This window comes from Hyaena hyaena, unplaced genomic scaffold (genome assembly GCF_003009895.1).
Source record: "Hyaena hyaena isolate Hyena2069 unplaced genomic scaffold, ASM300989v1 scaffold_12, whole genome shotgun sequence".
NCBI classification, from domain to species: Eukaryota; Metazoa; Chordata; class Mammalia; order Carnivora; family Hyaenidae; genus Hyaena; species Hyaena hyaena.
In genome coordinates this window covers 2,492,320-2,564,121 of record NW_024080644.1, presented here as the reverse complement: position 1 = coordinate 2,564,121, position 71,802 = coordinate 2,492,320, and the positions used below count along the sequence as shown (strand labels likewise).

General features: G+C 44.8%; 1 protein-coding gene across 1 annotated transcript; it reads left to right on the top strand.

Annotated features, from left to right (window-relative positions):
* Positions 1 to 41,693: 41,693 nt before the first annotated feature.
* On the top strand, positions 41,694 to 66,744 carry ATP6AP2 (ATPase H+ transporting accessory protein 2). Its single transcript, XM_039256365.1, has 9 exons — positions 41,694 to 41,898; positions 49,302 to 49,432; positions 51,062 to 51,193; positions 57,303 to 57,398; positions 58,032 to 58,169; positions 58,984 to 59,037; positions 60,695 to 60,844; positions 61,601 to 61,720; positions 65,708 to 66,744. Exons 1-9 carry the CDS (start codon positions 41,859 to 41,861, stop codon positions 65,900 to 65,902), a joined length of 1,056 nt encoding a protein of 351 aa, XP_039112296.1. The 5' UTR covers positions 41,694 to 41,858; the 3' UTR covers positions 65,903 to 66,744.
* The last annotated feature ends 5,058 nt before the right edge of the window (positions 66,745 to 71,802 follow it).

Sequence of the window (71,802 nt, the reverse complement as noted above, 5' to 3'; positions counted from 1 at the left end):
CTGTGAGATCATGACCTGAGTCAAGATCAAGAGTGGGACGCTCAACCGACTGAGCCACCCAGGTGCCCCAAAGATTTGTAATTTCTTCAAAGAATCATTCACCAGAAATAAAGCAGTCGCAAAAAGACAAATCCTGTAGGATTCCACTTATTTGAAGTATCTCGAATAGTCAAATTCACAGGAGCAGAAGGTGGAAGGGGGTTGCCAGGGGCTGGGAACAGGGCAAGGGCACTTGTTGAGCAGGCAGGCGTTTCAGTTTTGCAAGATGAAAAAGTTCTGGAGGTTGGTTTGCATGACAATGTGAATATACTTAACACTACTTAACTGCACACTTAAAAATAGTGAAGATAATAAACTTCAGGTTGTGTGGCTTTTTTGTTTAAAACCACCGTTAAAAATAAATTACAAGAGAAAAAAGAAAAGAATCACTCAGGAAAGCTTTTTGTGATCTGAAGTACGAAAGAGCTCTTCAGAGCAGCCTTGGGATGAGGGGGAAGCTCCCAGAATAGTGCCAGGGATGTGGAGGATTTGTCGTCTCGACATCCAACCTGCGCTCCCCTTGCGAAGCGTCTGTCCGGCAAAGCCTGGAAAATGAGGGTTCTGGATGCAGATTGCATTCCACCCATTAGAGGTTCATGTGAACGATTCAAAGGGCGAGAGTGAGACCGAGGCTGTGTTCCATTGACAAGTGTGGCTGGGGGTAGGGCCGGTGAGTTTCCAGAACGGTTTCCCAGTGCCCAGCACTGGCCCCGGGAGTGTCAATAGAGGCAACAGCAACTGGCAATAGAAGTAACAGCAGAAGAGCCTTCCTGATCCCTGGACCATAGCTAAACAGCTGATAGAGGCCAGCATCTCCAACTTTTTCCAGGGCTGGGGCGGGGGGGGGTCCTTCTTTGTAAGTGGGGCTGCTCTCAACCTTGTATCAGACCCAAAGGCTGTGTACTCAAGGCATCCCCTCACCTCTTTTCTGCTAACAGAATCCCCTTTTCTTTGGGTCTTAGGTAAACCTCTCTTCATTTTAGGTGATACGCTCTATGACAGGTTTGTGACCCAGTCCTGGCTCATAAAGGAGTCTCCTGGGAAGTTTCTGAAGAGAAACTTTTTCTTCCTGAGGAGACAGTGGGGGAGCTTTCTCATTGTCTGACTATCCAGGACTTCCTCTCCTAAAACAGGCACTTGATGCCTGGAGCCACAGCAGCCATCTTGACACCACGAGGGGACAAGAATGAGCAGAAACCGCCAAGGACGGCAGGGCAGAGTGGCTGACAGAACTGGGTTTTCCGTGCACTCAATGAACCGTGCGCAAATCCTGGGCTGCCAACATCCAGGCTTCTTAGTAGCTAAGCAGGAAAGGTCCTTACGATTTCAGCCACTATTAAAAAAAAAAAAAAAAAAAGATTTGAGTCACTATTAGTTGGGTTTGGGGGCACTCAGATCCAAAAGCCTTCCTGCCACTTCTAGCCCGTTTCTGATAAAGTGGAGTCTACTTCCTGCCCACCACCCCCCTGACATACAAGCTTTCTCTCTTCCCTCTTGTGTCCTAGCCAAGGGCCTCTGATCTGATCTGAAACGAATCTCTCCCTTGTGCACTAGACACCAGCCCCCCACCCCCCTGCAGCCATCTCTCCCCCCACCTCATTTTCTGTCTCCTCTCCAGAAGCCCTTCCCAGCTGTGATCCTGAGTAAGCACCCAAGGCTGTGTGTACTGGACTCAGAGCACGTGTCTCATCCTGATCCCCAGAACATGGCTTCTTTTTCTTTTTCTAAGTTTATTTATTTATTTTGAAAGCGAGAGAACAAGCGAGAGAGCATGAGCGGGGGAGGGGCAGAGAGAGAGGGAGAGAGAATCCCAAGCAGGCTCCGCACTACTGGTGTGGAGCCCGACTCGGGGCTCGAGCTCACTAACCGTGAGATCATGACCTGAGCGGAAATCAAGTGTCCGACGCTTAACCCACTGAGCCACCCAGGCACCCCAGGGCACAGCTTCTAAAGGGCCCCTGCCCGGTGCCGTGGCTGAGCCCCCAGAGGTGAAGGAAGCAAGAGGTTGAGGGCTTGGAACCGTTCTGACCCCAGAGGAAGCGATTGCCCAGGACTCTGTTCACAACCGTGGGCATCCATGCCAATGCGCACCATCTACCGCAAGGCTTATTTTCTCTCTGCTTTTCCCCCTTATTTTTATCGAGGGCATATTTTCCTTATCTTTAAAGCTTTTACAGCTTTGTATCTCTGCCTCGTTTTAGTATATTCTGTTGTTATGATTTATGCTGCTTTTACTGGCTCTTTACCCTGAGCACATAAACACATTTAAGTTTTCCACAGCTTAGAAAAATAAAATAAAATAAAATTAAAAACCCTGCATTGACCCTGCGTTCTCTTCGCATTCCAGGCTTTTCTCTCCCTCTCCCCCGTCTTCGCTGGGAGCTCTTCGGGAGTTGTCGGCACGCGTGGTATTTGTCCACATCCCACCCAACCCTGAACTCTCGGCTCCCAGACCGGAAGTAGCCCGGCCTCGCTCAGCACAATGGGGGTTTTATTGGCAGGATGCAGGGAATCTCACAGGGTGTGGGAACAAAAGAAGGAAAGGAATGCAGCTGGGCCACCAGAACCCCTGGGACTACTTTCTTATGGCCCCCACGCTCTTTCTTCTCCCAGCTGCTCTCTTGGGAATGACGTCATTCTCTCCTCCATGTGATTCCCACATGTTCCAGAACCTTCTACCCCATGGCTCCCCTTCACTCCAGTTTGAAAAATCCCAGGGAAGGATTCTGATTGGTCCAGTGTGGGTCAGGTATGTTCCCACGGGTCAACCGGCCACAGCCCCAGTGGGCCAAGTCACAGAGCAGAGACAAAACCTCGGAGAGGGGTATTTTGAGACAGCATCTCAAGGTCTCATTCACGGGCTCGAAATTTTTTCTCATTCAATGGTTGCTGCCTCACCCACGAGCCTTGGGTCTCACGTCCATGTGATGTGCTCTGGCTTTTCCCACCTGCTGACACGTGCCTACAACCACGGAGGTCTGCTCTGCCTGCATATACGCCTGCATATATGGCAGGTCAGCAATGCTGAGGGATGAACCGTACCTGCAGCTGACTTCAGCCATGGCCCCTGGGTGTATAAACTGCACAGCTTCCGTAGACAGCCTCCAACTGCTGAAAACCACCTGGCCCCAAGGTAGCCCACATCCAATAATTGGTCATTTCACTTACTGTGGAATGACGCTGATGGGCCATTATATGCTTCAGGGTTCCCCAGGGGGTCGGTCCAGGCTTCTGCCTTCAGAGCACCTGACCTGTGACAGATCCCCCTGAGCTGTGTGTCTCCCATCAGCTCCCAGGGGGTCCCATGGGGCTGAGCATCTGCTGCCTATACTGGGAACCGACTTGCTGACACTCCCTTCATTGGCTGCTGTCCCTCCCCTGTCCCATTAACCGCCCCCCCCCGCCATATTCTCTGAATCTCCTCAAATCTACGTGCTCTCAAGTCCTTGCCTTGGGAACAACCCAAACTCAAACACCAGGATTATTGTGACTCTTTTGTTAAAGCAGGAGTCCCAGCCTCTCTCTGTAAGAAGTCCCACTGTGCCCATGAGCTCGTCTTGAAATGCTTTCCTCCCTCCACTTGCTGGGTTTCCTGCTGCCTCACTGCTGGGCCCACCCTTCTTGCTCTGGGCACTCTCTGGGTTACAGCTTGGCTTCTGTGCATACAACACATCCCAGGGGATCTCACTTACTCCCCTGGAGCCCACCACCCCTCCTCCGGGATGACCCACCTGTGCCTGTCCCCCGCCCACATTGCTGTCTTGCACTCTGGACTCAGGTCTCCAACTGCCTCCAGGCCATCTCTACATGGATGCCCCACAGATGCTTCAAATCAATATGGCAGAACTGAGCTCACTGCCTTTCTCTCAGCCAGCTTCTTCTATATTCCCCCTCTCAGCCAATAACATCACTTTTGTTGAGTCCAAAGCCAGCTTTCTAAGAGTCACTCAAACACCTACCCATCTCCCCACTGGCCCAATAGCACTTTCCTGTCTTGGTGCAAACCCACTTCTCAACCTCGCTTCCCCCTCCCAGGCTCTGTCCTCCACTAGCCATATATCTCGAATTGTTCATTGAATTTCTTTTAGCCTCAGTTTCTGTATCTGTAAAATGGGCTGTTAATAGCAGTACCTACTCTCTTAGAGTTGCTATAAGGTTTAAAGGATACTGCCCAGGGGCGTCTGGGTGGCTCAGTTGGTTGAGCGTCCAGCTCTTGATTTCGACTCAGGTAGTGATCTTGTGGCTTGTGAGATAGAGCCCCACATTGGGCTCTGTGCTGACAGCTCAAGACCTGCTTGGGATTCTCTCTGTCCCTTTCTCTCTGCCCTCCCCAACTTGTGTACTCTCTCTCTCTCTCTTTCTCAAAATAAATAAGCATTAAAAAAAGATATTGCCCATGTAAAATGGTTAGAAAAGTATATGGCGAATAGTAAGTAGTCAATGATGGTTAGCATTTTATTATCATTGTTTGTGTTTTTTACTTTTACCCTTCCATCACTTTCCTTGTACTGTAGCCACTTACATGCCATCTTTAAGTGCCCCAGTGGTCTGTAAGATTCTTGAAGACAGGGTTATGTCTTATTCGTCTGTCTGTCTATGACCACTGTCTCCACTCTTACTTCCCATTGGCCATATTTCCCCTCAGATCTGATAGCATGGGAGTAGCTAAGGAACTTTCTGCATATCCAGCTAAGGGGAAAACTTAGTTGGGAATATATTTAACTTGGGTTTAGTGGTGTGTGTGTGTGTGTGTGTGTGTGTAGAACCAGCTTCCAGGAATAGTCTCACCAGCTATGGGGTTGACTCCCCAAGTGATCTAACATGAAGATTCAGGTCCAGCGGTTGTATCTCAATGTAAACATGTCCTATGGTACTCATAACCAGAAGCATATGAGTAGCAAAGAAGGAAAAAGGTGTGAGAAGTATGGAGTCAGAAGGTACTCCACACTATGGAGAATTCTTCTAATCATCAGATGCAAAAAATTGTAAACAGGGGATTTAGTTCTTTTTGTGTTTAAGGTATTATTTTTAAGGGGCGCCTGGGTGGCTCAGTTGGTTGAGCCTCTGACTCTTGATTTCAGCTCAGGTCATGATCTTGCAGTTCTTGAGATCAAGCGCCATGTTGGGCTCTGCACTGAACGGGGAGCCTGCTTGAGATCCTCTCTCTCCCTCTCTCTCTGCCCCTGCTCAAGTGTGCTCTCTCTCTCAAAACAAATAAATGAACTTAAAAAGAAAGATTTTATTTTTAAGTAATCTCTCCACCCAGTATAGGGCTCAAACCCACAACTCCGAGATCAAGAGTCATATGCTCTACTGACTGAGCCAGCCAGGCACCTGCTGGGTGGGGTGTGTGTGTGTGTGGGGGGGGTATTAGTTCTTACTCGTGCCTAGACAAAGGAAATTGTCTCCCATTGGGAATATATTCAGCAATGCAATGTCTGCAATTATGAATGCACCATATATTTTTTTCCTTTCCTGTAGAATGCATGTGGAATAGAATTTATCAGAATTCCTGGTTTGTGAGTTTGTAGGGCACACACATGGTGAGTAGGTCTGTATGTGAAGTTGCATGTTTTATCCGCTGCAGTGAATTAGACCATATCTTAGAGTATCTGATGCCTCTTGTTCTGATGACGTCTGGCAGGTTCCAGACGAAACGGCAGGCGAAACTGACAGACACAGCAAAATACCCTGAAGAAACATTTATCAATGAGTCCATTTTTATCCCATAAGAGTAATTCAATTACGTAATTACGTAGCCCAGTACAATGTAGTGGCAATTTAAGAAGGCATTTGAATTGCTCTTGAATGCCCTAATTTCAGATTAACTTTAGATATTTTTTCGGAACTATTGATCAACCCAAAAATCGATCAACGAATACGTAGCCAAAAATTGTAGGATTAAAAAGTACTGTAGGGGTGTGTTAGGCAGTGAATTCAACTATTGTATTCTACTGTCTGGGTTTTGTGAGGTCTCGATACTTGTCAACTCTTCCAAATTCGGAATTTCCTGTGATTTCTTCTCGTACCCCGTCCTGTACCCGTAATCTTACATTCTTTCACTTGAAGAGGGACTCCAACATCGGCTAGGTTTCAGGCCCCACAAGGCTTGGCTCCTCCTTTGTGACCCCACACGTGCGTGTGCGTTGCCCCTGTTGTGGTCCCCACAGCTGGCCTTGCTGGGAGGTATCTCTTGACAGAGGGAAGAAAGGGCCAAGTAAAACAGGCTATGGTTCTATCGTGTAATAGAGCTGGGACTTGCAAACCACAGAGGCGAAACGGTGGGGCAAATTCAATCAGCCAGCTTCCACTTCGGGGATTGAGGCACAGGAATGTTTGGCAAATAGGAGGGGGATGGAAAGACCCCGAGGAGTCCGCAGTTCTGTGTTTGGCCACAAGATGGAGGTAAAAGAGTGGTCCCGCCATTCAGTCAAAAACTCATTAAGAGCTAATCAAGGTCAAGGGGGTTTCTCATGTTTCCTGCTGGTGCCTTCTCCCCTCAGCCAAGCCTCAGTGCACTTACTATTGCTCCATTCTTTCTGGTTGAAGTCGTCACAAATCTGCGTTTTTGTTTGTTAACTCAACTGTAGCCCGCAGTTCGTCTTCTAGACAACTTTGCCTGCTCCTTATGGTTAAGGATTATGTTCTTATTAACTATTATTAGAAGAATTTTCTGACTCAGAAGTTTCAGGACTTAAAGCTATAGTCTTAGCTCAATAATTGCCTGATTATTTGCCGCTATGCTTGGAACTTTCATTACCTGGCTTCTGTTTCGCATGCATTTCTCCATACCGCCCCCCCAGTCAGGGCTCTGTTTGGAGCACTATCTGAAACACCAGCTCGCACTCCCATCTGTCTGAGAGAGATACAGTTCCATCTAGTTTGACTGGGGCCCTGTGAAGGTCGCATTATTCCTACATTAACCGTAAACAGAGCCACTTGCCTAAGGAAGACGATGATGGAAATAGAGTCAGGCTTCCTGGATCCATTCCTCCATTTTCTACCGGACACTGTCGCCCACTCCCACTCACAGAAGACTGTGACAGTCCTCTGCCAACACCCCTGGCTCAGGATGCACCGTACAGAAAGCACAGGGCAGTGACTGGAACTGACCGCCTTCTAAGCCGCTTTTGAGAACTTTGCTGTCACTGAGGGTCCTTGAACTAGACATGTACTTGGCTTACTGGTGGGGGCTTTGGCTTCAAAACCATGCTAACGAGAGGGCAAAGGCGCTAACCCAAGAGCAACCATGCTGCTATCCTGAGTGTACAGATTCGTGAGCTGCCTCTCCGGTAGTGGAGACTACAATGTTTGCCTTTGATAAGCCATAAACTTGCCTTATGACTGAAGTCGGAGATTACATCTGTGAAGAGGACATACCAAAGCTCACTGGCCCACATTCACAGCCGCTCTTGGCTGAACCTTCAGTGAATCTCCCACGCTCCTTGACTACTCCAGCATTGACATATCCCCCATGGGACCGTGGGTGCTTTTTTCCAAAGCAAGCAGAGGAATCAGAAACATCATGGCCTATTTCCCCAGCCAAGTACCTCTCTGGCTCCACATCCTACTTATTTATTTTGTTTTGCCTTGTACAAGTGTCCTGCTCTGCACAGCATCTTGGGCTCTCTGGTCGGGCAGAATGGAAGCAGCAGCAGTGGACGAGGAATTAGGGGGCCTCGCTTCAGATGACAGCTGTGTGACTGGAGTATCCCCCTTCAGGAATGAAGGACTCCCCCCAGCTGCCATCGGTCAACCCCAGCCATCAGGTCCTTAGGGAATTGCCTTGGGAGAGACTCTCGGGCCAAGGTCACACCTTTTCCCAGGGTAGCCCACCTCTGATGCCTGATTGACAAGGCGGTATTAAGTTTCAGCCCTCTGGTCCCAACTTGAAGTGGCTCCAAGGGTCATTCTGTCTTTCAAATTCCCCTATCGAGTCACAAAGGCTTCCCTGAAGACTGTATGTCAGATCAACTTGTACCTCCATCCACTCGTGCTTTCTCCCCTCCTTCCCTGGGGGGTGGATCCCAGAGGCTCTCCCTAATAAACCTTCTGCATGCAAAGCTTCATCTCAGAGTCTGCTTTCTGGGGAAACCAGCCCAAGACAGGGACCTCGGGAAAGGTAAATACCCTTTCCAAACCATATCAGGAGGCTGGGCAAAGCCATGGAGGTATGTTTAATGTCAGCGCGGGGCTCATTTTCTTACAGCTGCCCACTACAAATCCCACGAGCCCTCAGCAACCAGACTTGGCGAAGGATCCAAAGTTTCCGAGGCTTGAGAACCCCAGTCACAAAGATGTGCTCACACAGAGGGGTGGCTGAGAAGCGTACTGACAGTCTGCTGGTCTCAACCCCAATTCTAAGAGTGCTGCTGTATTTGGTCTTCAAGCCCACCTGCCGCTTAATCCTAAGGAATAATTTACCCCACTCTGTCGCTGCAACCCAGAGACAGGCCCGGGAGGTCGCCCACTCCCATTGAAGGTTGTCCAATGTTGACCTTTGCTATCTCTCTTCCTATAAGGCAGCCATGTCCAAGGGAAATAAATTCAAGCCACATATGTAATCTTAAACTTTCTAGTAGGGGCGCCTGGGTGGCTCAGTCAGTTAAGCATCTGACTCTTGCTTTTGGCTCAGGTCATGATCTCATGGGTTAGAGGAAATCAAGCCCCACATCAGGCTCTGTGCTGACAGCTAAGGGCCTGCTTGGGATTCATTCTCTCTCTCTCTCTCTCTCTCTCTCTCTCTCTCTCTCTCTGCCCCCCACTTGCCTGTGTGCATTTTCTCTCTCTCAAAAAATAAATAAATACATGTTAGAAATTGTTTTCTAGTAGCCACACACAAAGGTAGAAAGAAACAGGTGAAATTGATTGCAATAATAACCCTAACCCAGTATAGCCAAAAAAAACTATCAGCTCAATATGTAATCAATAGGAAAATCATTCCTGCAGTATTTTCAATTTTTTCTGTTCATACTAAGTCTGAACTCTGGTGCATGTTGGGCATAGCACCTCTCAATGTGGACCAGCCACATCGCGAGCATCCAGTATTCATGGTGGTGACAATATTGGACAGCGCATGCAAGGCTTATAAGTGAAGACAGTTGCGGAAGGAGGCACATGAGAACCACGTTTGTTTCGTGGGCTGGTGAAGTTTGTTTTTCTTTTTAAGCTTTTAAAAGTGTATTTATTTATTTATTTATTTAGAGAGGGAGAGGAGGGACAGAGAGAGGGAGGGAGAGACTCCCAAGCAGGCTCTGTGCTGTCAGTGTGGAGTCGATGTGGGGAGCGAATTCATGAACCCGTGAGATCATGGCCTGAGCCGAAGTCAAGAGTTGAACGCGTAACCAACTGAGCCACCCAGGGGACCCTAGGGCTGATGAGTTTTGAGCCTGAACTCAGAGGTTCTTACTGGCCCCCCGCTGTCATTTCTGCATAGATTAGAGATGATGCTATACCTGTTTCATAATGCAGGCACGAGACTTTTAACAAGGTAACATCCCTAAAGCACCTGGCACGCCCATAGGTTATCTGAAAGCAGTGGCTTTCTTACTACCCGCCCCCAAAATTCCACCAGCAGTTAACTGCATCTGCCTGGACTGAGGCTCAGAAGCGTTGAAAGCAATAGCAAAGACATCTTTATTTCGAGTCACATTTGTGCATCTTGCACAAAGTCTTGACCAATTTTCTAATCCCAATCAGGAAAGGAAGCGTTTGGAGAGAGGTATAATGCTACGTGTTCCCTTAGAATGTAAAACGTTTAATTAGATGCCAAGGATTGGAAATCTTGATTCAGAGCCCGAAATGGCTAATAAGGTTTTATTGTTGCTATTACTTAGAGTTTTTATAGAACTTTAGGCTTGCAGAGTGCTTTTCAATCACTTGAGAGAATCTTAGTTTGTTAACAGCAAGATGAAAAAATGTTCTATTCATCAGGAAAGACAACATACATAATATTTTAAGTATTTAAGAATTACGACCCTGCTGTGAGAACTTCTGAAATTACTTCTACGTGGATGCGAGAGATTCTTGTTATAGGCACAGGACATTAATGCAGATACCAATGTTATTACCCTGCTGAGTCTGCAAGGGAGAACTTTTGCAAGTGAGGAAATACGGAAGTTTCTAAAACAAACATTAGCTGGCTCTAGTTACACATATAGAGCTTTTTGCCCACATGTAATTTTTGAACCTTTTTCTAAAGGAGCTCTTAAGGTGTTATGGGTGATCATATTATAAAATCATACATAGTTCTAATACGGCATAATTTATGACTGCTCTGGGTCACTGAAGTCTCCCAGGATCCTGCTGTTGGGGCCGCTGCAATTAGAGACAAATTTGCACCAATTCCTCTATAAATATTATTGGTGGGGCAGCCTTTTGGGTGTATCAGTTAACTTCTGCTACAACAGTGCTGCCCAACAACCAACTTGAAGGTCGGTGGCATCCGACCGTAAGTACGTGTGCATCCAGATGGTGGGCTCGGTGGCTCTGCTAAGCTCAGCAGGACTCACTGACTGCTGGTTGGCGGCTGGTCGAGGCTGGCCTCAGCTCTCCTGCACTCTGCATGTCCGTCATGGTCCAGCAGGTTAGCCTGGATGTTCCGTCATGAAGCGGCCTATGTCCAAGAGGAAGCAAGCTCCAATGCGTGAGCCATTTTGAGCCTGTGTCATGCTTGCTTCCACTCCATTGGCCAAGGGGAGTCATGTGGCTGAGCCGAGAGTCCCGGGCTGTGGTCAGTCAACCACCCACCATGGAAAGGCAGTGCAAAGTCACATAGCCAAGGGCACCGATGAGAGGTGGGATGGGACTCGTGGCCATCTGTGTGAGCTACTGCAGCTGAGAATGGATCAGCAAGCACCGTGTAGAATCCCCCCTCAGAAAGTAGTACTGGTTAGAGGCCCTGGTGGCCCTGCCTTGACCAGGTTTGGGTGGTCACCACACACGCCCCTCTGCCAGGGTGGCACCTGGCCCTCTTCTAGAAGCAGGTGGTTTCAATTGATCTTTCCTTGCCTGTCTTTCTTGCCTACCCCCGGTAGCCAAATTGTTGGGGTGGGGGTTTTTTTCTTTTCCTTTTTTTAAGTTTTTACTTTTTGAAATAGTAGGATTATAAATGGATTTGTATATACAGAGGGAGAAATCAATAGCCTGTATTTTCTAGGACAAAATGTAACCTCGAAGCAAAGCATCAACAATTATTAAAAAAATCATTTGTTTTTCCATTTCACTGATCTTGACATGCGATTCACCTCATAGTCCTAGACCAAACCGACTTTGGCCTCCCTGGATGTAGGAGAGGGCCTAGCAGTATGAGACAGCAAATACAAAGGCCCATTCTTGCCACATCTTGAGCCGAGGCTGACAATTTAGTGGCCCAAAGGACAATAGAGATTTATAATTTTTTAAATGTTTGTTTATTTTTGAGAGAGAGAGAGAGAGAGATAGACAGAGTGTGAGGGGGGAAGGGGCAGAGAGAGAGGGAGACACAGAATCTGAAACAGGCTCCAGGCTCTGAGCTGTCAGCACAGAGCCCGACATGGGCTTTGACCCACAAACCGTGACATCATGACCTGAGCCCAAACCAAGAGTTGGTCACTTAATCAACTGAGCCACCCAGGCGCCCCCTAATAACCACGTTTTTAAAAAGTGAAAAGGAAACAGGTGAAACTAATTTTAGTAAGAGCTTTTCTTTCTTTTACCCAGTATATCAAAATATTATCACTTCAACATATAATCCATATGAACAATGACTTCTGAGACATTTTACATTATTTTGTGCATTTGAGTCTTCAAAATTCAGTGTGTGTTACACTTACAGTACGTTGCGATTCAGAAGAGCCACATTTCACGTGCTACATAGGCACACGTGGAGAGTGGCCGCCATGTTGGGCAGCACAAACCTACGGTATTTTCAGAAGGGGACTCAAGGAACAGTTAACAGGGGTTGCGTCTCAAGAAGAGAACTAAGGTACTGGGGCATAGGGATGGCAAACCGACTTTTAACCATAAACCCTTCTGGATTTGAGCACCTGGCTGGCTCAGTCCGGTAGAGCATGCAGTGCTTGATCTTGGGGTCATGAGTTCAAGCTCCACGTTGGGCATGGAGCCTACTTAAAAATAAGTAAGTAAACTAATTAATTAAAAAATTAAAAATCATAAACCCTTTTGTATTGCTTTTATGTACCGAGTGTATGGATTGACACTATTGTATCAGTCAGGGCTTGCCAGAGAAACAATGAATCGAAAATATATATATATATTCATGAAATACATTTATGTATATGCATATAATATATATTCATTTAAATGTTCATCTAAATTACATTTAAATGTGTTTTTACTATGTCAGTACTAGGCTGATTGCTTTTACTTTTTATTTTTTTCTTTATTTTGAGAGAGAGAGGGAGAAAGTGAGAGAAGGGGAGGGGCAAAGAGAGAGGGAGACAGAATCCCAGGCATGCTCAACGCAGAGCCGGATGTGGGGCTCAATCCCACGATCCTGGGATCATGACCTGAGCCAAAATCAAGAGTCGGATGCTTAACCGACTGAGCCACCCAGGCAGGCGCCCTAGACTAATTGCTTTTAACCTTCACCAAAACTTCAAAGTGGAATGTCCCGTGGACCCTGTTTTACGACACAGAAACTAAGGTTCTGAATGGTTAAGAGGCCGGCCAGCTAGTAAGAGGTAGGGCTTGAGTTTGAACTGTTTCTGTCTGCCTTCAAAGCTAGCAGATAAAGATAGGGGGGATGAACACAGACAGTCCAATAAAGGGGATTTATTAGAAGAAATCAGCTCGCGTGATTCTGGAGGCTGAGAAGTCCCATGATCTGCTGTCTACAAGCTGGGGACCCTGGAGAGCCAGTGGTGTAAGTTCTGATCCAAAGGCAGAAAACTGCTGCTTCAGCTCAGCAGTCAAGCAGAGAGCAAATCCTCCCTTCCTCTGTTTTGGTTGTTCTCTTCAGGCCCTCAACGGATTGGATGAGGCCCACCCACGAGGAGGTGGGGGGGCAATCTGCTCCCCTCAGTCTTCTGATTCAAATGCTAATCTCATTCAGAACTGCCCTCCCTGATATACCCAGAAATACCATTGAACCAAATATCTGGGCACCCCAGGCCCCAGTCAAGCTGATGCATAAAATCAACCATCACATCTAGTTCTGGAAATGTATCATAAAGGCACAACGAGACCAGAGGGTTATGGACGAGGATGTTTATCTCAGCATCTTAGCTCTTACTGGGAAATTGAAAAGATCCTAAATGTTGTCAACAGATGTGCAGTGAAATTGCACCCTCTGGAGGGGGTGGCTTCTAAAGACAGGCAATAAGAGGAAATCACCAAGAGTCAAAATTGCCCTTGAAAATAATTCGGACAGCAACCTAACCTACAGGAGGCTCGGCACTAAATCCTCCGCAGCAAGGTCACTGCTTCTTGGGGGCAGCTCTGGATGCAGCAGTTTCCTTGCATGCGGGGGCCATACTGTGTGAAAAATATGTGCCCTCGACACTAGTATAACTTGGCAAGGTTGGAGAGATGCATTTGAATGGAAAGCAACTAAGAAAATAGATTTGTGGCTTCCATGTCACGCTCGGAGTTTGAGTAAACTGGTGGACAGAATTGCCCCTATTATTTAAATCGTTCTCCCTTGCTCTGTGAAGTGTATACTTGGCACTAAACACAACTGACATTCTCGAAAGGGGGAGAGGTGACTGTGGCATCCTGACATGTGCATATAAAGAATATAAGGGTAGAAACTCCTATCACAGCTATAGCGGGTCAACTATACTTCAACTGAAAAAAAAAAACAGAACAAAAGGGTAGGCCCCAGTGATGTTGTTTTTACCCTGGGGTGTCAGGCTAACAAATTCCTATTTTAATTTGTCTTTCTTTTTTCGTGTGTGTGTGTGTGTGTGTGTGTGTTTGTGCAAGAGTGCACACTCATCTGTATTTTACATTTTTCTTCAGTGGACAGCCTGGAGGTAAATTTGGTATCACGTCTATAATATAAAAATAGTTTTTTAAAAGTCTATTTATTTATTTTGAGAGAGACAGCGTGAGTGGGGGAGGGGCATAGAGAGAGGGAGACAGACTCCTAAGCAGGCTCTGCACTGACTCGGGGCTTGAACCCATGAACCACGAGATCGTGACCTGAGCTGAAATCAAGGATCAGATGCTTAACCGACTCAACCACCCGGGCACCCCCAAAATAATGTTTTACGCCAGTGCCAGCCCACGGTGAGGTGACTCACCCAGGCCAGGAGAGTTGTAGAGTCCCCCACCCCGGGGCTCCTCAAAAGGGGAAATGGTGTGCTCTGCTCCAAGCACGGGGTACATTCCTTTTACCGCCACATTCAAAGGGATTGGGGGAACATTAGAGATGGCACTGGCATTTATGGAAGACCAAGGTCCTACTGGGGGTCCCCTGAGGACAGCAGATCCCCTAGATAGCTCTCCTGCCTCAACTCCAAGCCACTACCCCCTGGGGCTCAAACAAAATTAGAAATGTCTTCTGCAATGATGCCTTGGCACACCGGGCACCCAGCTTGCCAGCCCCTTCCCTTCAGAACTGCAGTGGGGGGGTCTGTGGCCACCCAGTCGGCTGTTATACCACACACTGAGCTGGTGCCGCCGAGCCACCAGCCTTGCCACAGCAGGAGGGACCCTGGAAAACATAGGACACATTTGAGAAGAACAAGCATTAGCCTGGCAGCACTCAGTTAGGTGCAGGTTTGAAGCATGAAACAATCCCTTACAGCAACGTGCTGTCATTTCCAGTCAGCGGGCTCTGGCCTCTAAACATACTAATGAGACTCACTCCCATGTCCTGGTGGCTCAGCCTGTAACAGGACTGTATGGACAGGCTCTCATTTAATCCACATAACAAGCCTCCGGGAAGGCGTTGCCACAACTATTCCACAGATGAAGGAAGCCAGGCTCAGGGAGGCAAATTAACTTGCCTAAGTGTCACGAGTTGGGTTCCCAGGGAAGGAGACTCTGAGGCAGAGGTGAGCACACAGGATGTTTATTAAGTACCTTGGAAAGGAGCAAGAAATAGGGGAGGGTGGGCAGAGGGCGAAGTCAGCTGCGATGTAGGCTCAGGGGCAGCCTTGGCCACTCCCACCCCACCCCAGCAGGAAGCTCTTGGAGCAAGAAAGGCCCTTCAGGGTTATCCTGAGTTGCACCAAGATGGCCGGATTTGATACGCTGCTAGCCATCCGTCAATGGATGGGGACCACCCCAGAAGACCATGACCTTGGCAAGGTGCTCTCTAGAGCCAAGACAGACCCCAAAGGGGCCGAGAGCGGAGGACTGTCCACCAAGAGCACTGCTGATAGCAGTCAGAGCAATGCATCTTTTCTTGAAGGAGGACCTTGGCCTCTTCACATCACCGTGCCCACCACACCAAGGTCTTCCAGCTAACGGGTGACAGAGCCACCACTGAAAGCAAGCAATCCAGTGTCTACAATTTCTGCTCTGCTACTGAGCTAACCTGCCTCCCATGGGGGGAAGAAGCCCCGATCTTCCACCTAGACTGGGTCTTCTCTTACACCATGTAGAAGAACGGGAGCCCCTATCCGAATCTAGGTGACCAGGCTGTCGCAGGTGCTCCCAGAGCCCTGCTATGGGGGCTCCCTGACCAGCCATTCCCATTACAAAGGCTGTGGGATCTTTCACTCTTGCCTCAACTAAGCCAGACACTGCAACTTCCTCTTGTAGCCCACACGGAGGTCACTCTGCCCCCCACTCTCCCCATCGCCACCACTGTTAGCCCCACCACATCCTTTAGCATCTTTAAGATGGATTGTAATGACCCAAAGGAATTTTACCCAAACCTAAGGAGATTTACAAGGGGAACAAAGAACATTTGAGCACATTAGTGACACTTAGAAACTACGGTTTTCTCATCCTACGATAGATTTCTGGGCATCAGCAAGCTGAATCGAAATCCTGACTCAGAGATTCCCTTTTTCTCTTCTCAGGTTCGTACTCATCCCCTTGCCCCCAGGCCCCACGGCCACACCAGGCAGGGGGTAGTGAGCCACCCAGTCCTGCAGCGCATCTGGAAGGTGAATAACACAAAGGACGACCCACACAGGTAAGGCCCAGGTGTAACCACACTCCCTCCTGCCCCTCCTTAGGGGAGGGCGGCTCTTTCATTTGGAGGGAGCAGGATTCTGGGATCCAGCACACACACAGCAGTGGCTTGGGAACAGTGACCTTACTGGCTGGAGATTGGACGGAATTGGATGGGTTGGGGGAAGAACATTGACGTAGGCACAGAGGGGCAAGGACACAGGAGAAGAGACAGAAATGGGTCAGAGATAGAGAAGGGACAATAACAGCCTTGTCAGAATCCCACTCTGTCCAGCCTGGGGTGTGAGTGTCCTCGGGCTCCTGTGACAAAGTACCCCATGCTGCGAAGCTCAAACAACAGAAGTGTGCTGTCTCATGGTTCTGGAGGCCAGAAGTCCAAGATCAAGGTGCCAGCAGAATTAGTTCCTTCTGAGGTGGGGGAAGGGGATCTGTTCCAGGTGTCTTCTCTGGCTTTTGGTGGTTTGATGGCAGTCTTTGGTATCCCTTGGCTTATAAAAGCATCACCCAGGAGCGCCTGGGTGGCTCAGTCAGTTAAGCGTCTGACTCTTGGTTTCGGCTCAGGTCCGTGGGTTCCAGCTTTGCATCGGGCTCTACACGGACAGTGCAGAGCCTGTTTGGAATTCTCTCTCTCTCCCTCTCTCTCTGGCCCTCCCCCGTTTGCATCCTCTCTCACGTGCAAAATAAATAAGTATACTTTAAAAAAAAATGGAAGCATCACCCAGATCTCTGCCTTTATTTAATTTAAAATTTTTATTTTAAATTTTAAGATGTTTTTAATTTAAAATTTTTTAATTTTTAAAGTTTATTTATTTTTAGAGAGGAAAAGAGGGAGAGCACAGGTGGGGGAGGGGCAGGGAGGAGACACAGAATCCCAAACAGGCTCTGCACCATCAGCACAGAGCCCAGTGCAGGGCTCGAACTCATGAACCATGAGATCATGACCTGAGCCAACGATCAAGAGTCAAACGCTCTTGTGTGTGTGCCTCTGGATCCAAATGTACTTTCGTAAGGACACTAGTCATATTGGATTAAGGCCCACCCTAGTGACCTCATTTTAACTTGATGACCTCTGTAAAGACCCTACCTCCAAATAAGGTCACATTTGGAAGTACTGAGGATGAGGATGCCAACATATCTTTTGGGGAGGGGGACACAATTCAATCCATAACACTGATTCCAGTCTCAGAGCAGACATCTCCAAGTTTTGCTGGCACACCATGCCTGCCTGTCTTCTGGTAATAGCACCCCTCTTCCTTTAAGAATGAATCCTTCCTTTCCATGTGGCTGCCAATAACTTGACCCCATTTTCCCATTACAGGGATGGACACATGACCTGAGCTGGCCAATCAGATTCTCTCCATCCACCTCTCTTTCTGCATTTTGTAATTATTTAAGTGAATCTGTTGAGAAAGAGAGAGACAGAAAAATTGGAGCTGTTCCTGAAAACTGGCCCAAGCCAATCTAGTCCCAGTATTTGCTCTTTCAGGAAAGTCTTCATGATGACATGCCTGGACTGTGACAAGCCCAAGGCTGCCGTGGCTGAGGAAAGACCTTGGCTTTGATGCTTGAACCCCAACCTTCTCATTAACTAGCTGAGAGATTGAGAAGTGTTCTGCGTATCAGTTTTCCCCTCTATAAAATACAGTGATTACAATGCTATCTACCTCCGTGCACTCTGACAAGGATCATATATATGAGAAGATTCCAAATGGAGCAATGGTCTATAAAACTATTTGTCATTGGGGCACCTGGGTGGCTCAGTTGGTTAAGCATCCAACTTCAGCTCAGGTCATGATGTCTCAGTTTATGGGTTGGAGCCCTGCGTCAGGTTCTGTGCCGACAGTACAGAGCCTGCTTGGGATTCTCTCTCTCTCCCTCTCTGTCTGCCTCTCTCCCACTTGCATATTCTCTCTCTTTCAAAATAAATAAACTGGGTGGCTCAGTCAGTTAAGCGTCCCACTTCGGCTCAGGTCATGATCTCACGGTTCGTGGGTTAGAGCCCCGCGTTGGGCTCTGTGCTGACAGCTCAGAGCCTGGAGCCTGCTTCGGATTCTGTGTCTCCCTCTCTCTCTGACCCTCCCTGCTCATGCTGTCTCTCTCAGAAATAAATAAAACATTAAAAAAATTTTAAATAAATAAACTTAAAAATATATATTTGTCATTATTAGAAAGGTCAGAAATCTAGGAATAGGAGGGCCAAAGAGTAAGAATTTGTGTTTACGACATCCTGATTTAGAGCACTGACATCACCCTTTCCTGACACCCTTTTCTCTGCATCTCCCAGTTGGCAAGGCCGTGTGGTTGGTTCTGCCCACTGAGTGGTGAGCTGAAATGACAGGTATCACTTCCTGTCCCAGACTCAATGTGGGAGGGAGAACAAGGGCATGAAGACAGAGGGGCAAGGTTCATTAGGCATCACCAAATGGTAGTCTACCACCATGGTCAAATAATCATTCATTTGTTCATGCTTTCATCCATTCATCAAATCCCTCTTGAGTACCCTTCATGATTCCAGTGCTGTGTTCGACTCTGGGGATCAAAAGATGAATAATCAGGGTCACTGCTGTCAAAGTATTCCACATGTCACAGAGGAAACAGGTGTAAGCAAATAATTGCAATATAATGTGTCCATCCCTATCAGGGAGGGGAACACTGTGTGGAGTCCAGAGAGGCTTCCTGGAGGAGGTGACACAGCAGCTAGATCTTAAAAGGCAAGTCAGTGATTACCAAGCAGATAGGGGGCAGAAGAGCTTTTCAGGCAGAGGAAGCCACACCTCTGAAGATACCAAATGTCGCAGGTGTTGTGCAGGGGTTCCGGGTGGCTGGATCACAGGGTGTGTGGAGCGTAAATGCCAGGCTAAGGCATTTTGATTAGATACCGAACCCTGGGAAAGCAAAGGAGGTTTTCCAGCAGAGAAGTAATGGAAAGTGAAGTCTTTCCAGGAGAATAACTCCAGTGGGAGGGGAGAAGCAGAAGTGGCAGGAGACAGATTGGAGGCAGGTCGGGTAGGAGGCCACTGCACGAGTGCTGGAAAGGGATAATGAGGGACAAACCGAGGCAGGGGGTGAGGACTGAGGGGCGAGAGGCCAGGCTTAAGCAGAATTTCTGGGGTATAAGGGAGAGATGTTGGAATAGGAGCCCAATGCTGACTAATTCTGGATGACTGGTCCAAGTACTTGAGACAGAGGCCTGGAGTGAAGGCCACGGGTCCATTGGGCCTCCATAGCTTGATAGGAATTTGGTTGTTCTAATTCTCTGCTTCCTAATCAATTTTCTGGTGTCTAGTTTGGCCTACTGAGGAGATCAACCCTCCTGGAAGAATGTTCTGTGTAGATTAAACACTTGTGTTAACAACCCAGAGAGGACTACCTAGTCAAAAATACACATTCCTCTTTAAGAAACAAAATAGATGAGCATATGGGAAGGGGAGGGGAGAGATGAGAGGGAAACGAATCACAAGAGACTCTTAATGATAGAGAACAAACTACGGGCTGACGGAGGGGGTAGGTGGGAGATGGGCTAGATGGGTGATGGGTACTAAGGAGGACACTTGGGTTTTTCTTGGTATTATTAGAATTTTAATGGAGAGTATAAGCACAAATTTTAAACTATTATTTTTTTAAATATTTTTAATAGTTTGTTGTCAAGTTGGTTTCCATAAGGTTTTTACATTTTTTTTAAATGTTTATTTATTTTTGAGAGAGAGAGGCAGAGGGAAAGTGTGCACAGGCATAAGCAGGACAGGGGCGGGGCAGGGGGGAGGGAACAGAGGATCCAAAGTGGGCTCTGCACTGACAGCAGCGAGCCCGACTTGAGGCTCAAACCCACAAACCATGAGATCATGACCTGAGCCGAAGTCAGACGCCCAACCAACTGAGCCCCCCAGGCGCCCCAGGACAACACTGGTTGTGATGAGCCCCGGGTCACTGAATTCTACTCCTGAGACCAATATTGTACTGTATGTTACCTAACTAAAATTTAAATTAAAAAAAAAAGGAAAAAAAAACCCAGATATGTTCCTCTTACCTCCTGCTCTGCTGCTAAGGAAATAGGTCCCATTTTCACGTTGTGGCTGACGTTCTTCCTTCTGGAACAGATGGGTACATTTTCTCCTCTACGTGTAAGATCTGTAGAGGTGACAGAATTTGCTATAGACTGAATGTCGGGTGTGAGAGGAATAGGAAAGGTGAAGGTAACGCCAGGCTTTGGGCTTGAGCAATGAGAGGAGCAGAGTTACCTCTGATTGAGAGGAGAATGAGGCACAGGATGGAGGAGGCAGGAGTTTAGTTTTCAATGTGCTGTAGGTGAGATGCTACTGGGCGTGCAGGTGGAAAGATGGAGAAAGTGGCTGAACATATTAATAGGATGTTCCAAGATATTACCCAAAATGTGGCAAAGAAAGAGATGAAAAATAGAAAAGAAGGATTACTTGGATATGGAGGAGAGAATGAGACAGCCTAATAAATGTTTAATTGAAGTCACAGAAGGGAAAAAATGAAAGAGAGGCAATATTTGAGGGGATAATGGTTGACAATTTTCCAAAACTAATGAAAGGCATGAATCTTCAGGTCCGGAGAGCCCAACAAATTCAAATAGGGTAAAAGAAATCCACGGCGAAACACATCACAATGACACTGTAGAACCAAAAAAACCCAAAAAACCAAAAAACAAAAAAACCCCTGAAGTCAAAAAACCAAGATTCTAAAAGCAGCTGAGAGAGTGGGGGATGGGATGGGACACAATTACCTATAAAAGAAGGACAATTAGAATGTCATCATAGTTGCCAACAGCAACAGTGGAACCCTGAAGAGAGCCAAATGCTTTTTTTGAAAAAATATAATTCACATACCATGCAATTCATTCTTTTAAAATGTGCAATTAAGTGGGGTTTTTTTTATATTTACAAAGTTGTGCAATCATCACTACTATATAATTCCAAAATGGTTTCATCACCCCATCTCAAAAAACCCGCTATACATTGGCAGTCACTCCTGGTTCCCTTCTCCCCTCAGCCCCCTGGCAAGCACTAACCTACTTTCTGTCTCTATAGACTTGCCTACTCTGAATATTTCATACCAACATAGAAATTTTCCCTGGCTGTACGCTATAGTCATGCTTGTACTCTAACCCTCCTACTTACCCCCTTTTGCTGAGCCCTGTGAACCCCCAGAACCATGAGAAATAATAAAACAATTGTTGTTATTTTATTTTTTTTAACGTTTACTTATTTATTTTGAGAGGGGGAGATGGATGCATGTGACAGTTGGGGGGAGGGGCAGAGAGAGAGAATCCCAAGCCGACTCCACACTGTCAGCTCAGATGTCGACACAGGGCTCGATCTCACAAACTGTGAGATCATGACCTGAGCCAAAGTCAAGAGTCAGATGCTTACCCGACTGAGCCATCCAGACGCCAGATAGTTGTTACTTTGAATCACTAAGATGATTTGTTAGGCAGCCAGAGGTCACTGAAAACCACTGCCTTATTTCGAAGGCCAATTCCCTAGCACAAAAGGCAGAGTAGGAATGCTATCCGGGTCATTCAGAAAGGATAAGGTCCCAAGCTTGTGTGTGTGTGTGTGTGTGTGTGTGTATGGTTAGGAGATGGTCCTAGGAAATGTAATATAGGTTTCTGAAACCAGTCTAGTGGGTACCAAGCAGCAGTGTATCCTCCATACTGAGAGCCATATTGGGGTTGTTATACCCAGTATGATTCAGTCCACAAGAACCACATCCTCCGTGGGTAAACTGCTGACATCACGTTTGTGGGCTCCAAAGCTGAGGCCCCACCCACTCCAGTGACTCCACCAGAGGGGTGGCCCCTGCGAGGTTGTACACTTCCTTAGCTGCAACATTTTGGCCAAGACTAAGAAAGCTTATGTTGGTGAAAATATTTTCATTAGCTCGACACTTCTTGGTGCTTACTGCTTCCTGAAAAGCTTAAGAATAGACAGACTTCAGGATGTCTGGCTGGCTCAGTTGGTGGAGCCCACAACTCTTGATCTCGGGGTTGTGAGTTCGAGACCCATGTTGGGCATAGAACCTACTTAGGAAAAAAAAAAAAAAAAGAACAGACAGACTTCTACCTGGAAGCATTGAAGTTGACTCTTTATTATTCTTATTCTTATTACTATTACTATTATTATTATTATTATTATGTTAAGAACCCTTAACATGAGATCCACTCTTTAAAACAATTTTTAAGTGCACAATGCCGTGTGTTAGCTCTAGGCACACTATTGTACAACAGATCTCTAGAACTTCTTCATCTTGCATAACTGAAACTTTATACCCACTGATAAGTAACTCCCTGTTTTACCCTCCCTCCAAGTCTGCCTCTTACTTGAATTAATTTTTTAAAATTAACAAAGCATAGGACAAAATTATATCCCCATTTTATGTTTAACAAGTATCTAATCTTCTCAGAAATAAATTAGCTGAAAGTATAAGCTGTACATTTCTCTAAGAAGTCCTTGAAGAGGGCACCTGGGTGGCTCAGTCAGTTAAGCATCCGACTTCAGCTTAGGTTGTGATCTCACCATTCATGAGTTCTAGCCCTATGTCAGGCTCTGTGCTGACAGCTCAGAGCCTGGAGCCTGCTTCATATTCTGTATCTCCCTCTCTCTCTGCCCCTCCTCCATTCACAGTCTCTCTCTCTCTCTCTCAAAAAGAAATAAACATTAAAATTTTTTTTCTAAAAAAAGAAAGAAATCCTTGAAGTTTGGGGCACCTGGGTGGCTCAGTCAGTTAAGTGTTCCGACTCTTGCTTTCCGCTCAGGTCATGATCTCACAGTTTCGTGAGTTCAAGCCCTGCATCGGGCTCTGCGCTGGCAGCACAGAGCCTGCTTGGGATTCTCTCTCTCCCTCTCCCTTTCTCTGCCCCTCCCCCACTCACACGGTCTCTGTCTCTCTCAAAATAAATAAACTTAATTAGAAAATCCTTGAAGTTTGAGACCCTAGAATACAAAATATATATGCTAAATAATAAGTTTTCAGAATGAATTCTTCTGGACACCCACTATTATTATAAATGAGAACCCAAATTAAATATCGTTTATATCATTAAAAAAAGATGGCACATTTTAACTCATTTCACAATTTTCTTTAAAACTAAGGGCATTAGGGGCACCTGGGTGGCTCAGGCGGTTGAGCATGACACTCTTGATTTTGGCTCAGGTCATGATTCCAGGGTGGTGGGATCAGGCTCTGTGTCAGGCTCTGTGCTGAAGGTAGAGCTTGCTTGAGATGTTCTCTTTCTCTCTCTCTCTCCCCCCGCTTCTGTCCTTCCCCTGCTTGTGTATGTGTGCATGCTCTCTCCCTCAAAAAAAAAAAAAAAATTAAAATAAAATAAAGCTAAGGGCATTAGGAGATACTGAATGCATTTTTAAAAGAAGGCAAATTACAAAATTATAGACCCTGTAGTAATACTGGCTCTCACCCGCCTTTATTCATCCAGGCATTCATATTCAGTAAATACTCCTTGAGTGCCTAATGTAAATAATAATAAACAGCGAGTCTTTTTATGTGTGAGGGACTATGCTAAAACTATAGACACCATCTTGTCTAACCCTTTTAATAGCCTTTCAAGTATATGTCTTTTTTTCTTCCTGTTGCCCAGATGAGGACACTACCTTGCCGGTTACTACGTGGCCGCACCCAGATGTGAGCTGCTGGCGTGTCCGGTACTCTTTCTTTCAACCACTGTCCTCTGCTGCCTCCATGTGCCCAGCAAGAAACTTGGGTGCTGAGATGGAGCGATGTTTCAGACCAGTTCTTCACGTCAGGGAGGTGATGCTAGAGGTGAAAAAATCAAACAGCTCAACCCAGCCCAGGATCAGACAGTATACACCATACTTGATAAGACAGGCTTTCACCAGTTTGGGGTTAAATAAATTCACGTGGCCTTTGTCTTTACAAAATGTTTTGTTTAACACTGAACACCTTCAAACTTACCCAAAAGAAAAGAGAATAACATACTGAACCCCCACGTACCCAATCACTCAACCACCCAGTGTAACTAGTTACTGTTAATTTATGGCTAATCTATACCCCAGTTCCTCTATACCCTATCCACTTTTTCCTTCCCCTACCTCCTCCCTACTGGATTTTTTTAAAAAAATTTTTTACATATTTTACTTTTAAGTAATCTCTACACCCAACATTTGGCTCGAACTTACAGCCCTGAGATCAAGAGTCATGTGCTCTATGGACTAAGCCAGCCAGGTTCCTCCTTACTGGATTTTTTGAAGCAAATCTTAGTCGCCCTATCCTTTAACCACAAATATGTCAGTGTGTATCTTTTAAAGATAAGCTGCGGTGCCTGGGTGGCTCAGTTGGTTGAGCGTCGACTTCAGCTCAGGTCATGATCTCCCAACTCATGGGTTTGAGCCCCGCATCGGGCTCTGTGCTGACAGCTAGCTCAGAGCCTGGAGCCTGCTTCAGATTCTGTGTCTCCCCCTCTTTCTGACCCTCCCCTGCTCATGCTGCCTCTATCTCTCTCTCTCAAAAATAAATAAAACATTAAAAAAAATTTTAAAGATAAGTAATCCTTGTAAGCATAACAGCAATACTAATATCTCCCATCAAATAATTAACAATGATACCTTACCAATCATTCAGTCTGTAGGGGAGGAAAATTCATTTTCCCTCTACCCTTCCAGGTTCTTGGCTGATCATAAATAATAGTAAAAGACAGAGTAACAAGAGAAAACCAAACATGTCTAGTAATGTGTATACATCCTATTATGCATGGGAGAGATCCAGGAAAACTAGGTAACTCCCCAAAATGGTCCAAGTCACTGCTTTAAATACCGTCTCCAGCTAGAGACAAAAGAAGATGTTGGGGAAGAGGAAGGTCAGTCATGGGAAGTTATCAGGCAAAGGATATTAATCAAGAGTATGGTTGTTAGGCAGATTTAGGTCACTGCCTTCCCCACTGATCAATTTCTAGAGCTTGAGTCATCCTAGTACAGAGAGGGAGAAGCCCTTACACATGGAGATTTCCCATGTACACATGATTTTCTCTTACAAAACAGTAACTTTCACTGGCTTTTCAGAGCTTTTCTTCTGTCTGCTGTTTCTACCAAAAGATAATCAGCCTAATATAATCCTTTTGCCAAAGAGACCTTCTGTGCTGGCAAATCCTGCCCCCTTACAAGTCACGTACATAGTCAAATTGACTGCTTGGGGGTCCACATCCCCAGATCAATAAAAGCCGTTTCTCTCTTGGGGCTCCTCTTTTGGTGAATTACCCAAGACACCAGTTCAATTCCATTGCGGTCCTGCTTCCAAACGTGTGGAGGAGAAAAAACTAGAGAATCTGAGCGGTCCCCCAAAAGCCACCCTCTGTATTGACTGCTATGGCTGCCCTTGAGTTTTGCCGCTGGAAATCAGTGATCTTGGTCAATCCAACCAGCCTGACTCACTGCTAGTCAAGCTCCTATCCGGGCCCCAGTGGTTCTTCCACAACAGGCCCAGCCCCACCCCTGGCCAGAATCTACCTTCCCCACCAACAGCTAACACCAAAGGTATTGATTGTAGTCAAGCTTCTTCCTTCTTGGTGCCTTTCCCCACGTGTTCCCATGTCCCCTCTCTGGCCAACAGACGCCCAGCAGGACCCGTTCAACCCATCAGAGAAGGGAGATGTCTCAGAAGTGAAGGACTGAGACCCAGTTCCCTGTAATGTCAGGAACCTCTCGAGCCCCACACAAATCTGCCCCGGGGGGTGTCTCTGCAACCCAAGGCCTAGTTAGTGGAAGAGGCAGGCCACATCCAGCTGCAAAGAAAGGTCCTGTTGGGGCGCGTGGGTGGATCAGTTGGTTAAGTGTCCAACTTTGGCTCAGGTCACGACCTCACAGTTCACGAGTTCTGGCCCCACGTCGGGCTCTGTGCTGACAGCTGGGAGCCTGGAACCTGCTTCGAATTCTGTGTCTCCCTCTGTCTGCCCCTCTCCTGCTCGTGCTCTGTCTCTCTCTGTCTCAAAAACAAATAAACATTTTAGAAAATTAAAAAAAAAGAAAGATCATGTTATACCCCTCCCCCGGGCTCCCCATCACTGTGAATTTACATAAGCAAGGTGGTTTAAGGCTCTCTTAGACACCAGTCAACTCCAAGGTGACCTGTTCCCTCCTCCTAGACAGGTTGTGTGGTTGTTTTGCTTTCCTTTTTTTTTTTTTTTAATTTCCATTTTGTTCATTTATTTTTTGAACAGGTCAGAAATTTGCATGGTTCAAACTTCAAAAGATATCAACGGAAATGTAGAGAAAGCCCCCCATCCTGCTCTCGACCCCCAAGTCTTCCCCCAAAACAACCAATTTTATCAGTTTCTTATGTTTTCTTCAGAAATATTTTATTTGGGGGTGCCTGGGTGCCTCAGTTGGTTAAGCATCCGACTTTGGCTCAGGTCATGATCTCACAGTTCGTGGGTTCGAGCCCCACGTCGGGCTCTGTGCTGACAGCTCAGAGCCTGGAGCCTGCTTCAAATTCTGTCTCCCTCTCTCTCTGCCCCTCCCCCACTCATGCTCTGTCCCTCTCCATCTCTCAAAAATGAATAAATATTTTTAAAAAAGAAATATTTTATGTCTGTAGAAGCCAATATACCTATATCTCCATATTTCCCCTTCCTCTTTACGTAAATGGTACCATACAGTACACAATGTTCTGCGCCTTGATTTTTTTTTCTTCACTTTACAGTATAATCTTTACAATCAATCCAGGGGGCTTTCTGCTCCTATCATAGCTGCAGAGTATTCCATCGTGTGAGTGCACTGCGAGTTATTTAACCTAAACTCTCTCATTGGTAGGCTCTCTGGCCGTTCGCAATCTTTTCCAATTACGAATAACACCATACGGAATAAACTTATAAACAGGACCCAGCCAGCTTTTAACAAGCAACTTCTCTTGCCTGGAAACAAATTAAAATTCTAACTAAGTAGGCACCCTGCTGTATAAGATAAAGAATGATAAAATACTCTGGAGGATCGGAAAAGATAGAACTTACTTTTTAGCTGTCTGGGGGCCGTGGAGAAGAGATGTGTGGGGTGGGAGAGACTGACTCTGCAGAAGGGGGAACCACAGAGGAATACATCTGGAAAAAAATTAAGTTACATTGAACTATGTATAGAACGTACAATAAGGAGGGGACAAGTTGTCATTTCAATGAAAAGAACAAACCTCTTCGAACTTAAAAACTCTAGTGTTAACGTGGCATTATATATACTGCTAGCCCAAGAATGTAAATATCAGGCACTCCAAAATAAATTACAGACATAATGCAAAATCTGACCCAGTTCTTAGGAACACAGACCATAAAACACTATAATGAAGGCAAAAATCCACATCAAAATCTCCGTTGTCTCAGAAAATGGAATTTAAAGAAGTCCCTTCCCTATTCAGCAGCGTTATCACAGGCAAATTAGAATAATGTTCTTCCTGCCCTTTGTCATTAATATATGCTTGCCACTTCTTGGCAAATGTCTCTGGTTTGCCTTTTGGTTGGTGGGTGAAAGGTGATTGTAATGCAGTTAAGGTAGCAAATTTTCCCACAAACAGGCAGTGCAGACATAATATCTTTCCACACTGCACTTGATGCTCTGAATTATTAATTAGGACGTTAAATATATTGCTCAGTGCATGAGGTTATATTTAACTCCATATACTGACAATCTGAGCTTTGCACCTTCCTGGGCTTGAAAATCGGATTCGTAACAACAGGATTTCTTGTTGTTTGTTCAGAAAAATCGCATGTGTAACAAGGGTGGAGCATCATTCCAAGCTGCCCCCAGGAGGTGAGGAGTCAATTGAGGTCTGAGATTAAATGTCCACATAGGAACTGGGGAAAGAACAACATCCACAATTAGTTCCTGGCTCTTGCACTCCCGGGTTCAGTCTTCTCGAAAATTCTGTCGAGAAGTATTGGGAAAGACCTGGGCTTCCATCAGCCGGACCTGACTTCAGATCTAGGTTCTGCCAAAATCTAAGATACAAAACTAGGGGAGTAGATTGATAAATTAGGGTACATCCACACAATGAAACATACAATTATTAAAAAGATGTGTGCAGATATTCTGTTAAGTGGACGGTACTGCAGCTTTCCACGTAAAGGCAAAACACTGGAAGCATTTGAAATGTCTGTTGAAACGGGTTTGGAAAATTATGATACAACCATAATGTTGTGAACTCACCAAGGCCAACTTGGTCAAGGCACTCCATATTTTCAAATTTTCAAGTGTTTATTTATTTTTGAGAGAGCGCGAGAGAAAGCACAAGTGGAGAGGAGCATAGAGAGGGAGAGACAAGTAGGCTCTGTGTCATCAGCGCAGAGCCCGACTCGGGGCTCGAACTCACGAACCATGAGATGGTGACCTGAGCTGAAATCAGGAGTTGGAGGTTTAACTGACTGGGCCACGCAGGCGCCCCGGTCAAGATCCTCTTATGGGGCTCTCTTGTGGCAGCCATTAGTCCAGGGCAGGTGGGGGCTATTATGCCTGACCTTGCCCACCGGCTTTGGAGGAGAGTGGGTCTCAGGCCCACGTCAGGCAGGTATATACTAACAAGCAGGCCTAGCAACACCGGCACAACCTCTTCTGTGTATGCCAAGGAGTCCCACCCAGCTCTGTCCTGACGTGCAAGATTCATTGCAGGCAAAGGCTGTAGTATTCTAGAAGCAGGATTCCATCAGCCTTATAGGCTGCATCAAATAACCAGAAGGTCCAAATTCACGGCTAGGTAAGGCCCCTTTAGAGATCAAGCCTTAGGGGCCGCTGAACACAGCTATACACCTGCCTAGATTCAACTACCCTGTGTATACAAGTGTTAGAAGCATCTCCGGAATAGTTCAGCCCATCCGTATACCTTGAATATTTCTCAATTCAACGATAAGAGCCCCTTTTGAAAAGCAGAGCTTAAACTAAATAACACACACATTCAGAACACGATGCCTATATTTAAAGTATAATACAGGGGCGCCTGACCACCTCAGTCGGTAGAGCACGCGACTCATGATCTTGGGGCTGTGAGTTCAAGCCCCACGTTGTGCATAGTGCTTACTTAAAGGAATATTTAAAATAAAGTATAATACTGACATTATAACACAGACAGCAGAATATTATGCACCTATTTAAAAAAATATATGACATCTCTACATCCTGCATGCAAAGATAGCTGAAACATTTTAAAGTAAGCAAGAATATATAACATGACTTATTTTTATTAAAAAAAAAAAAGAGAGAGAGATATTGGGGCACCTGGCTGGCTCAGTTGGTGGGGTGTGTGACTCTTGATCTCGGGGTTGTAAGTTCAAGCCCCATGTTGGGGGTAGAGATTCCTAAAAAAATAAAATAAAAGCTTTAAAAAAAGATATACAGAGGGAAGTCTAGAAAGATATAGAACCTATTGTTATCCCTAGAGAGTATGGTTAGAGGGAAGAGAAGAGGGAACTATCTAATTTTTTTCTTTATGCATTTATGTGTTGTGAATATTTTTACAATGAGTATGTATCTGATTACATGAATTTTTAAAATGCACACTTTTAAAAACAGGTTTATTTTTTTAAAATTTATTTTGAGAGAGAGAGTGTGAGCGGGGGAGTAATAGAGAGAGGGAGAGGAAGAGAGAGAGAATCCCAAGCAGGCTCTGTATTGTCAGCACAGAGCCCAACGCAAGGCTTGAACTCATGAACCATGAGATCATTACCTGAGCCAAAATCAAGAGTCAGAAAAATTCACACTCTTTGTAAAAGGATGTTGAGGAAGAATAATTATGTGGGGAAATGATTATAATATATTCTTAGGTAAAATGTTTATGATATGTTCTCGGGTAGAAGACATTAGATGGTATTCTATTAGATGTGATGGCCATTGTCTCCTCATCCGTACAGAAACCCACATTTCAGGCTGTGTTTTCCAATGATGGCCTGGCCAACAAATGTCCCAACCCATGGGCTCTTCTTTCAATGTGACTTTGACAGGCCTCCTTTGACAGGTGGCTGGGGGGAGCCTATGTTCCCTCCCCTTAAACCTGGGCAGATCTTTCTACCTGTCTTGCCCAAGCCAGTGAGCACAGAGGCGACATTCAGTGACCTTCTGAAGCCAGACCATAAAAGGTGATAAGGCTTCCATCTGGCTTTTCTCTCATTGTTGGGAGACACACTCAGGCCATTGGAGTCCTGAGTCACCATATAGGACATCTGGTTACCCTGAAGCTGCCATGCTAGAACGTCCATGTGGGGAGACCTGTATATGCCAGCTGTTCCAGCCCCCACCTGTTTGAGTCTTCCCAGCCCAGGCGCTATACGTGCAAGTGTAGAAGCCTTTGAGATGAGGCCACCTCCAGCCACCATCTGACTGCAACAGCGTGGGACACCCCAAGCCAGTGCCACCCAGCTGAGCTGCCCTCAAGTTCCTGACCCACAGAAACCCTGGCAGATAATGAATGAGTACTGTTGTTCGAAACCACTAAGTTTCGAGGGTATGTGTGGGGTGTGATACGTAGCTACTACACACCCTTTTGAGAGCACTTGCTGCTTCCTCAGCCTGGGAGAGGAAGCCTTAGGATCCGTCCACTGTACACAAGCATCACACATACCATCTGTGGCGGGACCCCTGAAGGTTGCCTGACCCTCATGGGGATTCTCTGTTTCTCTCTTCCAGAAATTTGGAATGTGAACACCGACACCGAGTCTCCAAGCTTGGGGGCACTAGACACTTCAGCTTTCTTTTTTACCTCATGTCCCAGCTCGCAGAGGATGGCAGAAGGAATCAGACACTCAGAGAGGAGCAGGAACGAGAGAGAGCCTGTAGCCCTAAAAGAAAATGAGAGGAACCTCCTTTCCGATTTTTCTGTCCTGTTCCTGATAGTCTTCCTACCCCTCAGTTCTTCCTTCAGATACTCTTATAATCATCATCATCACCAGCACCACCACCATCATCATCACCATCACCAGCACCATCATCATCACCATCATCATCATCATCAAAGTTAATGGTGACTGAGTGCTCACTGTCCCCAACACTGTTCTAAGTGCTCTGCGTGTGTCAACTTTAATCCTTACAAGATGTATGGGGTTGACACCGCTATTGTCCTCATTTTACAGATGAGGAAACTGAGGCCTGAAAGGTAAAGTAACGGGTCCAACAGGCAGTTGAATGATGCCTTTTTAAAAGTTTATTTGCCTGGCTGGCTCTGTCAGTAGAGCATGCGACTCTTGATCTCAGGGTTGTATGTTTGAGCCACATGCTGAGTATAAAGATTACTTAAAAATAATATCTTTAAAAAATCTAGAGATTAGAGGGGCACCTAGGTGGCTCAGGCAGTTCAAAGTTCTAACTTTGGCTCAGGTTATGATCTCGCAGTTCGTGGGTTTGAGTCCTGTGTCAGGCTCTGTGCTGACAGCTCGGAGCCTGGAGCCTGGCTTCAGATTCTGTGTCTCCCTCTCTCTCTGCCCCTCCTCCACTCAGCCCTCTGTCTCTCTCCCTGTAAAAAATAAGTAAATATTAAAAAAAATTTTTTTTAAATCTTAGAGATTAGAAATATAGAGGTCACTAAAACAAATACTCTCTACACCCAATGTGGGGCTTGAACACACAACCACGAAATCAAGAGTCTCACACTCTTCCAGCTAAGCCAGCCAGGTGTCCCCCAACAGGCAGTTGAATAACTGAGTCTGTGCTGTTATGAGTTCTTTACCCAACACTGTTGCTATATGCCCTTAGATTCTGCCAATAAAGGACCCCTGTTTTTGTTCAGATCTTAAGGTGAGTAAACGAGTCACTTGAAACCAAATTATTATTAGTTTTTTAAATAATTATTTTTTTTCAAGTATATAGTAGAAAGTTTATTTGCATTTAACCAAAACATACGGTATTATTATAATAAGTTATCAACTATGTATTATAATAAACTATCAACAGAAAAATGTCATAATTATGATTTGTTTGCCATTCACTTACAGCACAGAAATTTCAAAAGCCCAGGAACTTCTATATAATATTTACCATGTCTTCTCAGATTATGAAAATCATACTGCTTTTTTAAAAGTTTTTTTTAAATTATTATTTTTGAGAGAGAGAGAGAGAGAGAGAGAGTGAGACACAGAAGCTGAAACGGGCTTCAGGCTCTGAGCTGTCAGCAGAGAGCCTGACGCAGGGCTCGAGCTCACAAACTGTGAGATCATGACCTGAGGTGGAGCCGGAAGCTTAGCCACCTTAGCCACCCAGGCGCCCCAAATCATAGTGCTTTTAACACAGGTTGCAGAAAGAAAAGTTAACCACGGATGATGTGGTTTCTGTCATTTCCTCCTTTTTTCCTTCTCTTTACCCGCATTCTGGAGCCAGTGATAGTTCTCTGCCTTGCTTAGAGACTTTTCGTTTTAGAGGAAATTCCAGTGTCTTGCACATTGTTTCTCCCTTACTGTTTATGAGCACCTGCCTGATTGCTGGTCTTCACAGAACTCCTAGAAGCTGGATCCCCATGTAGTTGGTTGGTACCTAGTGACCTTTTAGTCCGGTCCTCTCCAACTTTCCGTCCTCAGACCCTGTCTGGCTACTCAGTCCCTTACCTATTTGTGAATTGATTAATCAAGGAAATTCCTTAACAGGATTATAATGTTTGATTGCAGTTATAATACTTAATTGGTAAATACTTTTTTTTTTAAGTTTATTTATTTATTTTGAGAGAGAGAGTGAGAGAGTGGGAGCCGGGGAGAGAGGCAGAAAGAGAGTGAGACACAGAATCCGAAGCAGGCTCCAGGCTCTGAGCTGTCAGCACAGAGCCCGAGGCAGGGCTTGAACTCACGAACCCAACCCTAAGATCATGACCTGAGCCGAAGTTGGACGCTTAGCCCACTAAGCCACCCGGGTGTCCCGAGTTTATTTATTATTTATTTTGAGAGAGACAGAGACAGCACGACTCGGTGAGGGACAGAGAGAAAGAGAGACAGAGAGACAGAGAATCCCAAGCAAGCTCCCCACTGCCAGCATGGAGCCCGACGCAGGGCCCTACCTCATGAACTCCCAGACCATGACCTGAGCCAAAACCAAGACTAGGATGCTTAACCAACTGAGCCCCCCAGGTGTCCGCAAAACAAATTATTTTCTTTTTTTTTTTTTAAGGTTTTTTTTTTTTTGTTTTGTTTTTTTTTTTATTTCTAGAGAGAGAGAGTGAGCAGGGGAGGGTCAGAGAGAGAGGGAGTCACAGACTGAAACAGGCTCCAGGCTCTGAGCTGGCAGTCAGCACAGAGCCCGACGCGGGGCTCGAACCCACGAACCGCGAGATCATGACCTAAGCGAAAGTCGGACGCTTAACCGACTAAGCCACCCAGGCGCCCCAAAACAAATTATTTTCGAATGAGCCAAGCGTGTGCAGGTCCATTCCAGTCTGGTAGATTTGGGTACAGATAGACTTGACATGAATTGGAGGGGTAGAACACAGCGGTTGCAGGAAACCCCGTGACAGCTCCAGGGACAAGTGCAGGTCGAAACTGCAGGTCACTGGGACTTGCAGGGGTGAGGCTCGCCTGTTGGTGCCATCATTGCTGGGTTTAGGGCCGAGGGGGAGAGAACTGTGGATGCGCAGGAGTGTGGGAGGGGAGGGGCCTCGTGTGCACAGCACCATGCCTCGGCCAAGGCAAATTCAGGAGAATAGGATGGAAGAAAAGAAATCAAAATTCCAGCTGGATTAGGTAAAAAACGGAGGGAGTCTGGAGTATGGGGTTTAGTTAATAATAATGTATTAATATTGGTTCATCAGTTTTGACAGGTATACCATACGCACATAAGATGTCAACAATACGGGAAACTAGATGTGGGACATAGAGGGAACTCTGGGGGCGCCTGGGTGGCTCAGTTGGTTAAGCGAGCGACTTCGGCTCAGGTCAAGATCTCACAGTTTGTGGGTTCGAGCCCTGCATCGGGCTCTGTGCTGACAGCTCGGAGCCTGGAGCCTGCTTCGGATTCTGTCTCCCTTTCTCTGCCCTTCCTCGGCTCGCGTTCTGTCTCTCTCTCTCTGTGTCTCTCAAAAATAAAAAGAAACTTTAAAAAAAAAAAGAAATTAGAGGGAACTCTGTACTATCTTTGCAGTGTGTCTATAAGCCCAAAACTATTTTTTTTTATTTTAAATGTAATTAATTTTTTAACTTTAGAGAGGGAGAGACTGAGTGAGAGAGTGTGAGTGGGGGAGAGGGACAGAGGAAGAGAGAGCAAAGCCTTAACTAGGCTCCATGCTCAGGGCAGATGGGATCATGACCTGAGCCGAAATCAAGAGTCTAACGCCTAACTGACTGAGTCACCTAGGTGCTCCTAAGCCTAAAACTATTCTAAACTAGAAAATGTACTGGGGCACCTGGCTGCCTCAGTCAGTAGAGGGTGTGACCCTTGATCTGGGGGTTGTGAGTTCAAACCCCATGTTGGGTGTAGAGATTACTTAACAATTAAAAAAAAATTTTTTTAAATGTGTTTAAAGAAGTAAACACATTGCAAGTGGACAGGTCTGACTGCAGAGGAAAAGAGAGAGTCAACCCAGAAGTCCGAAGGCAGGGTGAGTTAGGAACGGAAAGCTGGGTCTGATCCACCCTTCTCTCCCCAACCCCAGCTCCACACCTAGCTCAGGACACTTAAGACCCAGACAGGGCCACACGTGAGCGCACGGACAGTGGGAAGCCAGGTTCAGATGCTCCCCTCTTGACTCTCACTAATCTCACTAATGAGCGGGGTGGATCAGTGCAAGTCACCCCACACGCTGCCGTGTGCAGGGTTCTTGGTGTGGTCCTCCCAAGGGTGAGGGAGGGTATCTGGAGCCTGGCAATTTTTCATTCATAAGTCATCGCGTTCATAAAGCAGGGGAAGTAGCTGCCAGAAGTGATGAGAGAAGACAGAGCGTAGTCGGTTTCCTGATGCTGGTAATGGATCGGTAATGACCAATTCACGTTTCTCAGTCTAGACCCTTTCCTTTATGGTCAGGACGATGGACGCCCAACAGCTGGCTGGAGCTGGGAGTGTGGTCACCCAAGGGATTGGGGGCGGATAGGGGCTTGAAGACATTGCTGGAGGCTTTAAATAGCTGTAGAGGTGTGGGAGGAGGGAGGCGGCGGCGAGTAGGTCAGGGGAGAGGATGGTCAGGGAGGTTTGAGGGCCCAGCTGAGAGCCAGTCCTAGGGGTAGGGGCATTTCCACAGCAGCAGTCAGCAGCCCGTTATAGGAAGAGAAGGTAGGCAGCTACACGGTTCCAGGATCAGGGTTTTGTGTAATAGGTCCAGGAGAAGACAGAGAGGAAAGGGAATCAGGGTGTGTTTAAGAGAAACAGTGAGGAGAGGTAGTCCCTGGGTCCAAAGCGGGGTGGGGAAGGCAGAAAAGACAGAGGGGACTCGATAGGGGAAATAGAGGACCTAGGGTCTGTTCAGGTGATCAGGTGTCCCAAACCACTTTTGTCAGCTCCAGGGACTTTCTTGAAAACACTTGTGGCCGAGGCATGGCCTTACCCTGTTTTTTGTTTTTTTAATCTTTTTCTTTCAATGTTTATTTATTTATTCTTCAGAGAGAGAGAGAGAGAGAGAGGATCCCAAGCAGGCCTCCCACTGTTAGCACAGAGCCAGACGTGGAGCTCGATCTCACAAACCGTGAGATCATGACCTGAGCCGAGATCAAGAGTCAGCTGCTTAACTGATTGAGCCACCCAGGTGCCCCTGGTTTGCCTTGTCTTGTGTTTTGTTTTTTTTTTTAAAGTAATTTCTACCCCCAATGTGGGGTTTGGACATGTGACCCCGAGATCAAGCGTTGCATGTTCTTGAGCCAGCCAGGCATCCCAGTCTTGCCGTATTTTTGCCTTTGTAAATATGTGGAAATTGAATTGACTGTGATCACTTCACTAGCAGAAGATTCCTTCCATTTCATTCTTCGTAGTGAAGTAGAAGCCATCATTTGTTAATTTGTTCACTCACTCATTCATTCATATATCCAATGTTGTATTTATAATGTGCTCTGTGAGCATGGGTCCCTGCTAACATAGAGGCGAACCATATGGAAGAAAGCTTTTTCCCCTTTCTCCCCTCAAATAGGACATACATTCTCAGCTTATTCCCCCACGTTTCCGCTCTAAGTTAGCAGAGCCCAGAGCTGACAGAGCACATTGTAAGTGCACAATGTTGGATACATGAATGAATGAGTGAGCGAATGAAACAAACTAAAGGAACAATGGCCTCTATTCATGTTAGTTTCAATATGATCATCAACAAGGTGTATTTTAGGTGTAATTTGCATGTAAAATGCATGAATCTTAAGTGAACAGCTTATTGTATTTTTCATCTATGTATATCCTCCACATAACCACCATCTGGATCAAGATATAGAATATTTCCATCACCCTCAAAAGTTTCCATAGGCCCTTTCTCCGTCTATCACCCTCACCACCCTCACCCTCAGAGATAATGAATATTCTAACTTCTGTCATCATAGATTCAGAGGACACAGTGTTTTTTATTAGATTTTCAGGGGAGTTGAAGAGAACTATCCCAAAGTCACTGTAGTCAGTATCCAGTGGCTCAATGAGATGAAGTGCCCACTAAAGCTTGGAAATAAGATTGCCATGTCTTGGGGCACCTGGGGAACTCAGTCTGTTAAGCATCAGACTCTTGATTTTGGGTCAGGTCATGATCTCATGGCTTGTGAGTTCAAGTCCTACATTGGGGTGTCTGCTCTCAGCACAGAGCCCACTTTGGATCCACTGTCACCCCCTCTCTCTGCCTCTCCCATGCTCCTGTTCTCTCTCTCTCAAAAATAAATAAAACATTAAAAAAAGAGAAAATCACATACAAATAATTCCTCCCAAGTCAAAGGAAGATATGCCTTCTGAAGATTCAAAAAAGCAACTAGGTTTTTAAAACCTTTTTATTGTAAAATATAACACACAAACATATAATATCAATGTCCAGAATATGGATAATTATGAAATGAACACTAGTAAAATAACCACTACCTAGGTCATTGAGGAATGGCCAGCACCCCCACATCCTTGTGCCCTTTGGACACATCCCCATCTCTACTACCCCATACGTAGGTAACCGCTATTGGATTTTTATGATAATCACTTCCTTGCTTCTCAATATACTTTGAACGCCTATGCTACATCCCTAAACAATATACTTTCTTTTTGCCTGTTTTGAAAGTTTACATAAATGGAATCACACTGTTCATTTATTTATATTTATGTATAATATAAATATATATGATATATAATATATATTATTTGCATTTCTTAATTTTCATTGTGGTATAGTATCCCATTGTATGGAATATACCACAATTTGTTATCCATTCTATTCTTAAGGAACATTTAAATTGCTTCTAGTTTTTGGCTATTATGAATAGGGAGCAAATGAGTGTTATGAACATTTTCTACATGTATTCCGGCACATGTAAGTGCATATTCCTACAATATTTAATCCAAGGAATAGAACTCCTGGGTCACAGGGCGTGTATATCTTCAGCTTTATTTTTTTATTTTTTATTTTTTTTAATTTTTTAAATTTTTTTTTTTTTTGAGAGCGCGAGAGAGACAGTGTGAGCAGGGGAGGGTCACAGAGAGAGGGAGATACATACAGAATCTGAAGACAGGCTTCAGGCTCTGAGCTAGCCGCCAGCACAGAGCCTGATGTGTGGCTCGAACCCACGAACTGTGAGATCATGACCAGAGCCGAAGTTGGACGCTTAACTGACTGAGGCACCCAGGCACCCCAATGTTTATTTATTTTTAAAAGAGAGAGAGAGACAGAGAGACAGAGAGAGGGAGAGAGACAGAGGGACAGAGAGAGACAGAGAGAGACAGAGTGAGACTGGGAGAGGGGCAGAAAGAGGAGACACAGAATCCGAAGCAGGCTCCAGGCTCTGAGATGTCAGCACAGAGCCCGATGCGGGGCTCAAACTCACCAACTGTGAGATCATGACCTGAGCCGAAATCAGATGCTTAACCAACTGAGCCACTCAGGAGGCCCTGAAAAGAAATTCTTAATTTTAATTGAGTGGGGGCTGCATGGTCTGGGGGCATGGCATGATCTTGGGCCCCACAGGGCGCCCGGATGGCTGATTTGCAGGGACCAAGCCATCTCAAAATGCTGCCTCTGGGATCACTCAGAACTTACTGCTGAAATTAATAGGTCAGGGGGACAGAATTAGGGAAACAGTCTGAACTGTGTATTCTTTCAAATCTTATTCCTGGACCTCTCCTTTAAAAATTCAATAGCCAAGCACCAGCCATCTTTGTTTACTGGTTCCTCTCTAAGAATCCTCCCCTCAGGGTGATGAATGACAGGAGCCTTGGCTATCCGGCCTGGGAGGAGAGGTGTGATGAAGGTAGGGGAGGGGGTTTCTTTTTGGCTAAACACAGGTCATTACTTCCTGTATTATCCTGCCACACATATATCCACCTCTAAATGCTTCAATGAGAAAGTTAACCGCACATCCCTGATTGTTTACCCAGCGCAAAAGATTGAATCGGAAGGGCTACACTGAGGGAGCAGACTGCTGACGATTCACAATGTGACCTTGAGTACAAACGCCCTTCCCCAGGTTTCAATCTCTCAATCTGTGAAACAAAGAGAAAGCGCCTACAGTGTTTATCTTGCTGAATTCCAAGGCCGTAAGGAGCAGTGATGCCCTTTGGAGACTTCAGAGAAAAGGGGGCTTTAAAGGATAAGCTGTTCACCCCTCCTTCAAAGGAGGATGCTGTTTCTCAAGACACAGAGCATGGAAAGATGGTAGGACTTTGAGGTTTTCTTGCGGGGAGGGCAAAGAAGAGGGATTTATTTTATGCTCCTGTCTATTTCAAACACTTTTGGTTTCCTTCAAATTAAAAGAAATAAGAATGTCCTAGAGCTCTTTCAAGAAACTCCTTTTCCTGTTTCTTTAGGCTGGATGAAATAGCAGAAGTTCTCCGCTTTGAGCTGATGATGCCCCTAAATAAGGTTTATTTTTTTCTGTCAGGGCCTTTGGTTAAGAATCTGTTCTAGGACATGCAGCAAGATGGACAAAGAATACAATTTTAGTTGATGTAAAGAGGAATGACTCCATCACGCTTAAAAATGAATTTTTAGGGGTGCCAGGGTGGCTCAGTTGGTTAAGCATCTGACCCTTGGTTTCGGCTCAGGTCATGATCTCACAGTTTTGTGAGTTTGAGCCCTGCATCGGGCTGTGTGTGGAGCCTACTTGGGATTCTCTCTCTCTCTCTCTCTCTCTTCCTCTCTCTCTTTCTTTCTCTCCCTCTCTGTCTCTCTCTGCCCCTCCCTCTCTCTCAAAATAAACAATTTTTTAAATGAATTTTTAAAAAATGATTAAATTTTTATAGATCTTTTTTTTTTCTTCAAGCCAGTCATTTCAGAGTTGATGCTTTGGAAATGAGCTGCTTTAGACATTTTGGAGTAATCTAATGATTTCACATTTCTAATGGAAAAATATCCCTTCCCCCTACAGATTTCTTTAAAGTCACTTTTGTGCAAATTCTCCTCTGAAATAATGCAAATTTGAGAGTCAAGAGTTTCCTGACGTTGAGGGGGGGGGGGATCCAGATTCCATTCTATAATTTATTTATTTATTTATTTATAATGTTTTATTTATTTCTAGGAGAGAGAGAGAGAGAGACAGCATGAGCAGGGGAGGGTCAGAGAGAGAGGGAGTCACAGACTGAAACAGGCTCCAGGCTCTGAGCTGGCAGTCAGCACAGAGCCCGACGCGGGGCTCGAACCCACGAACCGCGAGATCATGACCTAAGCGAAAGTCGGACGCTTAACCGACTAAGCCACCCAGGCGCCCCTCCATTCTATAATTTAGAGTGGATTTGGTGAGTATAGTGGGTTTCATAAAGTTCAAAACTGGGGAGGGTTCTGATTCCAGTTTTGAGTGGTGCAAGTTTTTCCTGGTGTAAATCTGCTACCTGAACAACTTCTGGGAAAACTGCTTCCAACCCATCTCCTTTTTTTCCCCTTCAATTAACCCCAAGAAGAAAATGGAGATGCGAAACTGTAAACAGTAGGGCATTTCCCCCCCAACAAGTCTGCTTTGCTTTTGTGCACTTTACAAAGCTCAAGCACCTTCAATGGCTCCCCATTTCCTGCCAGTTGATGCGTAGTTCTTTTATTTAGCATTTAATATTCTCAATAAATATGTGTGTAATTGAACACTTTAGCTCCATGTGCCACCCTCTCCCCCATATAATCTCTTCTTTCCTTAAATCAAACAGTTAATACTCAACCTGACAGGCTCTCTCCATGTTGCATCTATCGTATGGTTTTTGCTACCTGCCAGAACCGCCTCTTCTCCTGTTCTTGATATTGAAACCACAAACGTCTTTCAAGGCCATGGGCGGGGGCATCCTTTTCTGATCTTAGTTGTTAAACTGTATCACTTCTTGCAAACAAAGTAGGCAGAAAAAAAAGCCCCTGAAAAAGTGGGAAGAATGGATCCAGGTGTGATTAGTAGCTCTAGCCCTCAGCTAACACTGAGCAAATGGACGAAGGAAGTAATATTCTTGTCCCATCGCTCCTGGTGATAGGAAAGTCTTTGGAGAAAGGGTTGCCAGATTTAGAGGATCAAGATACAGGATGCCCAGTCATATGTGAATTTCAGACAAGCAACAAATAATTCTTTTCTTTTCTTTTCTTTAAGTAGGCTTCCTATCTTGTTGCGGAACCCTAAGTGGAACTTAAACTCACCCTCTGAGGTCAAGACATGAGCTGATATCAAGGGTCAGAGGCTTAACCACTGAGCCACCCAGGGGTCCCTATGAATACTTAAACACATTTTTTAAGTTTATTTTTTTATTTTGAGAGAGAGAGAGCGCGTGCGCGAGGGCCGGAGAACAAGTGGGGAGAGGCAGAGAGAGAATTCCAAGCAGGAGCCTCAGTGTCAGCGCGGAGCCCACTGCGGAGCTCCAACGCACAAAACCGTGAGATCAGGACCTGAGCGGAAACCAAGAGTTGGCACTTAACTGACTGGGCCACCCAAGCGTCCCCGAATCCTTTTTTTTTTTTTTTTAACGTATAAGCATGTCCTATGAAATATTTATGACATATTTGTACTAAAAACGATTCGTTGTTCATCCGAAATTCAAATTTAACTAGGCGTCTCGTATTGTATCTGGCACGCCTGCTTGGAGGGCCGGTTCCGAGGCGCCTGGCTTCCTCCTAGCAGGTGCTCAGCATCTGTGCAATTGTTAGAAGAGAATCCAAATCAGCCCGGTAGCTTCCACAGCTGCACTCGTAGCGGGGCGGAGCCACGCGACCAGGAAAGACAGACACCCCGGTTGGAGACCGTCACGGGAGATCGGCCAAGGGGTCCGCACCTGGGAGCCAGTCCCACCCCGTGGGCACTCAGGAACCCTCGACTGGCTCTGTCATCCCCTACATCCCCGACCCCCTGCCCTACCCTCAATCTCGTGACTGGTGGTCACGGGCCCGGGGGCGGAGCTGCCCGACCCCTCAATCGCTGCCTGCCATTGGTAGGGTCTTCCATCCATCACTTTGGGCCCCGCCCAAGAGGCTGACGTTCCCCAGCCTGCGTCGCTTCGGCAGGCCGCGACGTAGCTGGCGATTGGCGGAGAAGGCGACAGTCGTCCCAGCGAAGGCGACGACAGGGCGGCCTCAGGAGTCGGGACCAGCCGGAGCGCGTCACCCCTTACCGCTGCGGTGGTCGCTCGCGTTCAGCCGGCCCGGTCCGTGCCGCCCCGGACTGCTGCGGCCGCCGCGGAACCATGGCTGTGCTTGCGGTGCTCCTGCCCCTCTTGGCTGCGGGTGAGGACCGGGGCGGCCGGGGCGCGCTCACGGTGGCCGTGAGCCTCGGGAGTCGGGGGCGGCCTCAGGTGGGCGGCAGCGGGGCGGGTGCCGCAGTGCGGGCATCCGGCGGCGGCCTCGCCCCGGCCGCCTCCCTCTCGGTCTTCTCTTTGGCCCGACCTGTGGCGACGCAGCCTGGAGGGCCGCCGGGGCGGAGCCGGGCTGGGCTGTGGGGGCACCTGGTTTAACCCGCCGCCTCTTCCAAGAAGGCGCGTCCGCCGGGGCTGCCGCGGGAGTCTTCCGGCACCGGAGGCACGGGGCGTATTTCCCAATTAACTGTGGAACCGCAGCCCTCTGCGAGGAAGGGAAGGCAGCCTTCGTAGCTGTCATCAGATGCCTCGTTTCATGGCATTTTTCTGCCGTCTTCTTTTGTAGCGTTTGTCATCAGTAATTGGTGAAATCTCTCCTCCCTGAACGTGTTTCAGGATACAAAAGTTGGAGACGGCGTAATTGCTTCTGTAGGGTTCTTTCTAAGGGCAAATTCGAGTACCTCTCAGTAGTTTGTCAGGGTTCTCCATTTTAAGGGTTTGGAAACCAAGATGTGAGTCACGTTCTTAAGGTCACATGCCAAGTAAATGGTAGCTTTCAGGGTAGAACCTAGGTTCTCTTGTATCCAGCAAGCCAGCTAGCTAATGCTTGGCCTCTCACTGTGTACCATGGGATTTATTTCCTTTCACTGCAGTTCTTAGAGGAAGGCATCATCCTCGCTTTACAGGGTGATCGAGCCGAAATAAATTACCCATACACGGCGCAGGTAGTAGGCAGCAAAGCTGGAGCTGAACCCAGAACAGCTGGCTCGAAAGTGTGGGTCTTTTCCATTATGTGTGTTGTGGCACAGGTAATGGAAAGGCGACGACTGCGTCGGGGTGGTGGGGACCGGGGCTGAGTGGCGAACGGGAGGCCAAGTTGAGAACTTTGAAAAATCGGGCTCTGTTTCCTAGTGTGTCTGTTTAAAGCCTGTGGGTTAAAAATCGTTGTGAGGTGCTGGGATGACCCGACCACCCCACGTTTGGAATGGTGGCTTAATTCTGCCCGAGGGTATAGACCACTGATATTCTTGAAATCTGCAGGTCTTGGCCATCCCTGGAGGTGTGCTCAGGGTGGTGTGTTGATGATAGTTATACTTATTTTCATACCCCCAAAGTTTTAGGATTGTCTTGTTCGTTTCGTTTCTGCTTCTGGCTCTGGAAAATTCATCCTGATCTAAGTATGTTACTTTTTTTTTTTTTTTTTTTTAAGTGTTGCTTATTTCTTTTGAGAGAGAAAGAATGCATATGTGCATTATCAGGAGAGGGGCGGAGAGAGAGAACCCCAAACAGCCTCTGTGCTGAGCCTGACGTGGGGCTCAATCTCACCAACCACGAGATCATGACCTGAGCTGAAATCAAGTCAGACACTTAACTCAACTGAGCCACCCAGGTGCCCCTAGTAAGTTACTTTGAGGGATGTTTTTAATTCAGTTTTCGAAATTTCAGAATCTTCCCTTTGTTACTGTGACTTAACTGAGTATCTGTTGAAATTTTTTTTTTAACGTTTGTTTTAGTGATTTGAAAGAGAGCATGAGTGGGAGAGGGGCAGCGAGAGAGGGAGATGTAGAATCTGAAGCAGGCTCCAGGCTCTGAGCCGGCCGCACAGAGCCCAATGCGAGGCTTAAACTCTCCAGTGGGTGGGATCATAACCTGAGGCAAAGTCGGATGCTTAACCGACTGAGCCACCCAGGTGCCCCGAAATTCCATCTTTCAATGTTGTGAGTGATACTATTTTGATTCAGTGAAGTTTAGGGGCTTTTTGTTTGTTTTGGGTCTGAGGCAAAGTAATTGCTTCTGTACATGGTTTGAACATGCTTTCCTAACTAGAATGGTCTAGTTCATACAGACTTGAGAATCACATCTTGTCAGCTTATGCATTACTTGGTCTTGTCATGTGAGGTTAAATTACTGTTTTCCACAATGACTAAATGTGATTTAGTGGAAAACATCTTTAAGAGATTGGACTTCTCTATTTGAGAAAAAAATAGAAGTCCTTTAAAATGGTGTTATCTACACCAGAGAGAGACACCGGAAGGGAGCTGGGGTTATCAATACCATGTCATGAGGAGTGTTTGAAAAAACTCAGGTGTTTAGCCTGGAGAGGAAAGGCCAAGGGCAAACACATGGAATTTGAAGAAGTGTCCTGTAGAAGAGGGATGTGATGTGGTCAGTGATACCCCAGAGGTCAAGTAGGACATCTTTTTTTTTTTAAACGTTTTATTTATTTCTGACACAGAGAGGCAGCATGAGCAGGGGAGAGTCAGAGAGAGAGGGAGACACAGAATCGGAAGCAGGCTCCAGGCTCTGAGCTAGCTGTAGGACATTTTTTTTAAGTTTATTTACTTATTTTGAGGAAGGGAGAGAGCTCCAGTGGGAAAGGGGCAGAGAGAGAGGGAGAGCGAGAATCCCAAGTGCATGAGAGTGGAGCCCGACGCAGGGCTCGAACTCACTAGCTGTGAGATCACTGCCTGAGCCAAAACCAAGAGTTGGACGCTTAACTGACTGAGCCACCCAGGCGCCCCTATTTATCTTTTCTCTCATTGATTCCATCCACCATTCATTGATTACAGCATAGTATGGTGGGAGTTCCGAAAGGGAAGGATACTTCCCCTCTCTCCCAGAATGGAGCAGCTGAGGGAAATTTTCCTGGGAAAGGAGGTGCAAATATGTGAAAGGTTGGGGTGGGAGCAAAAGGCAGTTTAGACAGAATGGCAGGGGTAAGCACAGAGATGTGAGAGCCAAAGAGCCAGTAGTTTGGTGGGGCCGGAATGTATGAGTTAAGTTGGGGACATCCCAGAAGAAGTAAAGTTGGTGAAGTTCCTTGGGTGTTAATGTTTTGGGTTCTGTCACCAGAGCTCTGGGCAGTGAGTGAAGATGGTTAAACTGATGGGTGAATGAGCACACCTGTATTTTGAAAAGGTTCTAGAAAGGCTGGCTCAGAGACCGGTGTGACATGTCCTAAGGCGGCCAGTTCTAGCAAACCCGGTAAGGACCTGGAGGGGAAGAGATTTGTGAGATAAGGAGAAAAAAATCCACAGAATTTGGTAGTTGATTGGCTGCGGTGCTGAGGAAGGATTTAAGGACGACCAGTTTGAGCGACCAGTTTGAGCGGCTGCGTGGAAGGTGGTGTCCTCATTTGAGAGAGAGAATACTGAAGGAGCCTGTGGAAACATGCTCAGTTCAGTTTGGAACCTGTTGAGTTTGAAGGGCCCGTGGGACTTAGAAGGAAACGCTCAGCTGACTGTTGGGCTCAAGGGAAGAATCTGGGAGCCATCTGTGTTTTTGTGTTTGCAGCCTGAGGAATAGATGGGCTCAGCCAGGGACGGGAATATAGAATAGGGAAGCGGTGAGGGTCAGGAAGGGAGTCCTCGGATCTCAAAACTGGGGGATGCAAGATGATCAATTGGGATGCCAAAAGAGGGTACTAGAACTTCCCTTTACGTCTTCTTTTTTTTTTTAATCTCCTGGATTTTTTTTTTAAAGTATATTTATTCTGAGAGAGACAGAGACCGTGTGAGCCTGGGAGGGGCAGAGAGAGAGAGAGAGAGAGAGAGAGAGAGAGAGAGAGAATCCCAAGCAGGCTCTGCACTGTCCACACAGAGTCCAATGCGGGGCTCTAACTCCTGAAACCCTGAGATCATGACCTGAGCTGAAACAGAGTCAGACACTTAGCTGACTAAGCCACCCGTTTTTGTTTTTTTTTTAATAGGAATGGTCAGATACTTCGTATAATGTCCTTCAATTTGAGTTTGATGTTTTCTCATGATTGAATAGGAAACAATACTACACAGTTACCTCATCCTCTTAAAAAAATTTCTGTCTTGGGGGCGCCTAGGTGGCCCAGTCGATGAAGTGTCCCGACTCTTGATTTTGGCTCAGGTCATAATCCCAGTTTCTGAGATCAAGCTTTGTGTTGGGCTCCGTGCTGACAGTGTGGAGCCTGCTTGGGATTCATATTCTTTCTTTCTCTCTCTCTCTCTCTCTCTCTCTCTCTCTCTCTCTCTCTCTCTCTCTCTCCCCCCCCCTCTCTCAAATAAACATTTTAAAACATTTCTATTTTTGTGTACTTTGTAATATATTATGAACGTATAGTCTATCCTACACGTGTGTATTTTATGTGTATATTGGGGCTACTTTCAGATTTTGTACTCAAAGGGTTGAAATCTAAAAAATTTGGACATCACTGTTTTAAAGGATGGATGAGAAAGAAACTGAGTCCCAGAAGGTGGACAGGAGCCCAGGCTTCATGAGGGTCAAGGCAGGAAGGAGGGAGTTGCCCAGTATCAGGTGCTTTGAGAAGTTAAATGAATTCAGGGCCGAGAATTGTCTTTTGGGTTTGGTGAGGGGTTTGAGCGGCCTGGGGGAGCCAGAAGCTGTGAGTTCGGTAGCAGTGTGAGATGAGGACGTAGAGACACAAACGGTGGCTGATTACTCCTCTGAGCATTCTTCCTCTGAAGGGAAGCAGAGGCTGGTAGGCCCAAAGGAGGGACTTTTGTGGTTGTAATTTACAACGGGAGCACTCTATTTTAAGGCTGAAGTGAAAGAGCCAGTTGAAAGGGGGAAGTTGCTAGTGGAAGGTGTGGCTTCATTCATTAACTCCGCAATTCTTTCTTTTTTTTTTTTTTTTTTAATTTTTTTAAGGTTTTTATTTATTTCTAGGAGAGAGAGAGAGAGAGACAGCGTGAGCAGGGGAGGGTCAGAGAGAGAGGGAGTCACAGACTGAAACAGGCTCCAGGCTCTGAGCTGGCAGTCAGCACAGAGCCCGACGCGGGGCCCGAACCCACGAACCGCGAGATCATGACCTGAGCGAAAGTCGGACGCTTAACCGACTAAGCCACCCAGGCGCCCCTCCGCAATTATTTCTTGAGCACCGGTGTGTGTGTCAGGCACCCTTGTTCTCAGCTCTTGGGGATATCGAGTGGAGCTTATATTCTACAGGGCCAGCCTTTTATGCCTACAGCCACGTAGCCGCCTGACTCCTGATTGGTGTCTTCCCAGAATAGTGGTGTAATAAACACTAAATGACTAATAGGTGAGCAGATGAAGGTCCCTCAGAAGGCTGAATGCCAGGATAATGTCAGACTCTTGGAGGGACGTTCCTGCCAACATCTGGAGGCAGAGGAGATAAGGCGGGGAGCTGGTGCAGATAAATTTCTGGTAGGGAGAGGAAGCGAGCAGTGGGAGGGAGTCCTGGGCTTTCTCTTGAAGCTGGAGATGAGGTTATTTGCTAAGACTGAGTCAGGGGGGATTAAGTTGCAAGAAGCTGGGAAGCTCATTTCAGTTCAGTACAAGGAAGGACTTTGCAGGGGACTGGAATGTTGGCACAGTGGAGATGATGGCCGGCAAAGGTAGAGTTTGTGAGCTGAGGTGGTGTCCTCCCTCCCTGGTTATATTCTGGTAGAAAAATGGATGACTTCTGTCAGATGTCCAGGACATACCTGTATTAAGCAGCAGTTTTTCTGTCCAGGAGGCCCCAGCTGTAAGGTCTTCTAAAGCTCGAGGTTGCTGAAAGACTGTTGTGCAGGCACAGAAGTGGGGGATCTACCTACAGTGTTGGGGGCAGGGGCGGCTGAGTGGCTCACTCGGTTAAGAATCTCATGGTTCGTGAGTTCGAGCTCTGCATCGGGCTCTGTGCTGTGCGGATCCTCTGTCTTCCTCTCTCTGCCCTCCCCTCCCCCCCGGCCCGGTTCTTGCTCTCTCTGAAAAATAAGTAAACATTAAAACAAAAAAACAATGTTGGGGGGCACAGTCATTCAGTATAGCTTTCTTGGCTGGGGTTGAGTGATTAGGGCCATAGTGCAGAACAGTACTATCTCCAGACCCAAATATGTGTATGGTACTTGGAAAGTATAGGTCTCTTGCTGCCCCATTTTCCTTAGCCTTTACAATAACCACTACTTGAGTGAACCAAGATGTCCATCAGTTACAGACAGCCATCCCATTCTGGCAATTTTTTTTTTTTTTTTTTTTTTTTTTTGCCTGCTTTCGGCTAGAACATTTTGGAAATTCCTGCTCTGGCGGCTGCGCTGAATTGAAACTCATAACTCTTCATGTTGTATCAGCACCATCCTGAGGCCTTTTATTTACTGTCAATACTGCAACACCAAAACATTTACTGTTGCTTCCAACTTTATTCCCATACCCCTTAAGCGGTACTTTCCTGAGGTCAAGAGAATAACAGCGATGCTTTATTAAAGTCTGATTTTCTCATACCAGGTAAGCATGGCCAAGATTTGTTTTGGACTTGGAGCTAATCTTTTCATAGGAATCTGAAAGTTTCCATTAGTTACTTGTTCTCGTGTTAAGCTAGACATCATTGGGTTAACACAAAATAGCTGGAAATCCGGACACCTCACCCTTAGTCCCCCCAGGGCTTATCAAATAGTCCCTTTATTCTCCTCCTTTGCCTGTTAATTCCAGGCTCCATACTCCCAGCTAGACTAGTGGCCTTTATTATTACAGAATATCTTTTGTCGGCCTCTTGATACATCCACCGGAAGTACCATTTCTTACGCTACTTTGTTTCTAAAGTCTGACGTGTTTATGTTCTGACTGGTAACATGCCTCTGCCGTTTGTCGGACAGTCCTCATTTGCCTGCGGGATGTAAAGAAAGATCTGGGATGTAAAGAAAGATCTCCGTCCTAAGATATGCGAACTTGCTAAGGTTTCAGAGTGAAATACTAGGAATTTTATGAGTTTGCATTTGAAGACCGGGTCGAGGGCAGACACAATTTAGAGATTTCAAGTTTCTTCCTTTTTAGTCTGTGCCAGGGTTTTGTTGCATTTTTAAATTCTGGAGAAATGCCATTGATTTTTTTTTTTAATGTTTTATTTATTTCTAGGAGAGAGAAACAGCGTGAGCAGGGGAGGGTCAGAGAGAGGGAGTCACAGACTGAAACAGGCTCCAGGCTCTGAGCTGGCAGTCAGCACAGAGCCCGACGCGGGGCTCGAACCCATGAACCGCGAGATCATGACCTAAGCGAAAGTCGGAAAGTCGGACGCTTAACCGACTAAGCCACCCAGGTGCCCCAAAATGCCATTGATTTCTAAGTCTTGAAGTGCCACATGCCCCCTGTTTAAGGGCCACGTGTAGGAAGGCATCTAGGAGAATCCTGTTTCATAACTGTGCCTCTCAGCAGAATGTATGCACTTAGGTTCTTAGAGCACTATGCTGAAAAATAACTTGTTTATGTTTTTGATTCAGCGTTTTGTGCAACAATATGTAGTATGCTAAGTTGAGAACGGGGAAACATATTTTATATTTAATAATTTTCAACGTGGGTGCAAAAGATTTACGTTGTTGATCACTCATTTATTAATCTGTTTTCTTCCAGGTGTTTTGGGGAACGAGTTTAGTATATTAAGATCACCAGGGTCTGTTGTTTTCCGAGATGGAAATTGGCCTCTACCAGGAGAGCGAATCCCAGACGTGGCTGCATTGTCCATGGGCTTCTCTGTTAAAGAAGTATGTGTATTTATTAAAAAAAAAAAAAAAAAAAAAGTATCGGAACTCCTTCTGAAAGTGTCTTTGCTGATTTCTTTTCATAGCCCAAGAAAGCAGCAAGCAAACCTAGGTATACTTGGTACAGATTACAAAAGTAAAAAAGCTCATTTGTAGTCAGGGAGGTTTGGAGATGTGCTACAGCTTGCTTATGAAACCAAGTCATCATAAATCATTAACCGTGTAATTCTTCAGAGCAGTGAGGTTCTTTGTACCTGAGAGTGCATCTGTCCTATTCTTGAGATGTATAGTTTTACCTTTTTTCCCCAGTACTCTATAGCTTTTTGTCTTTGTTCGGGCTATTACAAAATGCAACAGACTGGGTGGCTTCTATAAACAACAGACATTTATTTCTCACAGTTTTGAGGGCTAGAAGTCCAAGATCAGGGTGCCAGTCCGGTCAGATTCTTAATGAGGGCCCCCTTCCAGTTTGCAGACTGCTGGCTTCTTTTCATGTCCTCAGATGGTGGGGAGAGGGCTGTAAGGCACTATCCCCGCCGTGAGAGCTCCATCCTCGTGACCTCATCACCTCCCTAAGGCCTGCCCCTAATACTATCACATTGGGGAATAGTTTCCAACCTGAATTTGGGGGGTGAGGGGAGGGAGGTACACAGACGTTCAGCCTATTGCAGTTTATCATGAGTGATAAAACACATGTGCATCTTGCCTGAGTTTAGGAAGATAATGTGGTCAGTAGCTGTGGGATTGCCTAGGACCTTGGTTTCCCACAATGAAGCTGTAACCTGTGTAGTAACTGGCTGCTGACATGCAGTGGAGGGGGCCTAGATCCTGTCGGTGTGAGAGAGCTGCAGTTAAGGGCGAGAAGATAGGAGATGCAATTTGCTCTGTCTTGCTGTCGTTTTCTCTTCCCACTTCATAAATTTGGTGCTTTTGATATGGTCTCTAGATATCATCAGTCACTCAAAGGAACTCTCCCCCTTGGTGCTGAGTGTCCTTGAACCCAGAAGCCATGCTTGGGAGCTACTCTCTACTGGGCCTGTGGGTGGGGGCCCCAAACTCCTTGAGTGACTGGGACCGGTTGTTTACGTTTAAGGATGAAATTTGTACCTGATTCTTTACGAGCATAAATTTGACCAAAGTGGCTGTCAAAATAACCCTTAGAAATAATTATTATAAATTAATAGGAGTTACTTCCACCAGGAATTTTTTTTTTTTTTTATGAAGAGCTTAGTCTGTAGAGAAGACTTTTGACGTTTTGCTGTGTCCGTGTGAAAGAGAGAAACGACGCTGTAGATAAGGGCAAAGGATGATGTGGGGGAAGAAAGCATCTGTGTTTACATGAAGAAGGCAATAGTTTGTAATCTGGAATTTGAAAAGTACCAGCATTTCATTCTGCTTTCTTCCACAAAGGCTGTGAGATGACTGACTTTGTCACCTCAGATCTGTAGAAGGAAGCGTAAGAACACGAAGGAGGCTGAAATCCGTATCAATTGGACAGAACCTTTGCTCTCCCTGTGAACTGTCGTTGCCAGTGTCATCCCAGAACCCCTTGGCTCTGCTCCGTAGATGTTACTGGGGAAATAGTTTCCGGGCTTAATAATTAAGCACCATTTCATGCTTCCCAATGTTTAGGACCTTTCTTGGCCGGGACTCGCGGTGGGTAACCTGTTCCATCGTCCTCGGGCTACCGTTATGGTGTTGGTGAAGGGAGTAGACAAACTCGCTCTACCCCCAGGCAGTGTCATTTCATACCCTCTGGAGAATGTGAGTATTTATGATAAAAAAGGCATGCATTTTTAATCTTATCAGCTGTGTTATGAATTGTGTTCTAAGCACACTTGTCTACATTTTCTCGGGCATTATCTTGTCACTCTCCCTTCCGAATTTTACCTGATTTTTGTGTACGAAGGAGACCGGAGGCTATTTTGCTGGTTCATTCTTTCCTTCCCCGGCTCTTCAGGTGGTACGGCTGGCTGAGCGGTCGTGAGACACCCTCCTTCCACTGCCCGCACGTAGAAGTCACCAAAACACTTTTATGTGCGTGCCTCAACTTTCAGACATGGAGGGAATACACCTAGCTGCCAGATAGGAATGGGAAACTCAAAAGCCACAGCAGGGGAGCAAGAGCTGAAGCTGGAGTTCTGTCCCCTGCAGAAGGCCAGGGGCTGTAGCGTGCCATCTTGTCCTCAGAAGGGGGACTGGCAAAGCCCTGGCTGCTCCAGGGCTGCCCCAGAGGAGTTGGCCTGCCGCTCTCGGCGCTGGGACCCAGACAGCCTCCCAAGGGAAATCGGAACCACAGGCTTGTGCTGTGCAGAGCCCTGTGCTCCAAATTCCCATGACCCACCGCGTATGGACCTTCCACAGCCTGGGGCTGCTTTGGTTAAAAAAAAAAAAAAAAAAAAAAAGATGAGTTTCATTTACAAAGCACTTGCAAGGAAAATAAATGCCATGAGAGCGTCAGCAGGTGCAACAAACCACATTCATCCTCTTAGAACTACAGATAATAGACCAATCTCAAAGAGATTTGAAAATACATATGTTAAACTTGTGAAGGAGTTAAAGGAAGGGATAGAAACTATGAGGCAGTTAGATGATGCTTCTAATAGGTGGTTCGTTCATTGCTATTCACTTCTAAATATTTCATAATTTATACTGTGACTTCTTTAACCCATGAGTTATTTAGAAATGTTTAACATGTGGGTCCTTTTCAAATAATTTTTGATTTTTCAGTTTCTAATTTCATGGCATAGTCAGACTGGTCTGTATGATGATTTGGGAGAAATTTTTCACACTTTCTGTAGGCTAGTATTATTTCCAGGCACACGTGACATGATTACAAAAGGCCATGTACTAGACCACAAGGCAAATCTCAACAAATAATAATTAGTATCAAACCACTCTCTCTGACCACAGTGCACTGAAATCTGAAAACCACAAAAGGATACTTTAAAAATGTATCTGTATCTGCGGGGCGTCTGGGGGACTCAATCAGTTAAGTGTCCGACTCTTGGTTTCAGCTCAGGCCATGATCTCACGGTCTGTGAGTTCAGGCCCGGCATCAGGCTCTGCGCTGGCAAGGCACAGCCTGCTTGCAATTCTCTCCCCCCCTCTCTGCCCCTCCCCCACTCATGCGCATGCGCTCTCTCTCTCTCTCTAATAAATAAACTTTAAAAAATGTATTTGGAAGGGTGGGGAGAATGAAGGAAATAGGAAAGGGGATGAAGAGGTACAAACTTCCAGTCATGAAATAAAAAAGTCACAAGGATATAAAGTAAAGCAGAGGGAATACAGTCAGTAATATTGTAATAACTTTGGTGACAGATGGTAACTAGACTTACCGTGATGATAATTTCCTAATGTGTATAAATGTCAAATCACTGTACACCTGCAAACGAATATGGCGTGTCGACTACACTTCAGTAAGAAATAAATAAATGGGGGCGCCTGGGTGGCTTAGTCGGTTAAGCGTCCGACTTTCGCTTAGGTCATGATCTCGCGGTTTGTGGGTTCGAGCCCCGCGTCGGGCTCTGTGCTGACTGCCAGCTCAGAGACTGGAGCCAATTTCAGAGTCTGTGTCTCCCTCTCTCTCTGACCCTCCCCTGCTCACGCTGTCTCTCTCTCTCTCCTAGAAGTAAATTTAAAAAAATATTAAAAAAAAAAAAAGAAATAATAAATAAATGAAAATGTATTTGGAAATGGGAAAAACAAAATAGATGACTCCTTAGCTTTAAAGCACACTGAAATCTTATAAGCTGTCAGAGGAGAAACACTGTCATTACAAAGGAATGAAAGTAGAAAGATAGCAGATTTCCTATTGCCATTAGGGACTAGAAGAGCAAACTGAAAAGCAGTAATTGTCTAGTATAAGGCTAGGCTGAGAATATTGTGTACATCGTCATAATAATGAAATGATATGGATCCAGTGAGCGTTAGGACTATTGGGAGGGTGAAGATACAGAAATGGAGTGTATGGATGGGATGGGGGATGGGGCTGTGTGGTTGGTGACGTGGGAGAGATAAATCCTCATTTTCTTTTCTTTTTTTTTTTTTTAATGTTTGTTTTTGAGAGAGACAGAGACAGAGGAGAGGCTGAGAGAGGGAGACACAGAATCTGAGGCAGGCTCCAGGCTCTGAGCTGTCAGCACAGAGCCCAGCACGGGGCTCGAACTCACGAACCGTGAGATCATGACCCGAGGCAAAGTCAGATGCTTAACTGACTGAGCCACCCAGGCGCCCCAAATCCTCAGTTTCTATAATGAGTGATAAAGAGATGATGCCTAAAATTGAAAAATCAAGATGTAGTGATATAAACATTACTTACTTACAGACGGCAAAAGGAAGCAAAGGATTTGAAAGTGGGGATCTTCGAAATGGGAAGTGGGGCAAACTTATTTTTCATAGGAAATCTAACAACTATTTGTATCTTTAAACCATATATATGGATATATATGGTCTTATTATTTTTAATGTTTATTTTTGAGAGAGACAGAGACAGATCATGAGCAGAGGAGGGGCAGAGAGAGAGGGAGAGACAGAATCTGAAGCAGGTTTCAGGCTCTGAGCTGTCAGCACAGAGCCCGATGTAGGGCTCAAACTCATGAGAACGTGAGATCATGACCTGAGCCGAAGTCAGATGCTTAACCAACTGAGCCACCCAGGTGTCCCACTTTTTTTTTTTTATATTTATTTTTGAGAGACAGAGCTTGAGCAGGGGAGGGGCAGAGAGGGAGCGAGACACAGAATCCGTAGCAGGTTCCAGGCTCCGAGCTGTCAGCACAGAGCCTGATGTGGGGCTTGGACCCACAGACTGAGATCATGACCTGAGCCGAAGTTGGATGCGTAACTGACTGAGCCACCCTGGTGCCCCTAAACCACGTATGTGGTTTTCTGTACAACTTTTGAAAAATAATTTTTTTAATCAATAGGAAAAGTTGGAATAAATGTACTCCCAAATAATTCATGAGTTGAAGAGAATATCACAGTGGAAGTTTTGAAATTATTTGGAACTGAGTATCAATGTACCACATATTTTAAAAATGGTGGGGTGCGGCTAAAGTGATAAGGAAAATTTATAGCCTTAAGTGCACATGTTAGACAGTTTAAAAGATCGGAAATGAGCTAAAGAAGCCAACAGAATCTCAGAATAAATGGAAGGAAGAGAACAATAAAACTCAAAAGGCAGATTTAGGGGCACCTGGGTGGCTCAGTTAGTTAAGCATCCAACTCTCTTGATCTTTGCTCAAGTCTCGATCTCAGGGCTGTGAGTTTGAGCCCTGCATTGGGCTCCACACTAGGCATGGAGCCTATTTAAAAAAAAAAAAAAAGCAAAAAAAGGCAGGGGGCGCCTGGGTGGCTCAGTCAGTTAAGCCTCGGACTTCAGCTTAGGTCATTATCTCGTGGTTCGTGAGTTTGAGTCCTGATTCCGGCTCTGTGCCGAGAGCTCAGAGGTTAGAGCCTGTTTCAGATTCTGTGTCTCCTCCTCTCTTTGGCCCCTGCCCGCTCGTGCTCTGTCTCTGTCTCTCTCAAAAATATTTTTGAAAGCAGACTTAAAAATTTTAATCTTAGTAAGATTATTAAGTATGCAATTTCTGTGAAAACCATTGTGGAAGATCCCTTTAAAATAAATATATAGGGGCACCTGGGTGGCTCCGTTGGTTGAGCATCTGAGTCCTGATTTCGCTTCAGGTCATGATCTTGTGATTGTGGGAATTGAGGCCCACATCGGGCTCTGTGCTGACAGTACGGAGCCTGCTTGGGATTCTTTCTTGCCCTCTCCCTCTACCCCTCCCTCCGTGTGTGTGTCTCTCTCTCCCCCTGTCAAAATAAATAAATAAACGTTAAAACAATTAACATTTATTTTTAAGAGAAAGCGTGAGCAGGAGAGGGGCAGAGAGGGAGGGAGACACAGAATCAGAGTCAGGCTTGGAGCTGGAGGCTTGACAGCTTGGAGCTGTCATCACAGATCCCGACACCGGGCTCCACTCACGAGCGGTGAGATCATGACCTGAGCTGAAGACGGACGTTTAACTGACTGGGCGCCCCTAAATAAACAAACTTAAAAAAAATTAAAATAAATACATAAATATCCAAAATGCTATTAAGAATTTAAATCATACAATCCAAAGCTAAACATTTTCAACAGACTGGCCTCATTTTACATGAGTAGAAGCTGTGAAAAGAACTCATGGTATTACTTGACCCTGACTGACTACTCCTAATACTTTTCCTGGCAGTAGGTGGTGAGTGAAATCCAAGGCTCACAGGACAGAACCTACAAGAGCAGCAGGTGTTGGAATTCCCCTTAATGAAGCTGCTACTTGATTAGCCAGCTGTTTTCATTAGAATGTCAAGTCCTAAAGATACAGAAATGTCATTTTCTCAAGGACACACACACACACACACACACACACACACAGCCTTCTGATAGGGTGGAAGAAAACAAGTCAGATTTTAAGCAGCTGAGCCTTTTCCTTTTAGAGCTTAGCAGTCTGTGTGATTTTTGTCTTCACAGTTTGGCCCTTACCTGACTCTAGCTTCTCCCATTTGGTTGCTAAGGATAGGTTACCTTTCATCTTCAACTTTCTGACACGAGTGCCATTTCACGAGGTGGAATGAGGCCGGAGAGCATGTCACAGCTCTCGCGTTCCCTCCAAAGCCCGAGGTGAACTGTGTGACTGCGCGAGGAAGGCACCTGGGGCTGCCTCGGGCACTGTGACAGTGTACAAGTGTGACCCCTCCCCCTTGTTCAGTTTCCCCACAGCTTCTTTTAAGAGAATTTTGTGAAGAATACGCAGCTTGAGTAAGAAAAGATTGGTTTTATTTCACAGTATCATGAAGTTGATCAGTTTACTTTTGATGCTGGGATTTCATCTAAGATTTACTAATCATATTTCTTTCTGCCTATACCATGTTAGCCAAGGGAACTACCAAAAAAAAAAAAAATCACTGTAAGAAATCTCCATTACAACAAAAACACTATTATAGCGCTTCTTCTACTACAGTAATGTTGAGACTAGCATAGTTTTTTGAGAGGAAATGTTAGCATAACTTATTTTTAAAAGTAACTTGGGGTTAAAAACAAATGCGGATGGAAGTCAGAATTTTGGTTACCCTTGGGGGTGGAGAGAGTGGATGGGGAGCCTTCTAGGACGCTGATAATGTTGTCTCTTGACCTGCTTGGGCTTTATGTGCATATCCATTTGTAAATATTCCTTGAGCGGTTACCCCAAGATCTCTGCACTGTTATATGTAATACCTCAAAGAAAAAATATTCAAGAATAAAGGAGATTTTACTACAATTGGTTATTTCAATTTGATGTGGTCCCGCGATAGAGGCTTCAAAATTCTTATGACACACTTTATGCCTTGTCTGAGTCTACATTCTATCTGGAGATAAACCCTAAATCCAGCATTTAAAATTTTTTGAAATGGGAAATGAGGTCTAGTTCTCTTTCAGTTAAATTCCTCTGACCTCCTCTTACATACAAGTTAATACCTTTTTGTAGACTATACATTCTTTGTGACACACTTAATCCATATTAAAGCCAAATTACTTCCTGCTTAAAATACATGACCTACGACCAGAAAATGATGGTTTGTGCAAGAGTGTTGTGTCCTTCATGTTGGCAAGCTATTTCCCATTTAGGCTTATTGGGAGATACACACTCCTGGCCCACTAGGGGGCTGTTTTATGTGTGCCCTGAAAAGGCTGTTTATATTTCAAAATGATGTGAGTCTTTTGAATTTACATAGGAAATGTAAATGCTGGGTTTTTTGTTTTGTTTTGTTTTCTTTTAAGGCTCTTTTGTTGCTGGATAATTTTTCTTACTCCTTGGGTTCTGATGATAATTCAGGTCTTACTCTTAAATTTCAGGCAGTTCCTTTTAGTCTTGACAGCGTTGCAAATTCCATTCACTCCTTATTTTCTGAAGAAACTCCTGTAGTTTTGCAGTTGGCTCCCAGTGAGGAGGTAAGTGATACAGTTTTTACTGAGGATGCTTTAAAAACTAAGCTTCCTTGGGGCACCTGGGTGGCTTAATCGGTTAAGCATCTGACTTCGGCTCATGATCTCAGTTTGTGAGTCTGGGCCCTGTGTCAGGCTCTGAGCCGACAGCTTAGAACCTGGAGCCTGCTTCAGATTCTGTGTCTCCGTCTCTCTCTGTGCTTCCCCTTCTCGTGTTCTGTCTGTTTCTGTCTGTCTCTCAAAAATAAACAAACAAATTATTTTTTAAAAAAGCTTCCTTATTTAATGAAAACTTAAAACTTACGGGGGTGCCTGGGTGGCTCAGTCAGTTTAGTGTCCAACTTTTGATTTCGGCTCGTCGTGATCTCATGGTTCATGGAATCGAGCCCCACGTTGGGTTCCAGGCTGACAGTATAGAGTCTGCTTGAGATTCTCTCCCTCTCCTCTGCCCCTCCCATGCACATGCTCTCTAAATAAATAAATTTTAAAAACCCTACTTTTATGAAAAATTGCATATGCTCTGTATGTGTGTGTATATACGTATATATATACACACACGCTCTATATTGTATTTTAAATATACTCTGTATATTGGAATTAATCTGCAGACTGTAACAACATTTTGGATTTTTCTTGCAGAGAGTGTATATGGTGGGGAAGGCGAACTCAGTTTTTGAAGATCTCTCGGTGACATTACGACAGCTCCGCAATCGCCTGTTTCAAGAAAACTCTGTTCTCAATTCACTTCCCCTCAATTCTCTGAGTAGGAACAATGAAGTAAGTAGTGCTGTCATTGAATGAATAAATATCATTACTAATTTCCCATTTCTTATGCTCCCTGACTTGAGAGCAAACTTGCAATTTTAGGAAATGACAAGTTTTACAAATTGACTGCTGGAGTAGATTCTTCTTTTTTTTCCTTTAGTGTAATTTTTAAATGAATCTCCTGACGTGTAGTCTAGCCTAAGACTTTTTAGTGAATTGAGTAAATTAACATTACATTCTCATGCTGCCACCAGTTAAGGCAGACGGGCCAGCCGTCCCATAAACCACCTGATGGCTGGAGCTGTGTTGATCTGGGTACCTAGAGGCCGTCACTCACTGCCATTTCTGATGCATTGCCTCCTCTTCCTGATTCGTACAGTAGAGGGAGGCACTCTTACCTTCCTCCCAACTTTACCTCCTGTGGCTGAGCAGGGCCACTGTGTTTTCTGCTCTGCTGCGGAACATGTTCAAGGAATGTGAGTAGCAGACGGGGCCACTGGCGGGGCCTCACTGCAGTGTTAGAGAATTGTGTTGCCCTGTGGGAAAACCACTTGAGAGTGTGGATGCGTTATTATACCTTTATCAAAAATACAGCTATTGAGTCGTAGTCCCTGCCTGGGAATGACCATCACCTTTTTTGTTAGGAAGTAATGTTTTTATGTGCATTTTCAATTGAAATGAACCTACCAAATGGAGGACATTTGTTGCATAAAGTCACCTACTGTGCTTAATGCATGTAGTATCTTGTTCCTTACTTGATAAATGGCAAAGCACGGCTCTCTGGTGCATATTTAAAATAATGTTTATTTCCTTTTGTTCTCTGCAGGTTGATCTGCTCTTTCTCTCTGAATTACAAGTGCTACATGATATTTCAAGTTTGGTAAGTAGGCTGCTCTAGTATTTGTTTCATTTATTTTGGTTCCAAAAAACATTTCCCGAGAATCCTTGAATGATAGTGAACCCAATTAAAGTTTAAGTATGCCCTTATTTTATGATATGAAAATTGAGAAATCAGTGGTGGTGGGAATTTTGAACTCTCTTGTTACAGTGAAATTATTTTGCTTTTCTGCTTTTAGGACAGATAGGAAGTATATCTTCTAAGAACACAGGCCTGGGAGTAAGGCTACCCTCACTGTAGTCCTGACTTGGCTGTTGATTTCTTGAGTCATTAAAACCTAATTCTTCTATCTTTATCTGTGGGTCTAAAATAGAAATAAACAGGGGTGCGTTTGTCAGTTGAGCATCTGACTGTTGATTTAGGCTCAGGTCATGATCTCATGATCATGGGATTGGGCTCTGTGCTGAGCATGGAGCCTGCTTAGAAATCTCTCACCCCTCTCTTGCTCACACACACACACACACACACACGATCTAAAATAAAATTTAAAAAGTAACAGAAATGTTTGGACTAATAATGCTGTTGTCAGGAAGGAAATGAATATGCCTGCAGTATATTCTGTGTGTGTGATTTTTTAAAAAATACTTCTGAAATTTATTTTGAGAGTGAGTGAGCAGGGGAGGGGCAGAGAGAGAATCCCTATCAGGCTCTGCCCTGCTAGCGTAGAGCCTGATGTAGGACTCAAACTCAATGGACTGCAAAATCACGACCTGAGCCGAAATCAAGAGTTGGATGCTTAACGGACTGAGCCACCCAGGCGCTCCTGTGTGAATAATTTTTTTCTTAATTTTTTTTTTTTAATGTTTTATTTCTAAGAGAGAGAGAGCGTGAGCAGGGGAGGGTCAGAGAGAGAGGGAGTCACAGATTGAAACAGGCTCCAGGCTCTGAGCCGGCAGTCAGCACAGAGCCCGACGCGGGGCTCGAACCCACGAACCGCGAGATCATGACCTAAGTGAAAGTCGGACGCTTAACCGACTAAGCCACCCAGGCGCCCCAAGAGTGAATAATTTCTTAAAAATCCTCCTGTGACTGAAATAAGAAAACTTACCTGTATACTGTCTTCTGAATTTGTTGCCCAAAGTTTTCAGCAGGTTAGTTTGGGGGAGTCTAGAGGTGTACTGCTGGGGCCAGCCAGTTGGTCTAGGAGGGCATTTGGGAGGGATCTGCTCTCTGAGCACTGATCCCTCATGTTCTCTTGTGATCAAACTAGTCCAACTATCTGTTCTTTCATATACCAGCTCACAGCTAAGGTTTTTTTGTTTAAAGTGAGCTCTATGTAGGCCCAACGTGGGGCTCAAACTCCCGGTCCTGAGATCAAGCACCCCATGCTTTACTGGCTGAGCTAGCCAAGACATCCCTCCTATCTGAGGCTTTTTTTTTTTTTTTTTTTTAACTAAGGAGTTGTTAGAGCTTTTATTAAATATTCAAAGAGTCTTAAAATTGCTCTTAAAAATCAGATTTGTGTTGGGTTTATTAGAAACTCTCATTTCGACTAATTCTGTCTGCCACCATTTTAGACCATTTGTATGTTGTGGCGCACTGGTATGGTTCCCGTTCAAGCTAGTCTAGTTAGGTATAAGACCTTAAGTGGCTGGGTCTGACATTACTTTATCCACTTCCTTTTCTTTGCTCCCCGAAGTTGTCTCGACATAAGCATCTAGCCAAGGATCATTCTCCTGATTTATATTCGCTGGAGCTGGCAGGTCTGGATGAAATTGGGAAACATTATGGGGAAGACTCTGAACAATTCAGAGATGCTTCCAAGATCCTTGTCGATGCTCTGCAAAAGGTAAATTATTGATGGGGTATGAGCAGTAAGAGTATGGCCATTTCACTTTTAGTCTCTTAATGGAAAAACTCATTTAGTGAAGTTCATTGACTGAAGAACCTCTCATTTTAGTGACCAAGGGTGGGGGTCAGAGGTGCGTGCTGACAGGTCTCTGCTGCTGGCGCAGACAGCACGGGAGATGACCATTAACTCCAGCACAGTACTTTTTCTTCTTACTGTAAAATACACATAAAATTTGCCATTTTGACCATTTTTAAGTGTACATTTCTGTAGTATTAAATACATTTACATTGTTGTGCAACTGTTACCACCATCCATTTCCAGAACTTTCTTCTTCCCTAACTGAAACTCTATCCCCATTAGCCCTATGAAATCATCGAAGGAGAACACGTTAGCACAGTCCCAGACACTGAGTAGATGTGTGATGAATGCTAGTTTCTCTCTGCCCTAGGAGTTGCTCACGTGCAACTCTAAACTTTATTAGGTATTTGTGATGAACCAGAGACCACTTAGGAAGATTTTCATTTGCCTTTCCTACTTCCCTTCCCCCAATTTACATGCCAACAACTTGTCTCTTAATTTTATTTTGAACATTTGAATATATGTTGAAGTTGAACACCTTTCTGATTTTAACATAATCAAACCTTTAGGACATAGTGTACTTCATTAGCCAATAGGCAAATGTTCTTGTAAGTGCACAGAGCTTTAAAATCATTTTAATAAATGTGATTCATAGTAATGTCAGTAACTCTTCAGTTCGCAGATGACATGTACAACCTTTATGGTGGGAATGCCGTGGTGGAGTTAGTGACTGTCAGATCATTTGACACATCTCTTGTGAGGAAGACAAGGACTATTCTTGAGGCAAAACAAGAGGTGAGTACATTTTTAGATCCTGCTTTAAAACTACAAAGTTAAGGGGCGCCTGGGTGGCTTAGTCGGTTAAGCGTCCGACTTTCGCTTAGGTCATGATCTCGCGGTTCGTGGGTTCGAGCCCCGCGTCGGGCTCTGTGCTGACTGCCAGCTCAGAGCCTGGAGCCTGTTTCAGTCTGTGACTCCCTCTCTCTCTGACCCTCCCCTGCTCACGCTGTCTGTCTCTCTCTCTCTCTCCTAGAAATAAATAAAAAAAAAAAACATTAAAAAAATTAAAGGCACAGCTCATATACCCTTATAAAAAAAAATAATAAAAAAAAAAATAAAACTACAAAGTTAAAACCCCCACAGAATCCTAGGTCACCTGTGGGAGACATGGAAGAACAGTCAGTAAATTTGAAAAACAATTTAAATGAAAACATAGGTTGCTTATTCACATAGGCATGTGTTTTGCCAGGGTTTGGGGGTTGTAATCAGATAAAGCAAGAATTTGAGTTCGGGATAAATCTGTCAAAGCCAGTAAGAGAATTCAAATGTTGCTATCACAAGGAGACATGGGAAGTTAATGTGAGGGAGTGGTAGGATTCAGCCTGTGGAGTCTGCTTTTCTAGGAGGTATGCGGTCTGTGTGGCATAGTCCCTCTTCTGCTATGATCTGCTCTGTCTACTCCTGATAATTTACTACAAGTTTTTGGCCTGGATCTTGCTTTAAGCATTTAGAGGGGCCTGGGCAAGGGTGTTAGCCATAGCAAAACATGTGTTTTGCACGTTATATATATATATATATATATACACACACATATATACACACATATATACACACACACATATATATATACACACACACATATATATATATACACACACACATATATACACACATATATATACATATATATATACACATATATATATATACATATATATATATACACACACACACAAGAGCAGCATCGCCGATTAGCTACCCAGTCGTTTACAGACACTCCCTTTTGGACCCATGTGCAGCTCCCACCGTGCTCAGTTTTATTGAGTGCATTGTGGCACTTAAAGATGGTCCAAAGGTAATGCCTGTTCAAGATAAGCTAGGCGTGACTGGTTTGAGGTGGTTTCATTCTGTGATTGGAGTTGGAGGACCTGATTTAAGACAGCATGGCAGGCTAGACAATCCCACCAATTTCCCCAGCGCAGAGCACCTAGAAATACTGATAAAACAAACAGCTTTTTGAGCACATAACTTAGGTCTCAAGACAGGGAACTTCTTAAGGAGCAAATAAAGAAGAGGTACTAGAAAACTAGTAAGTGGGCTACCCTAGGAACATTTCCACTTGGGTTACCAGGAAACCAGGCCCTTGGCTCCCTAAAAGGGTGGTGTTTGAACCCCACCCCTCCATATAAAACCATAAGACTCTCTGAGGGCTACGCCCTTAGGGAGAGGGTAGACTAGAAAACCGTCACTGCCCACCAGCCGGAGACAGAACGGCTGCTTGGGCCCTGTGTAGTTGGGGTATGTGTTGGGGATGGAAATGTCGCTTGCGGATTTTTTTTCCCCTTGGAAAGGAGGAGGTTTATTTTATACCGGTGCGCTCAGAGGAGATTGACTCTTCCAGAGATCTGAGCCCTCTTAGGGAATTCTTAAGGTTTTAAATTCTTGAGGTTTGTGGCTCAAATTTCTCTTACCTGCAAGTTCTAAGAAGCCCCAGGCCAAGAAATTAATACAAAGACTGGTGAAGACCTGCGGTGCCCAGCAGGAGTCCATGTAAAACCTCTGATAGGACATTCTATCTCCACAAGCCACAGTGGAGGGGGCGTCCCCAGATGTGAACTCAGAACACTGTAAAGCAGGTGGAGCCAATCCACCATGAGTGCAAGGTAGCGACTAAAGCATCCATTAGATAGACCAGCAAAGACCAGCAAAAACCTCAATAGAATATGGGCAAAGGCTACAAAGCAATTAAAATGTTTAAAGGAACAAAGGAGGAGTCAAGAAAAAAAGAACAAGATACTTTGAGAGAGAGAGGGAGAAAGAATCCCAAGTAGGCACCACACTGCAGAGCCCTAGGTGGGGCTGGAACTCCGGAACCATGAGATCATGACCTGAGCCAAAATCGAGTCAGGCGCTTAAGCGGCTGAGCCGCCCAGGCGCCCCACAAGATACTTTTTTAAAAGGCAGATTTGAATGTAACCAAAGACTTTACGTACTAGATTCTTTCAACATTGTCCACGTTGGGCCTGTGAGTTTTATATGCAGCAACTCCAAAGAGCAGCGTGCCAGTTTGAAGAAGGTACCCTTGTTTGGGGAGTTTGGCAAACAAGTTTTGTAGAGGTGAATTGGCTTGGTCTTCTCGGAGATGTTAGTTGAATTTATAATGGATAAAGTGAGTTTATTAAGCAGTAGTTTCTGAAATTATTGCACACGTGGCGAGGGGCTAGAATCAGGTGGCGGATGTTGGATTTTCTTTACCTACAAGGTTGTGAATTAACACTTTACGTATGTAATCTGAATTTTTAAAGTTTCCTATTTGTTAATTCTAATAGATGAAACCACTGAGATGGGAGGTTGGTACCAAAGATTCCTGGGAATAAATACCATTCTGTTCAGACCCGTGGTCTGTGTCCTCGCTCTCCTGGGTCCAGTGCCTGCCCCTCACTTCTGTGCTGACGGGTCTTGCCAACCTCCCAGGAAACGAGGCCTTCAGCTTGAGGTTCTTCTCATGGTGCTGGGCATGGTCTACAATTAGATTGTTTAGTCACAGAGCAGCACAGTCATCACCACCACAAAGAGGCACGGAGTTGTACACAGGGACAGAGAACCCCTTTACCCCCAAAGACGAAAGAGGTCTTCAAGGGTGAATTCCTCCTCTCTAAGGTCCCATGTACAAGGACCCACCCTCTCTCCCATGGAAATCACGATCTTTCTTTAAGTTTGAGGGGGAGAGGAAAGAAGTTAAGGAGACATTTGCGTGCTTACAGCATGCCAGGTGCTAGGGCTGTGGGGCTACAGTCTCTTCTCTTTCCTTTTAAGAGCAACCTGATCCTGTCACTCACTTCCTGCTTGAAACTTGTCAGTGACTTCTCAGTGCGCGTAGGCTCCAGGCCAGACCCCCCACGCCTTCCTCTAGCCACATCTGCTGGCGTCCTCGTCCCGTTCTCTAGTCCGAATGAACTACGTTTCCCAAACGGTGCCTTTGCACAGGCCTGGAATAGAGTCCAGCTTCACCAAGGCCCAGCTGGATGAAGATGTGGTTGAGTGAACTATTTGTTTTCATCTTTAAAAACAAAGCAACAAACTAGGTAGCACACGGAAATGTGTAACATGTGTGGTACTAGTTAAAGAAAAAAAAATTTAACACTATATAAAGCAGAAGGGAATATTTGTTCTATGAACCTCCTTGTCTCTCTACCCTCCCCATCTATAGGTAGGTGACTGCTGCCCTGATAGGTTAATCATGTCCTTGTTTTCTTCATGGTCTGACCACTTAATGGATTTACCCTTAAACGGTGTTTGGCTTTGCCTGTATTTGAATTTTATATAAATGGAATCACACTATTCGTATTTTTCTGTGTTTGCTGCTCATTCTTGTTTCTAAGGGTCACACAGGCCGGAGTGCAGTCCTCCCTGCTGTGGCTTCCGTTGTGTGGATGTGCCACGTCTTCCGTGCTGTTAATGGATGCCCTTGTGCGTGCCTCTTGGTACATACAGAAGTGTTTCCTAGGGTGTGGACTTGCCAGGTCACAGGATATTGACATTTTCAGCGTTACTGGTGTTGCCCCATTTTCTCAAGCAGTGGGACTGGTATTTATACTTCCACTGACCATGCGCTTACCTTTTCTGGGAAGGCTCCCCTTCTTGGTTCCTCCTAGTATAAGCATGTCTTGATTCCACCTAGGAATAAATGATTGTCAGATAAATGAATCCTAGCTACCAAACTGGGATAATTTCCTATCTTAAAATTCTTCCCTTTTGATATTTTTCTTTTTTTCATTGTAGAGGAATCCACCAAGCCCCTATAACCTTGCATATAAGTATAACCTTGAGTATCCAGTGGTTTTCAACATGGTACTTTGGATAATGATCGCCTTGGCCTTGGCTGTGATTGTCACCTCTTACAATATCTGGAACATGGATCCTGGATATGACAGCATTATTTATAGGATGACAAACCAGAAGATTCGAATGGATTGAACTTTCCTTATGCCAAACATAGAAAAGGGGTTTGGAAATTGGCTAACTCTTTTAGTATAGTTGAAAGTAGATGGTATACTTTAAATTTATAAAAAAGAAGAAAATTTTTGTTCTGTGTGCCTGTGATGTTCTTTTAAAGTGAATATTGCTGTGGATTAATTTGTGTGATTAGATTCTAGAATATGCTCAAATATGATATAACCATTTAATATAATTTCATTCCATTTAATATTTGGAATTGTGCACTGAAATAAATGTAAAACATTTAGAATAGCTTGTGTTATTTATGTTGGGAAAATGCACTGAATTAGAGAAACTTATGAGTGTTTAATAACCTCCTTACACAGGATAGGTGAAAGTGATATGTGGGCTGTTATATCCTATGAACCATTTGTAAATGTCTTAATTTGATGTAAATATCTCTGCAACAAGATAGGAGCTTTTTAACTTCAAGTAGCCCTAAACTATGAGAGTGCTTATTACAGTTACTTAGATTGGGCACTGCATCTGACTGACAGAGGATAGCTGTTTTTTAACCTCTTCTGAAAGTTTGGTGATGCAGGTCATGGTGTTGATGATCTACACTGATCCACAAAGAAACTAGCTTTGTGGAGTTTATAGATACCTGTAATTATATACACAAAAACCAATATTTGGGGGACATCTTGGGGCTTGAATATAAAATCTTTTAGTAACTCCCCCCCGTGCAAGTTACTATTAATAATTTGTGGTACAACGTCATTCTCTAGAATATTAAGTGGAAGTAGATGCTCCCTACTTTTCATGCGGAAGTGGACCAATGTCTATAAAGAGTGACAAATAAAGTTAATAATGGTTCCAAATTTGTGTCATTTCAATACTAAATCTATTTTGTATTGTAAAAACCTAACCGGGGTTTTATTTAATCAGAATTGGCGGTTTTGTTACACAAATGGTTTCGTGGTGTTTTTACATTTGTTCTCGCTGCCTGAGATTCCGTATCAAGACAAGGAAGACATCTTAATTACCACTCTTGTTATTGAACTTATACAGAATACGTGGTGAATTCACACTAGACTTTAGGTTGGTAAAGCTTAAATTTCCCTATAGTATTTAAAAGATGAGTAAGTAAGTGGTCGACATAGGAAGGACTATGCAAGGTAAAGTCTTAAAGGCTGAAATTTTATTTCTTAAAAGACTTAATAGAATTTCAGATTTCATGATTATGTAGCAAAATTACTTGAGTCGCAGAGTTGTGGTGCCCTGCCCCTGGGAACCCTACTCGGGTCTAGTGTGAGCTGTTTCTGTGCTTCTTCTTTGGAAAGATCATCAAATCATTTCTAAGCAATGTTGAAGTTGACACGTTTGAAAAGATGGAGCCTAGTTACTGTGTTTTCTGCCACTTAATGCAAGATACCTTTAACAGTTACAGCGTTAAATGTCCGTAGGTGGTTTTCTTCTTGCCTCTCATTTAACTATAAACAGTCAAGCTGATAATCAACTTCACCAGGAAAAGAAACGACACTGTTCTAAAATCACGTATGTCTTCTCGACCCCTACTCCCTGGCAAGTTTATGGGGGTGAGGGTGTTTTCAGCTGCTTAGCCTCAGAACACAGACCTTCACAGAACTCAACGGGGCCTGTGTTTGGGGAGCCAGGAATGTATAATACTGCAGAGTAGTTAAAATCCATCTTTCTTTCACTAGTTTCTTATATAAACACTGCCATAGAAGATTACAATTTTATAATGAAGTAAACCAATGCCTTTGTAATTTAAAACTGATGAGACTGAGGTCTAGGGAAGGAAGAAAAAAATTACACGATCGCACTAATCCTTACAGGGTAGATGGCATCAGCACCCTTCTATCTGTTAGGCAGAAAGCAATTAATTAAAATAAATGTTCTGCCAAGATAATTATACCTGTTGCTGATGATTTGCTCTTAAATTAAGTCTAATTTGTTCAGGAACATAAATCAGTGTCAAGATTTGTGTGAGAGGCAGGAAAGCTAGACTCATGACAGACTATCTACTGACAAATGGGGGGAAAAAACCCAGTCACCTTATATCTAATTAGTATATTCCAGGTTTATAAAATATCAGATTCTACACGTGTTAGGTACTGCTTATGGCCTAATTCTATTAGGAATGATATAGAACTGATTTTTATTTTCTTCGGCTATGCTGTTTTGAAGTAATGGTAATCTGAATACATTTTCATTGATACCAAATAATGTGGAAGCCATGAACTTTTTAATGGGTGATCAAACCAACAACGGACATAGGAACTGGGGTCAGTGAGCAGGCTCACTGAGTCATGCACCGGCAGCAAACCTTCTAACCTTGGGCTCAGGCAAAGTTTCTTTTCTGGCCTTTTTGTGACAGAATGACTATGCAATGGTTTTTTGGAACAGAGTTGTTGGAGGAGGCCGTTAGTAAGAAACACTGTGATTAAAACCCATCAAGGGTCCTACAGATGAAGTCAGTTCACATCACCTAATAGCTGAGCAATCTTGGGCAAATCCCTCAATCTCCGAATCAGTTTAAAATCTCCATCATGGGGATGGTAATAATAGTCCAGAGGTTTGTGGGAATGAGCATTCAGTACACTAACCTGTTCTAAGGGTTGTGAATGCTTCCTAAAATAACAGCACTAAATCCCAGGAGCTCTGCTTGGACCCAGGGTTGTGCCATTGATGTGTCCTGGCCAGTTTCTTGGTTGCAAACAATGGGAACAGTGGTTTGGTTAAATTACACCAATTGTCTTACTAAGAACCTTCTATTGGTCCAGAATCCAATTCAGAAGCACACACTGCATTTAGTTCTCCTGTGTGCATCGGCTCCTCTAATCTGGAACGGTTTTTGTTTTTGAAGTGTAATGGACAGTTATTTTATAGAATGTCCCTTAGTTTGGGTTTGATATTTGCTCATGATGAAATTCAGGTTCTAGGTTTTCAGAAAGAACAGCACAGAAGTGGTGTGTCCATCTCAGCCTGTCCCTGTCAGAAGACACATGGATGTCAACGTCTCATTTTTGGTGACATTAGCTTTGGTTAAGGTGGGATCTGCTAGGTTTTTTTCCCTAAACAGTTACTAATTTTTTCTTTTGTAATTAGAAATGTTAAGACTATTATTTAGGGGCACCTGGCTGGCTCAGTTGGTAGAGCATATGACTCTTGAACTCAGGGTCGTGCATTCAAGCCTCACATTGGGCACTGAGCTTACTTTTAAAAAAAACATATCTCATTTTTCACTTTACTTTCACCCAGTCTAGCATCCATGGATTCCTGCCTGAATTATTTCTGCGGTGTTTGCCAAATATTATTGTTTTAAATTTATTTTTATTTTAGTGAGGGTGCATACAAGCAGGGGAAAGGGGCAGAGAGAGAAGAGAGCAGTGGGGAGGGAGTCAAGCAGGCTCCATGTTCAGCATAGAACCCAACGCAGGTGAGCCTGGTGGGATCACAAACTGAGCCGAAAATCAAGTCAGATGCTCAACCAACTGACCCACCCAGGTGCCCCCAAATAATGATGTTTTATTTCCATCATTCCTTTTTTAATGTTTATTTTTGAGAGAGTGCAAGTGGGGGGGGGGGGCGGTCAGAGAGGTGGAACAGAGGATCCAAAATGGGCTCCGCACTGACAGCGGAGCCTGATCCAGAGCTCAAACTCATTAACTATAAAATCATAACCTGATCCAAAACAGGATGCTCAGCCAACTGAGCCACCCAGGAGCCCCTCCATCATTCCTTATTTATTAACTGGAATTCTATAAAGAAGAGCTTTCCTTTCTCCCTATTCATTTATTCCACTATTTATGCCAGCATGAACTCATGGATATTTTAGGTTCTCTGTTACACTCCATTACTATCATTTATTTTGTTGCTCTCCTGTCCCAGATTTGGCCACTGGGAGACCCTGGAGTTGGTTCTTAAGTCCTCTTGACAGGTCTTCATAATTTTTTGAGTACCTATTTACTTTCTGGCACCACATTTATGAACTAAATTTTCAAGTTAACCACCACCAGCATACCTTTATGTGATGGGGAGAAGGATGGGTGGGGAGGGGCACAAGTAAGGAAAGAACTGGTATCTGCTGGAGTGTGTAAACAAATACATAACAAAATGAGGAATTAGAGAGGGAAGTGGGTCTCACTCAGGGCTCATGTTTCCACCCAAGTGGGGCTGGAACTCACCCAATGTGGGATCTGTGAGAATAATGATCTGAGCCAAAGTCAGATGCTTGACTGAGCCAGGTGCCCTTTTTGTTTTTTTAAGGTTTTATTTTTAAGCAATCTCTACACCCAGTGTGGGGCTCAAACTCACAACTCTGATATCAAGGGTGGCACGCTCTTCTGACTGAGCCAGCCAGGCACCCTAGGCAGATGTCCTTCTTATAGAACAGTCGTATTGCAGGGCCCGCTCTACTCCAGTATGATTTTCACTAATTACATCTGCAATGGCCCTATTCCCAAATGAGGTCACTTCTCTGGTACCAGGGGTTAGAACTTCAACATCTATCTTTTTGGTGGACAAAATCCAACCCATAACAGGATCATAAAAATGTTAGTTCTCCCTAAGTTAATTTAATGCCATCCCAATGAAGATAATGTTTTTGGGGAGCCTGGGTAGTCCAGTTGGTTAAGCATCCAACTCTTGGTTTTTGGCTCAGGTCATGATCTCATGGTTCATGGGTTCAAGCCCTGTAAGCCATGAGATTCTCTCTCCCTCTCTCTGCCCCTCCTCTGCTTGCACTTTCTTTCTCAAAATAACTTAAAAAAAATGTTTTTATGGAGCTAGACAAGTAGATCCTAAAGTTTATATATGGAAAACTAAGAAAACACTGAAAAGAAAGAGTTACAAGTCTGAACTAGTGCTACCAGATATTAAAACCAAAAGCCTCTATGATTAAAACAATATGATACCTGTTAATAGACAAACCAATGGAACAGAATAGAAGGTCTAGAAATAGATGTTTAGTATATGATGAAGGTAGCATCTCGAACACTGGGCAAAGGTAGATTTTTTAATAAATGATATTGGGACAACAGGATACCCATTTGAGAAAAGATAAAACTACATCCATCTCTCCCAGCACATACAAGAATAAACTCCAGATGGATTAAAGATCTAAATTTTACTTATTTAGGGGCACCTAGGTGGCTCAGTTGGTTAGGTGTCCCAACTTCAGCTCAGGTCATGATCGCTCAGATGAGTTCGAGCCCCATGTCGGGCACTGTGCTGACAGCTCAGGTCCTGGAGCCTGCTTCAAATTCTGTGTCTCCCTCTCTTTCTCTGCCCCTCCCCTACTTGCATTCTGTCTCTCTTTCTCTCTCTAAAAATAAACATTAAAAAAATAAAAATTTTATTTTTAAAGATCTAAATTTTAAAGAGAGAAACCACGTAAGTACTAGAAGAAAACAGGGTTAATTATTTTATAGCCCAAGTGTAGGAAACAGCTTTTCTGTTGGTATTGCATCAAAATCCAGATGCAATTAAAAAAGATGTTGATAAACTTGGAAATCTAAAAATTAGAGTTTTAGGTGATGGGGGTTGGGGAGAAGGGAAGGGCATGGAGGAAGGCACTCGTTGGGATGAGCACTGGGTGTTATATGGAAACTAACTTGACAATAAACTAAGAAAAAAATTTAAAAAATAAAAATTTTAATTTTAAAAATTTTACTGAGGCATATGAGATTTTAAATATCTATTTCAAGTGTATAATTTAATGATGTTTTTGTAAATTGTATCAAGTTGTACATCACTGTAAATCAGTTTAGAACATTCTCATCAGCCCAATAAGATCCCTCATGTACATTTACCGTTAATCCTATCCCCCCCTCACCCCCGCAACCACTAAACTACTTTCTGTTCTACAGATTTGCCTTTTCTGGACATTTTATATAAATGACATCATATGATAT

Excerpts from the sequence above, each read along its gene's own strand:
- ATP6AP2 (XM_039256365.1), top strand. The coding sequence starts at position 41,859 with ATGGCTGTGCTTGCGGTGCTCCTGCCCCTCTTGGCTGCGG. Across the intron at positions 57,399-58,031 it reads AGTTGGCTCCCAGTGAGGAG|AGAGTGTATATGGTGGGGAA; the intron begins GTAAGTGATACA and ends TTTTTCTTGCAG. Across the intron at positions 59,038-60,694 it reads TACATGATATTTCAAGTTTG|TTGTCTCGACATAAGCATCT; the intron begins GTAAGTAGGCTG and ends TGCTCCCCGAAG.